Genomic DNA, 72,089 nt, shown 5'->3' with positions numbered 1-72,089 from the left:
AGCCTGATGGCACCGTCAGACTTTCAGATACCCTAAAATTGCTGCAGTGTCTTTGGCCAGACCCCAAAAACTTGGGGCAAAGCTTACCAAGTTAGGTATGTGGGAGACACACCCACAAACCACCTCCGGCTCAGCTATATAATTGGAAGCATGGCCTCTCTGATTCCTGATCGAACTGGTTAACGGCCATGATCCCAGAAACTCAGAAACGAATCTCATAAACCAAAGGCTTTTGGCAGAAATGTGTCCTGTTCCTGCAGCAGGTTACTGGCGCTGGGCCACTCCAGGTGGAAATAGGTTTCGTTCCTTGGCCTGTTCCCTCTGGCGGCTTGGTGACCACCATCCTCCAGAGACCACTGGACAGTCAGGTTTGGGTGCAGTGACGAGACACACGGGGCCTCACCAGATGGTGGAACCAGCCCTTCCTCCCCATCCCCATGAGACCCTGAGTTGCCGCCTACAAACGGCTTCTCTGGCTCCTGATCAAGCTGATTAACAGCCATGATCCCAGAGACTCAGAAACAAATCTCGAAACCCAGTGGCTTTTGGCAGAAATGCATCTGGACCACATTCAAGGTGGCCACCGCCTCAGAGCTTATAGGAAAGCCAGATATGAGCCGGCGGTGACGGGGCAACTGCAGTCTCATGGGAAGGGGGGAGGTACTGGCTCATCCTCCATGCCCTACCGAGGTCACGTGTTGCCCCCCAGGAGCGGCTCTCCAACACGGCCATGGCTCCAGAGGCAAAAGAACTTAATCCAGAGCCGGCAGCTTGTGGCAGAAAAGTGAATGGACCATGCGTTAAACTCCGGCACCATGCCGGAGAGGGAAAGGGCGTTGCTCCCTTCCGCCTTTTTCTCCCTGGCAGCAAGGTGGCCGTCACCTCAGAGCTTATAGGAAAGCCAGGTATGAGCCAGCGGTGATGGGGCAACTGTAGTCTACTGGGAAGGGGAGCAGTACTGGCTCATCCTTCATGCCCTTACTGAGTTCACGAGTGTCTCTACAGCACAGCCATAACACCAGACGCACAGAAACCAATCTCATAATTATCTGGCTCTTTGCAGAAATCCAAAATCATTTTATGATTCTCATAACCAGCTATAGAAAACAAAGTATTTTACAATGCCTTTTCACCAATTCTGATTGTTGTCGGGGGGGGGAATTCTAAACAATAATGGTGCATGTTTTGTCGAAATAATGAATGTAATTAATGTAGAGAAAAGTTAAGTAGAAATCATCTGCCTCACAGAGGAGTGTGTGGGGGGGGGGGGTATATTGGGGTTCTTGGTGGTGAAAAATGAGTACTGGTGAAGGGAAAGGTGTTTGATCATTGTATGACCGAGATTCAAACCTGAAAACTTTGTAACTTTTTCCACAGTGATTCAATAAATAAATATAATAAGAAAAAAAATAAAGTTGTGGAAAAAAAGAAAAGTAAAGTGGAGTTCATGCCCAATTCAATCAGCTAATCGGTGGCTGAATAAATAGCAGTACTCCTAAATTAAAAAAAAAAAGATGAAGTAAAGCTGGAAGCAGACCTACTTCTGCCTGTTATATCGACTTTTCAACAAGATGGATGTTCACAGAACGTTTCCCAAAATGGCTTAAACTTTGTAATGCATAGTGCCAAGTGCTGGAAAAAGCAAACACCCTAAACTGATACCCAGGATGCTGGGGGTTACAAGTCCTACAACACTCGTCTGTCCAATTTCAGGAATATAGCTGATACAGGAAACTTGTGACCACAAATTGGCCAGTAGCACTTTATCTACTACAGGTCATGTGTGGCCACAAATCCCAAATGGGTATCCAGCCTCACGTAATCTCGAAGCCACAGTCACAATTTGATTTGGAAATCATAAACACTTGATCACTGCAGCCGGCTTGTGCCCAGATCTCTAGCACCAGTGCTCACACAGCACCTGACATAGTGATAAAACAGAGTGGCAGACCCTCAGCAATAAGGGACAGAGGCCAGAAATTTCCCCAGAGAGGCCAGAATTTTCTAAAGTACCCAAGGAAAAACAGTCTTATCAATTTTCCGTGAAATGAAGAAATCAGTGGGAAAAACCACCAATAAGCTAAAGGGAAATTTTAGATTTTAAAAAATACAAGCATATGAAGCTGTAGCAAAAGTATAGCAGGTAGGATGTTCACCTCGCATGTAGCCAACCCAGGTTCTATATCTGGCATCCTATATGGTGTCCAGTGCCCTCTAGGAGTGATCCTTGAGCACAGAGCCAGGAGTAAGTCCTGAGCATCAGGGAGTGCGGCCCAAAAAAGCAAAATGAAACAAAAAATACCAGCATAAATTAATGAACTAAATTGTATAGTAGATAAACGAAAAAATTCATTAATGGGATTCAGCAGCAAATTAGAAGAAGTTGAAACTTGAACTAGTGACCTCAGAGTATAGAAAGAACATGATCAAAAGGAAGAGGGAAGTAAAAATGAATTTTAAAACAAGAAAACATTACAGATTTATGATACACCATTAAGAAAAATAATATTTACATACTAGGGATTCTCTAAGAAGAAAAAAGAGAGAAGGAGGTGGAAATGCCAGTAGAAAAAAATATATAATGGTGGAGAACACCAAAATGTAGAGGGAGTCATGTGCACTGATTCAGGAAGCTCATATAGTTTCAAACTAAATAAGTCCATACTGAAGAACATCGAGACACATTGTAGTCAAAATGGCAAGAATTTAAGAGAAAGATGGAGTCATCAAAGAAGCAAGAGAAGAAAAGGCTCATACACAAAAATGTTTCCATAAGATTCATGTAAGATTTCTAAAGTAAAACTCTAAAGGCAAAAGAGAAATAGTATGATATATACAAATTATTAAGTAAAGAGAACTTCCAATTAAGAATCCTCTTCCACTCTACCAAACTATCACTCAGATTTGGAGTGATAAAATCATTATCAGGTAATAAAGAGATAAAGATATTTATGATTTCTTATAAGAAATCATAAATGGTCTTCTAAAAAATGTCAAGATAACCCACTCAGAACCAGAAAGATACAATTTAAAAAAACAAAAAGCGTTTTTTATGTAAAGGGGACTTCAGAATGAATTGTACACTTTTATGCTACTAGAGAATCTGGTGCCATAAATTGAATCTAAATTGTAGAACCTAGAATAAGTTGATGAGTTTTTGGAATTATAACATCCCAAAACTGAATTAGGAGAAAACAGGTGAATTAAATAAAATGCTACTCAATTATAAGAAAAGCTGAAATCTTCCTTTTGTTTTGTAACAGCTTGGATTAAACTATGAAATATCACCTTAAACCAAGTAAATCCAAACAAGAAAGATGTTGAATTATTTCACTCGGGTTGTATATAGAGAAACTAAAAAGCTGAATGGACTTTGGACTATTACTATAGAACTCAGCTTTAAAAAGGAGAGGGGAGAAGAAAGGGGCAATAGGTTGAACAACATTTGCTGTTAACAAATATATATATATATACATATATATATATATATATATATATATATATCACTGTCTGTCACTGTCCTCGATGAACAACGGTTCATCGATTTGCTCAAGCAGGCCCAGTAACGTCTCCATTGTGAGACTTGTTGTTACTGTGTTTGGCATATCCAATACGTCACAGGTAGCTTGCCAGGCTTTGCCCTGCGGACGTGATACTTTCGGTAGCTTGCCTGACTCTTCGAGAGGGGCATAGGAATCGAACCCGGCTTGGCCAGGCTGGCTGCATGAAAGGCAAACGCCCTACCACTGTGCTATAGCTCCAGCCTATGTATGTATGTGTGTGTGTGTGTGTGTGTATATATATATATATATATATACATATATATATATATTTAAAAAACATTCTGTCCCTTTATGCACTTGAAAGAACAGAAATTTTTAAGAGAAAGTAAAAATGCTTAACTAAATCATATTAAGAGATTTTGTTGCAAAATAAGAAGATAAAAACTGAATTCACTTTTTATCATTGTATATTTAATATATGCAGTAATACTCCAATATCTCTAAAAGGTAAGTGAAATTGAAGCAGACTGGAGCAGAAAGTAAGAATGAGCAGGATGCAGTCTTAACCCAGACCTCAGGCAGCCCCACAGAGAGCTCTAATGATAGGATAGCATTCCAGAACTATTGCCCATAAAGATTTTTATTCTGAATCAATCAGTCTCTGGAAGCAGTTTGCCCTTCAGAAAAGCAAATGACCTTGGGTAAAACAACTGAAGAAAGCAATTTCCAAAGAGGTGAGCAGGCAAAAATTGTTAGTTTATTACCCAACTAGTGATACTAACTACAATTTCTTTGTTCAGATGATTTCCACAAAGATTCTCCATGAAAAATTTCAATATTCCCTTTGTAACTAATAATCTGTGGGTCAAGGCACTGGGTGCATTTAATTTTCTGTTAAACATCAAAATCACCTGTAGGTTTAGCACTCATTTATTACTGATTATTGACTTGAGTCAGTTATCACTATGGTAGTTGCAGAATGACATATTTTTTCACAAGTATATCATTTCTTCTATGTATTTAATTGTCTGTGATTTAAAAATAGCTTTCCCTTTTCTTCTATTTATATATTCAACATTGGTAGATACCCACTGATTTTTATTTTATTTATTTTATTTAATGAGTTCTCATTCTCTAGCATCTGCATTTCTATTAATAGAATGTTCCACATATGGTCATTAATATCTATTTAAGAAGCCTCTTCTATTCTTTTAATGATTATTACTTTTAGAGACTTCCTTTTTGACTAATAAAGTGCTTCACTCTTATGTTGAATTTTCCCACACCCAGGTTAGGCATCAACTATATCTCTAAACCAAATCCATTGCAAAATTTGTTGAAATCTAAATAGAGCATTTGCTCACTACAATTATACCATGTATCAATTATTTTATCCAATATGCATCTCTGATAAATCTTTTTTCTTTCTTAATTAGATGGTCCTCACATGTTCTAAGTAAATCCAAATCAGGAACCGGTGTACATCTTCTGTGTACAACAAGCAAGCTTTGCTATCTAATCTTCCCACTGCTTAACTAAATTCCTGAAAAGTTATAAGTAATTTCTTAGCTTATGATTCAGGAAGCAATTGAAAGAGAAGAGCTCATCAGGATGTGAAGAGATGAGAAAAAATGAAATAGATTCGATTGTCTATAGTTGAGCTCAAGGCTAATGTTACTATCAAATTTAATTTTTGATGAAATAGCTTTTTAAAAATAAGACCTAGATCTATTAATTCCATTCCATTGTATGAAGCAGGATAGAGTTGGGGGGAGATCAGAGGGTCAGATAATGAGTTTATAAATGATTAATGGGAAAATATCCCTGGAAGGCAGTATAATGAAATGGTTTTCCTTTTCCTCTCCTTTAATTCCTCCTGCTCCTGCTTCTGTTTGTGATTTAAAATAACCTAAGTACATAGGCAATAATGTTAACTTTATGTGTAGTACAATGACCATAGTGAAGCTTCAGCTTAAAAAAATGAAATAAAGCCAATGGAACATACATGGGGCAACTAGTTGATAAAAATGAAGTAAGAGCATACAATGAAAAAGGAACAGTTTTTCAATAAATGGTGCTGGGAAAACTGGACAATCAATCACAAGGAAGGAAGGAAGGAAGGAAGGAAGGAAGGAAGGAAGGAAGGAAGGAAGGAAGGAAAGAAGGAAGGAAGAGCATTGCACTATACATATTACACTATCCAAAATATATTAGAAACTCATACAAATCAACAACAACCAAAATATATATTCCTATCTAAAAATAGGCAGAATATTTGAATAGATGCTTCTTCAAAGACACATAGATAAATAATAAGCACATCAAATAGTACTAATCATCACTTATTATTAAAAACATTCAAATAAAAAACAGTTCAAAATATTTAACACCTGTGCTTGTGAGGATGACTACTATAAAAAGTATACAAGCAAAATGAATGTAAGAATGGGGGAAAAAGAGAACCCTCACATACTTTTGAAAAGGATATAAATCAGGACAAAACTATTAGTACAAAAAGTATGGAGACTTCCCAAAAAAATAAGAGAAGAAATACTATTCACATGCTATTTCACTTCTGGATATTTATCTGAAAAAAATGAAAACACCAAGTTGAAAATATGTAAATAATCTGTTCATTGCAGTATTATTCTCAACATTCCAGTCTTGGAAGTAACCTGCATACCCATGGACAGAAGAATGGATAAAATAAGGTTTGTTGGGGCTGGAGCAATAGCACAGTAGGTAGGGCATTTGCCTTGCACGCTGCTGACCCAGGTTCGATTCCCAGCATCCCATATGGTCCCCCAAGCACCATCAGGAATAATTCCTGAGTGCAGAACAGAGAGCAGAGAAGGGCCGCGTGACATCTTATTATGACATCTTATTATCTCATTCCTACTTTTGACAAACTGACAGGCTACCAAATGTAGCCTGCCCACACAGCAGAGTCTGGCAAGCTCCCCGGGGCGTACCCAATATGCCAAATACCAGTAACAATGATGGGTCTCATTCTCCTAAAGGGCCTTGAATATAATCTCAGGGCTAGGATGAAAGAGACGTTACTGGGGCCTGCTTGAGGCAATCGACGAATAACAGGATGATTTGTGATTTGTGTGATTTGTGCAGAGCAGAGAGTAACCCCTGTGCATCTCCGGGTTCTGACCCAAAAAGATAAATAAATAAATAAGATTTCTTTACACAGTAAAATACTACTCAGTCATTTATTAAAATGAGAACATAAATAAAGAGATCTGGGGTCATTATATGAACATAGACGGAGCTTAAGGTACTATGCTAACTGAAATAAACCAAATGAAAAAAGACAAGTGTCACTTGAAATTAACCATATGTGGAAGACAAAACAAGTGGGAAAAACAAAATAAGCTTCAAACTGTAAGTTCAAAATGGTAGTTTCTAGTATGAGGGATTGTGTAAATTAGATAAAAATACACTAACTGTATGGCTGTGAATAAAAGCTAGCCTTTTGTAAATATTTACATAATACAGAATGGCGATATGTCAAATTATAACATCTCATTTTTTTTCTTTTTAGATCAGACTGGCTATGCACAGGGGTTACTCCTGGCTACTCCTGGCTCATGCACTCAAGAATTAACCCTGGCGGTGCTTGGGGGACCATATGGGATGCTGGGAACCAAACCCAGGTCGACCACGTGCAAGGCAAACGCCCTACCACAGTGCTATCACTCCAGCTCCAATTTTATAACTTTAAACCATGCAATATTATAAGCCAATGATAAATAAGTGAAATGTTGAGCACTGGACCTGTGGAACAAATAGAGTGATTCATTCTTCTTTTCCAGGCATTTTAATATTGTCTCCAATTTTGTTCTCAGTCAGGAATTGTAGCAAAAATCCCAAGAGCAACCATCTTCTCAGCTTCAGTGGTGTCTCGCAAATGCTCTCCCTCAACTCAAGCTGTGAATCAACTTACAAAGAGAAGGAAAATGGGAAAATGTTACATGAGTTACTGCCAAGCTAGTAAAGAGTTCTTCAGCGTCACCACAGTAATATAAAATTTCGACTTATTACATTTATATTAAGCCCTTCATGTGATTAGAGCAAGCTCATTGCCAGAAGAGTTCAATTACAAAAATCATTCGTAGGATTTAGTCATTTCAATAAGTAATTTTGCTTATGGGTAAATTATACTAATTACTAACACGTAAAAAGTCCCACTTGGACATAAAGGAAGTCCTCAGTACAAAAAGAAGAGGATGATAATTAAGCATTCCTCATTTTAACTAGCTTATTGAAGAGGAAAATAATAATATATACTCGCTTAGTATGCCAGAAACAGCTCCTGTACACTGAAAATTCCTAAACGAGTCTTATCTTCTACACCTCTTGAGTACTGCCAGGTTTGACCCTGGTGGCCTTGGTACCCTGAGTGCCACGAGGAACCAAAAGGCTGAGAAACACCACATCACTGGAACCAACATCAAATCATCAAACCCACAGCACCTGACCAAGCATCACAGGTATGGTCCCTGAAGCGGACCCGACTCCTCTTGGGGTGGTCCCTGAAAATAAAAATAGGGCAGAATAACAAAAGGACAATTTTCCCCTAACTTCCTTTAAAATAATTTGAAATAGCACTTGCTTTGTGTGCCACCAAGTTCACTTTAACCCTGAAGCATTCACCTCTATACCCCAGGGATAGCCCAAAATCAACAAAATATCAGTTAAGATCCAATGAAAACAATAAAATTCTGACAATGCTGTTTGATATCTCACTATCTTATAATATGATCTTATACTCTCTCCCAGAAGCTTGATTACTAATAGGCTAAAATCATTCCATGACATCAGCTAATCCTCCAAAGCAATGATTATGCTCCAGTTTGGAAAGAAACCAACACCTCAGATCTCCTTGCAGAAATAATACACAATACATTGTAATCCATAGTAATTAAAGTCTCTCTTAATATCTTTTATTTCTATGACTTTCTTTAGTACTGTTAATGACTTCAAGTATATAACAAGGGTCTTCTGCTGATCTGAACTCTACTCATCCATATTCTTTGGGGAATGGAACAAGATATAAATAAATAATAGTAAACAAGCTCACAGTACCTACTCCCCACATGAGATAGCAAAGCAAGTGTTTGAAAGCACATCTACAATTTTGCTGGGTTCAATTATCCTGAATTATTTTGACAGTATTACTGTTGTTACTGTTGTTATTTCACACGTGTTTATTGACTATCAGCCACATGAATACAGGCACTTTAAGGCGATTAAAAATATACACTACTTAGACTCTGCTCTTAAAATGTTTAAATGCTCTGGAAACCATAAGCATAACAAATACCAATAGTGATTTAGGCAGTCTGTAAGTGATAACATTTCAGTCTATCCCAAATGTTACAGGACAACCTTGTCCTTTGTTTTACATTGCTCAGGTCCAGTAACTAGTTTTTAATGTGGATGTTCACTCATCACCATCAAAACCATTTTCTTCAGGCCAAGTAGTTTTCTCTTCTTCAAACCTCTAGAGACTCTGGTTCATTATCAGAACCAGAGCCTAAGTTGATAATATTTTCTTAGAGAATTAGAGGTTATATTTTCCTGCATTTTGTATATTTTAGGTAGTCAAGAGATGTTTGGCTTATTTCACAATACAAATTTTGTTAATAACTATTTCTAAGATAGACTAGAGGTTCCCACACTTTTTTGGTCTAAGGTTCTTTTCTCAGGAAAAAACTCTATACCCCCCTCCCAAATCTACCTTCTTTAAGTGAACAAATAGAAAATGCCCTGTGATTACATCATACCCTGCCCATCATCCCAGCACCCATCAGGGGACAATATCCCCCATTTTGAGTAATACTGGGATAAATTAGTGAATTAATTGAAAAATAAATATTGAATAAATTACTGCTTTTAATTTAAATTAATTTTAATTTAATTTTTGAATGAATAAATCATCATTTCTTTTTTTCTACCTTAGACCTGCAGTCCCAAGCAGAGTTGCATGACTGAAGATTATATTAACAAAAAGTAAAATCAATAATTGATTATAACTCAGACCTTTGAGCTTTTAAATTTTTCTTTGTGAGTTTATGGATAGACTGTGATCACTATAGTCTATCATATGTTATACTAACTCACCTATTCATTTGACTGAAATTACTTAAAAATCATACATGGCTGAGCTAGGTCATTAGCACTCAAAGTCAAAGTCATATATCAGTGGAGAGATAGTCCAGTGGGTAGGGAACTTGCCTTACATATGACTGACCAGGATTCAATCCCTGGCATCACATATGGTCCCCTGAGTACCACCAGGAGTGATCCCCAAGCACAGGGCCAGGAATAAGCCCTAAACACATCTGGGTATGCTCCCTCAAATCATCTATCTTACACTTGCTTCTGTGTATGTTGACTTCTCTCTTACATTTCTGTTCATCAATAAATAATGTTCATGAGCAAATGAACAATTATACAATGTGTATTTTGATTTGCTTTCCTCATAATGATCAAAAATATGGTGGATCTTGTTCAACTAACAGTGGTAGTTGTTAAAGATGTGAACGCTAAAACTTAGGGACCTTGTTATCCAATGAACTAAAGAGTATATGGATGACACATAGTCAACGGGAAAGGTATGGTGGGGAGAAAGGGAAACTCAGTAGTATTACTCACACAGACATCTTGAAAGTCTGTCATCTCAAGACTGCCAACTGCTCCACTTAAAGGAATTTAGTGCTCATACTTGAAGCTGGAAATGATTCTAGAGCGAGAGAGAGGGAAAGAATGGCTATTTCCAGGCTTCACTAACTCCCATATTGCTCTACTGCTGTGTCATAGTCACAGACCTGTACACTGAGAGGAAAAAGAATTTCTAAGCTTCTTGTTCAAGAAACAATTTTATTGATCTATGCTTTATCTTTTATTTTTCGTATGATTCAGCAAGTCAGAGCTGCTCTAGTTACAGTAGGTTCCTCTCACCCAGCAAGATATTACAGGATTAAAATACTTTAATGTTTGCGGGGAAGTAAAGAGGTTTGTTCAGCACCAAGGAGAGTGTTCATGGGTGTTTTGTTTTGTTTTTTATTTTTAATGATTTTATGGTTTCAAAACTGCATATGATTCATGAAACTACACAGAACTTTTGAAATGTGGTTTGAGAGATAGGTGCTAAGAACTTACTTTCTCCATTAAAAAAAACTGATAATATCTGTAAAATGTAAAATTTGCCAAAGATTCATATATGTTAGTGATTTCACCAATGTGCTATTACACTTTTCAAATGCAATGCATTAGCAGTCCTTTACCTATCTTTTGAATATCAAAACCACAGTTTCTGAATGGATCTAGAGTAGAGGAAGATTTAGCAAAAATAAACAAGAATATCAAATTAACAAAGAATATTGAATTAACAGTGACTAAAAATTATGCTGTGTTTTTAAGAATCTAAATTTTAAGATCTTTTCACTGCTATATCTTTATGACTTGACACATGGTAAGTGCTCGATGAATATTTACATGAGTCAAGTGTGAATGAATTAATTAATGGCATGTGCTAAGTGAGTAGGAACAAATTAATGAATGCTTTGTCTGTAATGAAGAATCATTTTTAACACCTGGCCTCAGATACGCTCACCTACCACGTGGTTCAACCTGAAACTTCCTTGGTCTGTATTAGTGGAGCCTCTGATTTTCAGAAAAGTCATATCCAAGATCCTTTATCTCCTCTAATCTCTGAGTATAAAGAGTTTCATAGAGTCCTGAAAAGATTACTGAGGTTTCAACCCATTTAACCCATATCTCCAAGACAACATGACGCCCACTGACCATTGCTTCCTTCAATCTCAGCCTAAGCAAACGGTCAACCTCCTGGTCCTGTCCTGTTACCAGATGGAAGGGGCATGGTCACCGGAGCCTAATTCTCACCCCCTTGTCCACCTTGTCCCCAGGTGGGAAGTAACTAGTGTCCCTATTCCCCAGAAGCTCAGCCAACCCCGTTCCTTCTGTGTCTAGCAGAAACCAGGAGACCTCGCTCTGCCCCAGAGACCCTCAACGCCAAAGACATTGAAGTCCAGCTTGGCCACAGACAAAGGATAACACTGCAGTTCTGAGCCCAGCTGCCGCCAGAACCAGAGAAGACGTGCCCTTGGGAGAAAGAACCTACCAAAGACAGGACCAAAGAAAAAAGAGAAAGGGGGAACAAGCAGGACCAAGTTCAAATAGAGTCTTCTAAATAGATGTTCCTAATAGTCAGCCTATTGTAAAGACTTCTCAGACCTCTGGATCCCTTGGCGTTTTGTTGTTGTTGTTGTTCTTTGGTTGGTTGGTTTTTTGGGTTTGCTTTTTTCTCAGGGTCTATTTGTTCAATGAAACATACATGAACCAAGTGAAACTGCTGGCCTCCCAGGTAGGCACAGCCCAGTTCTCTGCTCCTCAGAGGTTTCCAGGCTAAGGAGCCACTCTACTTGGACTGTACTATCAGGCCCCCAGAACGGGGGGGAGCTGACAGGGAAGAACTGATTTCCATTTCAAACTGCATTCTGGTACTTTGTACTCCAGCACCATTGGTCGATCAATATTTAATGCTTAGAGATTCTGAGTCTGCGGGAGTCGTGTCAGGGGACCTTGGGAGCCAATCTGCTTGAGCTTCCGAGTGATAATTATTCATGGGCTCCTGCCTCTTGCTCTTTCTCTCGCACGGTCCCACTCTGCAGACTCAGTGCCTTATTCAGTCCTCTCTTTCGCTCTCTCCGCCGCTGTAGCTGGACCCTTCGCCTTCGCCACCGCCCGGCACCTGCACATCCCTACGATGGCTAAAACAGCAATGGGTAAGACACTGCGCCTTTCGCCCACTCTTACCTCCTCTCTTCGGGCTTTTGCAAGGCATTCTGAGATTTCATTTTATTTCATTTTATTTTAAGAGAGAGCAAGAGAACAAGATGTTCCTGGTAACCCAGGAAAACCGGGAAGGACAGGCTCAGCTTTGGAGATTTTTTTTGGGGGGATGGGGGAAGGATGATGGGGGGGGGGGGGGATGAGCAAAGAGGGAGTCTAAAAATCTAAAAAGAAATCTTTGATTTGAAGGTAGAAACAGGTAAGTGAGGGTTCCCTGGGGATGGGGGAATTTATTCCGTTTCCACGTTTTTTAACTGGGACGCAACTAGATGGGGGGAAGGGGCGACCGGAACACTTTGCCTTGAGTGAAATTGAGGGACATTTTGCAAAAGTGCTTCGTAACGTCCTTGATTTCATCTCCAGTTTGTAAAAAAGAAAATGGGAGAGAGAGAGAGAGAGAGAGAGAGAGAGAGAGAGAGAGAGAGAGAGAGAGAGAGAGAGAGAGAGACCGGGCGAGACCGAGAGAGCACGCAAAGTCCTAGCGGTCCCACGGAGGCTCTTCCAAGAAGGGTGGGGACAAAAGGGTGGGGGGCGGGTGGAGACCCCTGGAAATTTTTCTGTATTGTCTCGGCCCCCAACAAACCTCTCTCTCCTCTGGGGCGCGGTCCGGGGAGGTGACAGTGGAAGGGCTGGGGGTGGGGGGATGCGGGGAGGAGGAGGGGGGTCTTTGTTTTAGGGAAAGGGAGGGGACGGGCAGGGCCCCGCGGGCGCGAGTGGGCAGCTGCAGGGGCGGGGCAGCGCCCGGCGGGGAAGGGCGGGGTGCGGGGGGTTTCGCAGGCGCCGGGGTGGGGTTTCTTTGTGTGAGGATGAGCGGTCCCGGGGGGAGGCACCTGCAGCGCGGGGCGCACAATGCGGACGGCCCCACCCAGGGCCCTGGGAGCCGCCTCGGCGCGGCGCCCCTCCCCCAGCCCAGCGCCGGGCCCACCTGGCGGGGGGCGCCTCCCCGGGGGAGACCGGGATGTGGGGGGTGGGGGGGCGCAGCCCGGCGCCCCGCCCCGCCTTCTTGGGTGCTCCGGACTCGCAGTCTTCAAGGCTTGCTCGGTGCCCCCTTGTGCCCCGCCCTGGCCTCATTGTTTTTCCTGGCGGGCTGCTTGGGTGGGGGTCGGGGTGGGTAGGGCGGGAGGGGAGGGGCCGAGGGATGAAATCTCCCCGCCGGTGCCAACTAGGTACCAGATGCACACCCGAAGGCTCCTTTGAACTCTTTGGGGCCTTTGTCGGGGGGGATGGGGGGTGGGGGGAGGACGCTCCTGCAACCTAGGTGCGGGGATCGGGATGAATAACCCATACAAAGAGGCCAAGGTCTTAGGTGGGGCCGCGCGAAATTGGCGTTTTGTAGGTCAGACGAGGGCCAAGTAGCAGCCGGGTTCCCACGCGGCATCTCCCGGCCCGGACTCGCTTCCCCGAGACCGAAGATTCTCGGATCCAGGGCCTCCAGCCTCCTCCCCCGAACGTTGCACCTCGAGGTGCCCCTGGGGGTCTGGGCGCTGGGAGGACCCAGGGTGGAGCAGAAAGGGAGGGGCCCGAGGTCCGCGGTTGCTGGGGACCTCTTCCCCCCTCCCCGAAACCTTGCGGGATGCGGGATGCGGGATGCGGGATGCGGGATGCGGGATGCGGGATGCGGGGCGGGGAGGTGACAGCCCCGCCCTGCCCCACCCTGCCGGCCCGGCGCAGACGACCCTGGGCTGTAGGGATTAGGCGTGGCTAGAGAGGGGCTGCGGGGGTGTTGAACAGTCGGAACCCCGATGCACCCCCACCCCAAGCCCTTGACCAGCCTGCTGCGCATCCCGCAGTGCTCCGAGTTCCCCGAAGAGCCTCCCCCCAGTTAGTGGGCAGCTCTGCGGAAGGGCGGCCCGAGCCCCGCCCGACCACACAAAGGCGCGGCCCCACCCCGCGCCCGCCGAGACCGCAGAGGTGACCCCTTTCCCAGGGCCACGCAAAGCTTTTTCTTTTTTTCTCCTTTTTTTTTTTTTTTTTTTTTTTTTTGCTTTTTCCACTTCTCACCCTCCAGCAGCTCAGATCGGGCTTCTCCATCCCCCACACCTCGTCTCCCATCCCCGTCCCATGCAGCTGAGATCCAGATTCTTAATTCTCCCCGAGGTCCCAGCAGCGCGGTCCCTGGCGTGGCCGGGCCGGGAGGGACCCTCGCTGCAGGGCGCGGCGGGACCCCACCCCACGCGGCCGGCCGGCCGGCCGGGGGCGCACGTGGCGCGTTGGCGCCTGGAGCGCAGCCAACCCTGCAGAGCCGTGGGTCCGGCTCGCTCCTGGCCCCTCGTCACCAGCAGGACCCGCAGCGTCCCCGAGCCAGGAGCCCAGGGTCTTTCCAAAAAGGTTTAAATGATGGTCTTTGATGAGGCATTAACCGTATTGCACTCACTTCTCTCCCCTTCTCTCGACGCTCCCCCCAAAGAATCCTTTTTCCTTTAGAGCTGTTTTTTTTTTTTTTTTGCATTATCAAAGCAAATGGCATTTTGTCTCTTTTACATTATAAAAAGCAAATGGCATTTCGGTGGTCGGGACTGTGTATGTTCACGTGGGTCTGTTCTAGGTGCAAGGGCTTGCGACCGACTGCCAAGCCCTTGTGGCAGAAATGACTGGACTAGTCCCCATAGAGAATTGTGACTACAATTGGGGAGAAAATACACATATATAGTCGGGCTATTACCGTCTTCACCACATATACTCCATAAGGTGATGTTTATAAATATAGGTTATGCACAAGAATGGAACTTTATTTGTAAACTGTTCTTCCCATGGCTGGTTCTTGGTACCGTCTCCATTCTACGCAGGAACGTGGGTCTGAAAACGGTAGCCATCATCCATTAATAAAAAGCCCACCCAACTCCGACGGAGGCAAGACTTGTTTCCGCCTTTAGTACGTTTGCAAATAATGAAAGGATGCACAGCCTCGCCAGTGTGCAAACAATGGATTTTTAAATTGTTGTGGTTACAGAGCTTCCTCAAGTTTGTGGAGGATGCTTTTTTTTGATTTATTAAACAGTTATATTTGCATGATGTATCAAGTATGTATATATATAGATATATATATATTATATCCCGTCATCTCTTTTAATGAAGTGGGCACTTTTTAAAGGTTTTAAAACATAACTAGAAATGGAGAAAATGGGGATTTGGTTAGGATTCACATATATAAAAAAAGATAGAAAAATGGCAGCAGTTTATCACTTAATCTGATACATATTTTGTAACAGGTAAGTAAGCTGCTAGCGTATAAGCATTATTATCCAGCAGGAACGGATGCAAGTAACTAGTATGATGGTACAAATGGACACACATGGTGATTCTGTGTATCCATATTAAAATTCTCTGCAAGCATATTTAAGTAATAGTTACAATGAGATGATTAGTGATATTAAAAGAGAAGTTTATTTAGTCTGAATTAACAGTGTTTGTGATGACACACAGATTTATAGCAGATTAACCTGTACTAATGGGGAAAGAAATATTTTATTGTTAGAGCATTTGCCTCTGCTTTTCATCCTTTTTCAGCCGGATTTTATTTCACGCATTCAAAGTAGTTTCACTTACTTTCAGGGTTATTTTCTTTCTGTATTAATGGTTGATGGTGAAATAAGGGTTTGATCTATAGATACAACATGTCTTCCACCAAATAGCTCACTTTCAGCAATGAAAATGCAGCAAGAAGTTCAATGCTACTGATATTCAGGAAATGTCCTCTGGGTGACATAAAGTCTTTTCACACACGAAAATGGTTTTCCTCCCTATAATTCATTATGAAAATAATTATTGAATTCTGTGACTATCTATCAGAAACTATCAAGTAGAATTATAAAGTTAAATCTGTACCATTGGAATGGAATTTTGAATCAATTGTATAGTTAATTGGATGTTTTGTCATTGATAAAAGTCTAGACCAGCTTTTGGAGAAATGTCAAAGTCAATCACAATTTTTTAAATTTTTAGCTGAAAAGGTGTGATCTATACCCGCTCTGCTAATTCTGTCAGTATCTCACAAGATTGAGTGAAACTGGCTGGTTCCCTGCTTTGGGTGTGGTCGCCCAGCACTGCCAGCTAAAGGCAGGTCAGAGAAATTTCTCAGTAGTAAAACACGCACAGTCCATGGTCATACTATATTTTAAAAAACGATACTTTTTTAGACAAAATGAAAATACTGAATTAATCAATCACCCAGATGTTTTTAGATCTGGGGACTCCTCTTCCCTGATTCTTCCCATTGTACAAACGCTGAAAACCTGGGAGTGTGCATTCACTTTTCACTCCACTAGAGGGCAATCGACCTCTCTAAAGAAGTAAATGCTGTAAATGCAATTCCAAATACTATTTGATAAAAAAAAAAAAGTTATTTTTTATTAAAAATTCTCTTTTACCTGGAGAATATTCTCTTCTATCTGGAACGTTTGGTGGATTATTTTGTAAATGAATGTCCTACGATATGCTAGTGGGTTAAAAGGATTCGTCTTCCTTTTCAAGATCAAGAGAGCTTCAAAAAAATAGAAGTAATGCAGATCCTAGTTAATTGTTCTCTTATTGATCTTATTTTTCAGTTTTATTGCATTTTTATAGCAACATCATTTATGCACTTCAGTGCTGCGGTGGATAAATAATAGGAAATGGTCAGCAAAATTATTTAGAAATGGAATGTTTTAATATTTAAAGGAATAAATTAAACAAAAATCTTTCGCTTATTCATTCATTTTAAATTTTCTTAATATTAAAATATCTGAATGCCAGTTCATCACCTTCAGAAAGCTTGTAAGTTGCTAGGTTAAACAGGCAAATATAATGTGATGTTGAGAATGGCCACCAAAAACTGGCTTTCTTTCACTTATTCTTTTTTTTTCTGGTTTTTGGGCCACACCCAGCTATGCTCAGGGTGTATGCCTGGCTCTTTGCTTAGGGATCACTTCTGGAGGGGTTCCGGGGACCATATTGGGTGCCAGAGATCAAACTCTGGTTGGTCACATGCAAGACAAATGCCTGACCCGATGTACTATGGTTTTCACATTTTTAAGTTCATCTTTATTTTTCATTTAAAAGGCACCTTTCTGAACCAACTCTATGTAAACTAAACAAAGACATTTAAGACTAATTTTTATCACCTTTCAGTTATAAACATCTTGTAATACTTTTATTGGTTAATAGAAAATTAATTTTAATAAAGAAGAAAATAAGCATAAGCTAATTTTGAGAGAATCAAAATTACTTTTCATATTTACAATAAGCAATTTTATATTTCTTATAACTAATTCATCTATAAATACTTAATAGTTTCATGTTATTTTCTTTCTCAAACTTTAATGTGCATATGAATTTCCTGTGATTTTCAATAAAATGCAAACTCTAGTACAACAGGCCTTGTTGAAGTCAAACACTTTTTATTCCTAACAAGCTCCCAGCTGATGTTGGTTTTAACCATTAAATATATCAGTTATAGAAACAGAGAAGTGCATACATCTACCTCCCAGGAGTTCTGGTGACATGTGTTAACATTTTCAAATCCATGGCAATCTTTACAAAATATTTCACTTCCAAACTCAACACTTAGGGATTTGATTCCTCTGGGAGTTGTGTGTTCTAAGCCATTGCTCTCTCTTAATTGGATTTTTAAAAACATTCATATTGCCATACTCAACAGGAGAACTTCAAGAGAAATATGAAAAATGAAAATTTGTGTATGTGTGTGTGCATTAAAGGGAAAAAATGTGACTTGAGACACAGTTGGGAGGGATGATAAATCTATAATACTAGCTTACTTTTTTTATAAAAACAATAAATAAAACTTTGCAGACAAAAGAATTTCAATTCAAAACCTTTCAATTCAAAGCCAATACTACATGTTTTGAAGAATTTAAGACAAGAATTGAATAGCACTTAAATTATCTCTCAATAATGTTCCATGCTTACTACTTGCCAAATTACTCAAAGTACTTCTTACTGGATACCACATGAGATATTATTAATGATTAATAATTGTTAATACATGAGATATTATTAATAATTATTAATAATTATTATAAATAATAATTTTAACTCAGCTATTTATTTGAAACTGTGTGTATTTATTTTCTGCTTACTTACACCAATATGTTGAATACTATCTTTTTAAGAAAGTCAACCCAGAGGAAAGCATGGACCTTTAAGGAATATTATCAAAGATATCATATGTTGGTCCTTCCATGCAATGGTTGGCTGACCAAGCAAACATTATCACAGTTATGTAAATGGTCTCCTAATAAAATAATACTCTACACAAACTAACACAAATTAGATATGTGACATTTCCCAAATAGTACATCAATGCATGATCCCAAATAAAACTGACCACACAGATGATCAGATATGGTACTATTAAACATAATATTAGTGAAAGCCTCTAGGTTATACATTTTTTTGTTATTGACTTTAACTTCATTTCAGGGTCTCTCAAAAGCAGGTATCATATCAATGTTTGAAAGTCTTTATGCATTAAAAGAAGACAATACTACAACAATATTACAAAGGTAGTTTATGTTTGAAATGTTCAATGTTAATTATTTATTGTGACCATGGATTATATAATGGATATGACAAAAATAAAAACTTGAGGGCTTTGAAGCTAAACAAAAAAAATGGTCATAATGGTCCTTTAATCCTGTGACACTCACTGATTTCTTTCAAGAATCATTTTTCTGCCGTTGACATACATTTATCGTCTCTAAATGAAATGACTTTTATTTATTGATAGAATTTTATGGCATATGTAACATCTATTCATTGTTCTAAGCATTTTACATATATTATCTTAATAATGCAGTAATCCTTAATAACAGTATTATTATAAATGAAGAAACTGAGACACAGAGAAGTTACTGGCTCAAAATCGCACTGTGAATGGAATCCAGAATTTGAGGCCAGATGATTTGGTTCCAGAGTCTAAGCCTTTAGCCATCTAAAGATTTGGATTCAGGAGAAGATGTAAAAGTAGTACCATCTCCACATCAGAAACGTTTCTATCTTGAGGATCCAATCAATGTTACCGCCATTTTGTTTCATGGCCCAAGATGGTCTTATCCTTTCTGAGAGCAGACTGATATTGTAGAGGAAATACCTTCAAATTAATGACTAGTTTTAATAGCTGACTTGGGGCTTGTTAAAATAATTGCCCTGATTTAGGCTTTGCAGGGGGGAGTGGTGGAGAGTAGTAATGAATGGAACACTCAGCTCTCTGAAGACCAGGGAAGAGAACAGCAACAACTTCTAGTGTGGATATGATGACCAGTTGGGGGAGGGGGGGTTAGCATATATAACTCACAGCATCGTGAGACTTGTTGTTACTGTGTTTGACATATGGAATACATCATGGTTAGCTTGCCAGGATTTGCCATGAGGGCAAGATACTGTTGGTAGCTTGCCGGGCTCTCCGAGAGGGGCAGAGGAATCGAACTCGGGTCAGCCACGTTGGCTGCGTGCAAGGCAAACGCCCTACCCGCTGTCCTATCACTCCAGCCCAACTCGCAGCAGCATGGTTGGCATATTTCAGAGTGGATCCTAGGTATTCAAAGATCCTAGAATAACTGTTATGCTGTTTTAATTAAACAAACCTGCAGCTAAAAAAATACTGCCCAAACATCCACATTTAGTATAATCAGCAGGTATTACTTCAAGACTCTCATCTTAGTACCTCAGATGCAGGCAGATAGAAGAGGTCTGTGGGAAAAGAGTCGTTCCCTTGTGAAATATTTTTAATTATCTTTTAATGAAAGAATTAGGTCCTGTCATTTGTCAAGGAGACATTTGCAGTAGTAAAACCTCTGTTTATATAACCCATTTTTATTAGTCATGATTAAAGATAACATTATGTGTACATTTTTCCTCACAAAACATTTTTATGTGGATGTAAAGGTTAATTAATACATTTCAGCAATCATTTTGCAAGTCATCTGGAAATACAGCTTCTCAAGAAATTATACTTAAGAAGCCGCATTATAACATAAATTTATATAGTGTAACAAAAATTTTAAGACATTTCTCATTTATAATGGCATGGATCTCTAGGTGACAATATTTAATATTTAAAGTGACAATATTCAAAACTGTTGTTTTTGTGACCAGAAGTAGTAACCAAACCTAACCCATGTGTTATAAAGTTCAAACTACCTAAACAGTTGAAAAACTGATGCCAGAGATTCTCATCAAGATGTCACTTGTGAGGCTGGAGCGATAGCACAGTGGGTGGGGCATTTGCCTTGCACGCAGCCGACCTGGGTTCGATTCTCAGCATCCCATATGGTCCCCCAAGCACTGCCAGGAGTAATTCCTGAGTGCTGAGCCAGGAGTAACCCCTGAGCATCGCCAGTGCAACCCGAAAAGAAAAAAAGATGTCACTTGTTTTTACTTTCAGATGCCGAGGAGAGGGGCACGGATACGTCAGGCAGCTGAACAGAGGCTGGAGTTCTATAGCCCCCAGAAACCCTGCTTCTGAACATAAATAATTGCCTTTATGGCTGTGCAGTTCTTTTCCATTCCCAACGCTCATATCGACTGCTGTTATTTAAGTCTTGCAGCTTCATCTGAGAAGTGCCAATTAGCATTCTTCTCATAATCATTCTTCAGAAACATGAAAAATTACCACAGTTAATTCTGCTCTTTTGATGCAGATGACATGATCCAAGATCCCTGTCACTTTAAGAGTAATTTTTCATCCTATTTGAGACTGAATATTTTCTTGTTTTTTTTTTAAAAAAAAAAGAGTAGACCAACACAAAAGATGGAGAAATAGTCAAAAGAAAAAATTACAGAGCCTACCTACTCAGGCAATGCTTCTGAAATAATCATCTTTCCCATCCTTTTTTTTTAATGTAAGTTTTATGAAATGGGAATAGCATACATATTATTCTCTTCTTTTAATGAGTAAATTTTGACTCAGAGAATTTACTCAGTCAAGTTCACTTGTGGTAAGCTTTGGTGCAAAGGTCTAATAGGCACGTATAGATGCCAGAGAGATAGAATAGCATGGAAGACTCTTGCCTTGCATGAGAATGGCTTGGTTTGGATCCTGGCAAGAGCTATGGTCCTCAGCATAACCACAAGTCCTCCCTGAGCATAGAGCCAGGAGTAATCCCTGAGCACCACTGGGTCTGGTCTCTAAACAGAAGCCAAAATGGGAGAACAGAGGCTAGAGACGTAGTACAGTGGTAAGGCAGTTGCTTGCATGCAGTTAAGTGATACTTGATACCCAGCACCACATGTGTCTCTGGAGTTCAACCAGGGAGCACAGAACCAGGAGTAAGTTCTGAGAATAGCCAGGTGTGGCCCAAAACCAAAAATAAATAACTAAATATCGACAATAATATGTGTGATAATAATATAATACAGAGAAAATTAAAAGAAAGATAAATGCCCTAGGCATCTTTGCCTTCAGGCGTAAGTCACTGATAGCTAATGTTATTAACTTAAAATATATATATATTTGAGCACCCTTTCTGTTCTGAAGCCTACAGAGGATATTGTGAGACTATAAATATGCATGGAGAGGCTGGAGTGATGGCACAGCGGGTAGGGCATTTGCCTTGCACGCGGCCAACCTGGGTTCGATTCCCAGCATCCTGTATGGTCCCCTGAGCATCGCCAGGGGTGATTCCTGAGTGCAGAGCCAGGAATAACCCCTGTGTATTGCTGGGTGTGACCCAAAAAAGGCATTAAAATAAATAAATAAATAAATAAATAAATATGCATGGACTTCACCTTCAGGAATTTGCTCTTGTGAAAAAAAAAACAGGAAATTGTATATGCCCCCCAAAATTAAATATCACAGTAGTGATTTATAGTTGTCTTTCCCATTTCACTTTTTAAAAATTTTACTCATCGCGATTTACAATACCCTCAGTGATAGTGTTTCATTCATATAACCTTCCACCACCCCACCCTCCATCAAAGTGTCTATTTCCCTCCCCCATTATTTCGATATTTCCCCTCTCAAATCCCCCCATCGCCCACTATGGACAACTCAGTTCTGAAGATAGGTTTACAGATTCTGTTGCTTTGAGCCATTTGTTATTTCCTTGCTATGCTTTATCATATCCCCACATATAAAAGAGATCATTCTGTATTTGTCCCTCTCCCGGCTGACTTCACTCAGCGTGATACTCTCTGATCCTCCCCATTCCACTCATAGCTGCAAATTGCACAATCTCATCTTTTCTGAGAGCTGAGTAGTATCCTATCATGTCTCCGTACCGGGAGTTTCTTTATCCATATCATGTATTCTTGAACACTTGGGTTGTTTCATGATTTGGGCTATTGTGGATAGTGCTGCAGTATTTTAAAATAGTACACAGTAGATATGTATACTAAGAACATTTAGGAGATCCAAGGTATGCATAGCTTTTCTAAGCTTCACCAATATGCGTGAATTTCCACTCGTGCACTTCCAAATTCTATGAGTCTGACTGAATGGCCTCTGGAATTTTCACTTCTGCCAACTTCCACATGGCTGGACCTAAGAGACAGCTCAAAGAGAACCACATGGCTGGACCTAAGAGACAGCTCAAAGGGCTGTAATGCAGGCTTGGGTCAATCTCCAGCACCACATTTACCCTGAGCACTGCTGGAAGCAAATCGCCAAGAACTTAACTTGGAGCGTCTCCTAAATACCGCTGCGTGTGATACCCCCCAAAACAAGAATCATATTTATATTAAACCTAACTTCAGTGACTAGTGGGGTATCTGGGCCAAGAGTGGGCCTCCAGACAGTTGGGTCTACCACGTGGGCAGAGGAGAACAGGGTACCTAAGCCCCTATCGCTTCCCTTCTGCATAAGCAGTTGGCTGCCACACTACAGGAAGAGCCCGGGAGCAGGACCTAACGCCCACGTTTCCGGCCTCTACTCTCTCACTGAGCGGCCTTCACCGTGTTCCTTTTCCCATCTGTGCTTCTAAGTCAGCAGACCTGAAATGGTGAGACCGACTGCCTGATGTGTATCAGAGAGTCGTTTTCCAAATGAAGGAATCAATGTGGAGCTGATGAATATGTGTAAAGTACTATATAAATGTAAGAGGTTCATTTTAAATTGTCCTTAAGTAAAGGTGGATGTTTCAGTTATGAAAATATCAGCCGATGCATATAGAATGAGCAAAGGGAGAACAGGAAGCATAGTCAGGAACTGGGACATTTTGCTCCTTAAAAAGCTACTAAATAATTTAAATCAATAAAATTTTGACTGAAGACAAGATGTCTGACATTTAGAAGGGCTTGTGCTCAGGTGAAATGTGTGGATATTTCAGATTTTTTTCTCCATGGATGAATATTGGTTTAGAATTAAGTATATCACCCAAAGTTTTATTAGCATCCAACCACAACCATTTTCCTCCCTACTTTCTTTCGATGGCAGCTTCCAAGCTGAGAGACATGTTTGGGTAAATGAATGCCTCAGCAAACAGGCACAGAAAATGTGGAGCCAGCCAGCAGTGAAACGCAGTAGACATTTTTCTTCTGGTGCCATGTTTACCTTTGGCTGGCACCACCTTGACATTCTCTATTCTCTTAGTCCACTTCCTTGAGTAATTCTACAAGCCCACTTGAGACAAAAACAAGCCAAGCTTACTTGGGCTTAAGCTGTCTTCAAAAACCGAAAGTGAAAGGAGGGGCCAGGGTGATAGTCCTGCAGGGATGGTGCTAACCTTAAACGGAGTTGACCTGGGCTCCATCCCAGCATCCCATGGTCCCCCAAGCATTGTCAGGAGGACTTCTTGAGCACTGCCACGTGTAACCCAAAAAGAAAGCAAAACAAAAAATGTCAAACAAAAGAAAGTACTGGGTTCATAGCTTAATTAGTAGAGCAAATGCCTAATAGGCAAGAGGTCCCAAGTTTGATTCTTGGCACCATCCGACACTTGACCATCAGCCTTGGCTGAGCATCACTGCCTGCGCCTTCTTCAGCACTGCCAGGCTTGGCCCCTACTAATAAAAAAGTGGAGCTCTGTGTAACAAGAAAACCAGTTTGTCAGTAGAACTTAAAACAGCAAATTTTTTATGAATGTTAAAAGTAGTACTGTAAAAAACTTCCAAAAAATCTTCCTGGGCCAGGAAACATCACTGTTAGATATGAAGAGAGGTATAGCTGAGCAGAGGTGAGTCTTTGCTTGGCATTAGATGCATACGGTTTTGAGTACAGGTCCATTGTTACCCTTGAACTAATGATAATTTTATAGCACAGTTTTCTTAATTATGAAATAAGAAAAATAATGCCACCTAATCTTTTAAGGAGATTAAGGAAGCAATCGAATGTTAGTATTTTGTCCTTAAAAATATTGGATAGGAGTGATAGTACAGCAGGTAGGGTACTTGCTTGCACACAACATGAGTTTAATCCTCGACACTCCATACGGTCCCCCGAGCTCTGCCAGGAGTGATCTGTGAGCACGAAGCCAGGAGTAAGCCCTGAGCACTGTTGGGTGTGGCTCAAACATAAACAGACCAAAAGTTAAATCCTCTTCCTTCACCTGCTAGGTGGATGATAATAATGTTAAATAAAAAATATCTAGCTTCTAAGTTCTTACACTTAGTGAACTTCTACATGCAATAACTAATCTCGATTTACTTAGAATTTAGGAAATGGTCATTATGCGTAGTTCTATGTAGTGGAGGGAGAATTCATTATGTATAAAGGATATATATAAATATAATATTATAATAATAATATAAATAATATATATGCTTTATATGTATATGTAGTACACCTGCATTTAGGGAAGCCATCTGGAACTCTTGCCAATGTAGAACACCTGCTAAGCAGTCCATCCTGAGTGATGTCAGAATTAACCAGGATTGTGTTTGTCTTCTCAGATCTCTCTGCCATGTTTCATAGTTCATGCTATTTCATATACATATTAATCTTCAATAAAAACTCACCCTTCTTGCCTACTCATAAGCTTATCACCATAAAATATCACATTTAGTATGAGTGAAAATTAACTTCTAAAGTAGCAATATGCGAAAAGTCTGCACTGAGATCTTTTGAAGAATAGGAAAAGGAGAGCTATAGGAACACATACAAACACACAGATTTTCATGTTCATAAAAGTTTATTCACCACCAGTTACACCCAAATCCCACATCATGTGGACCTTGCACTGCATTCCATACCAACCTGTCCAGTCTCTTCTATTCTGAGAAATCAAAGGAACATAGCATGCATCTGTGACTTCTAACTTTGCATCTGACTTTATGAAGGTTTAAGGGAGGATAATTGGCTGCCAGCATAAAGCAGCATTTTAGCTATTTTGCTTTGCCTTGAAATCACTGATGCATATAAAAGCGTGGCACATAAACTAGGAATTTATGCCATAACTGCAGGCATATTAATAGAGATGTGTGCTTACAATTACTAGCATAGTCCTTGCTCAGATTCAACACAGTTGGTAATAACAATCTACAAACCAAATTCTCGATATTTTTAACATTTATATGCCATAAAATATAGATGATAAAATAGGCTCCTACTTCTCATAAACAAGGGTTTATGAGAAAGAAAAAGGTTTATAAGAAAGCATCAAAAACATCTCAGTTCTACATGGTCATAATATATTGCACTAGGTAAAAGAATTCAGCTATAAGGAAAAAGCAGACATCATTCCCTTTAAAAAAAATTCAGAACTGCCTCACTAAAGCAAAAAGATAGTGAGAAAAAGAAATGCATCTCTTCTATCAATCAAAAATTTGTTTTTAAAATAGTGTAGTAATGGGGCTGGAGAGATAGCACAGCGGGCAGGGTGTCTGCCTTGCACGCGGCCAACCCGTGTTCGATTCCCAGCATCCCATATGGTCCCCTGAGCACCGCCAGGAGTAACTCCTGAGTGCAGAGCCAGGAGTAACTCCTGTGCATTGCCAGGCGTGACCCAAAAAGCAAAAAAAAAAAAAAAATTTAGTAGTAATAAATCAAATAAGAGAAAACGACAGAGTGGAAGCATTCAACCTGTCTCCTTTCTTTTGTTGCTCCCTTTTGTACAAAGAGTTGAGTTAGTATTGTGAGTATAAGTTTTTGAGGTAAATATGGGAGGGTTTTCTTATTTTTTTTACCTGGGAACAAAGCTACTGCTAATGTCATTCTGAAATGATTGGCAGAGCTGTCACTATGGAATAAGGACTAAGAGGAAAAAGCTTGCAGAAATATTCAGATGTAGCATAAAATGAAGCTAGAAAACTTAGTGGAAAGAAGATTTGCTATCAACCTGGCTCCAGCATCTGGTCTACTTCCCCCCTACGTATGTAGTCTCACTGGTGAAGCCACATAGACCACAATCACACACACAGACTGCAGGTATCACTTGCAGTTGGAAGCCCATCACTGCCTGGGTACCAGTTAAGAAAAATCACTCCCACATGCTCCAACACTTGGGAGAAAATACTGACTATACTAACTAAGACATTTTCCTGAAAAGTCTTACATATATTTTGGAACAAATGATTACAGTCAATAAAAATAGCAGAATTAAGGGTTAAACTATGTGAAATAAATAGGTAGAATCTTTGAAAGGAGGATAAATTCAAAGGCCACTAGAAATGAAAAAAATTGATTTAGTTCTGTTTTTAGGAAGATACAAGTCAGCCTTAAGGACATTGGATCACCACCATCAGATATTCCTGCACCAATCTTTAACACATTTCTGGATCTGAGATGCTTTGCCCTGCTCTATTATTTGGCAAACTTTTTGAAATTGTGAACATATTCTAAAGCACTTCTTTTTATGAGAAATATTTATGCTGGATAAATCTGGAGAAATAGAAGAAAAATTAAAACCAACTTTGTAACTTCTGTCGGTAACAAGTTGGGTTTATTTTTTTAATATCGGCAACTTACAACACCAGATTCAAATTCATATTCACCTATGTAGCTCACATATTTAATTCTATCTTTGCCTTCAGTTTTTAGTTGGGAATGTTCGTGACCAAGTCATATGGTAATTGTTGTCACAAATAAAATAAAGCACATAGGTTATTGCAATCTCACACAGACTGTGGTACTAACATACAGTCCTCATACCTTGAGAGAATGTCATGAATTTAAAAAGAGTTCCAGATGGCTTCCCTAAAGCTTATATTTTATGCATCACTTACTCTGCCTAAATTCCAAGGTTTTAAAAAAATGAAAATTTGCAAAACAAAAGTATGACAAGTATTTTCTTTGAATTGGAAAAATATTTAAATATGAAAAGTATTTTCTTTTATTGAAAAATGCAATGGCTTCAAATAATTTCTTTTTAAGAAAGTGAGAATGTGGGTCTCACTCTGATATCACATATGGTCCCCTGAGTCCTGCCAGGAGTGACCCCTGAGTACAGCTGGTTGTGACCCCAAAATAAAGCAAAACCAAATAAAGGTAAGAATATGGCTCACTACATGCAAGCTTCTTGTGTATGTGCCTCCAGACTCAGTTCATAGCACCACAAAAGAACATATAACAGAAGTCATATTTAACTAAACCTTTATAGTCATAAACTTCCAAGACATGAAAATTGAAAGTACCGATAAGAGAAGGCTAAAAGATCTCTGAAGTTCATTTATTTAATTTATTGCTATAGCATAATGGGTAGGTCATTTGCCTTGCATGCGGTTGACCTGGATTCAATTCCTTCGCCCCTCTCGGAGAGCCCAGCAAGCTACCGAGAGTATCCTGACCACACGGCAAAACCTGGCAAGTTACCCGAGATGTATTCGATATGCCAAAAACAGTAACAACAAGTCTCACAATGGAGACGTTATTGGTGCCCGCTTGAGAAAATCAACGAACAACAGGAGGATAATGCTAATCTTTATTTTTAAGAACTTTAAGCTTAAGTTCTCAAACTTAAAAGCCTAAAGTTCTGAGGAGACTTTAAATATATAACCCCAAGAGCCATCTGATACTTTCTAATCAGTAATGTGGGATTTGCTACTATACATGAACATGTTTTAGATGGAAAGAGTCGCAAAACATTCCATGATTTTGAGAACTAAAAGAGAAATGTCATTTTAAATGAAAATCCCATAGCCGAGGGACTTCTGAAAGTATTACAGACCACACACACATAGGACTGACAGACAAAAGCACTAACAGTGATCACCCCTCTGAAGATATCCCAGCAACCTGCTCTCCTGTAGGTCTAGTCTCCTGTAGGTCATGGAGAATTTGCTTCCCAAAAGGAAGTAAAATATGTGATCTCTTGAAAGACTACCCCTAAGTACTTTGGAAGAAGAACTTGAAGACTTTCTGAATCGCACAAAAGGAAAAATGATGGCAGCAGTGAAAATAAATTTTATCAACCAACAACCAACAACAAAATATGTGCCACAGGAATTGGAAACTGGAGCACAAAATTATCAAAGATTGAGTTTTTAAAAGCCCTCCTCTGACTTATATTCATTACAGCACCTTTCCTACTTCTGTTTTTCCATTTTGACCCGGCCACCACCTCACTACGTGCTCCCAGAGTGAGCCTTTAAAGAAATAAGGTGATGGGGCTGGAGTGATAGCACAGCAGGTAGGGCATTTGCCTTGCAAGCGGGCGTCCCAGGTTTGATTCCCAGCAATCCATATGGTCCCCTGAGCACCGCCAGGAGCAACTCCTGAGTGCAGAGCCAGGAGTAACCCCTGTGCATCGCCGGGTGTGACCCAAAAAGCAAAAAATAATAATAATAAAAAAGAAATAAGGTGATTAGATCTGATTCCTTCATCTCTAAAATAAAAAATAATATTAAATAATTTAGGAAATGTTAGTAGCTCCTTTAAAGTCCAAAATATTATGGCTATGATTACCATTTGCATTAGACACAATGGAAGCTGATTCATTTAAACATATCTGTGGTAGTGAACTTAAGTCAAGGTTTTTGAGAAATGATGCTCACCAATTCATGAAAACAGGAATGCAAAATGCAATAACCAAAACAAACTAGTCAAAACATCCATCTCAGTATGTTTCCTTGAGGTGTGAATAATTCTCCTGATCTCTCAGTTATTATTATTGTTTGTTATGTACAGGTTAAATGTGCAGCAAAATCTACCTATAAAAGAACACATTAATTTTATACATCTTTCCTGAATTTTTGTGCTAATTATCAATTTCAATATTCATTTTAATATCTTTATCTTAGTAGCCTTTGCTTTAATTATATACAGTTTAATTTATATTAAGATAATTTATACAAGGTAATTTATATGTTTGGCAGGGAAATAAATATAATAACAAATCTATATTTTTCATAGCATAAGAAAAAATTCATTGATGCCATTAAAATTTACTCTTAGAAGAACTCTGATTTCAAAATACCCAGAAGAAACAAAAATAATTTTTTAAAAAATTTTATAAAACTACTCCTGGCTGAAGTTATTATTTTTTATAGGTTGATCTTAAATATTTTATATTTTAATCTTATTTGGAATGGTAGTAAGACAAAAATGACTGTGAAATGTTATGGCCTCAGACACATTACATTCCTTGTTTTGAACATTGCTTTTCATTTCTTGCAGAAAATTACACTAATTAAAATTCTAGCATATGATCTGATGAATCCAATTTTAGAAAATGAGTCCATAAAATAGCTTAAGGAAATAGCCTTCATATTCCAAAACAAAATCAATTTTCATAGCATGTCTAGGTTAACCTGAAGGGTTTCTTTCATGCTGTTTAGTTTCCTTGAAAATAGCTGCTGAAGATAACCATGCTGTGAAGTCATATTAGAATGCTTCCCGTTTGTTTGTTGGAAAGACCTCCTGTTATTCCCATGCATATTCCCCAGAGGTTCTAACAAATAATACTACTACAATCATCTTTTTAATAGCTTCGGTTCTAAACCTTGACACTGTCTATATATCCTGTTTTCTTAAACCTTTAACATATAAACATAAAATTTGTCTGAATACATAAGAATGACTACCAAAGCCGCAAGTCTTATTTTCTTTTAGGGGAGATACCTGAATGCTCAACTTTATTTCATTGCACCAGTTATATAAGCATATAATGCAGTTGTTTCAATGGATGATGAACACTGTTGTGAATGAGTTTTGATCATCCAAATTTTATGGAGCTACTGAATCAATGTTGCATACTTTTTTTTACAAAATTTCATTGAGTGAGACTGAAATTCTCCTTTGATTTTTAGAAGCAATCAAAATATTATTCCTACTTGAAACTTTCAGGACCTTGATTAAAATACTTGTCTTTATTATTTATATGCCATACATTTCCTAATATATTTGGGAGATTTCTCTAAGTATAATTTATGTATAACCCATGTAAGGATTCTATTCAAATTAAACCTTATATGTCATTTGGAAATAATACCAAGTTAAAATGCTTCTTTCATTCACCATTGATGATAGTAGCTATTATAAATAGTATTGATTTTTCTGAGGTCCACCCAGATTTAAACAACAAATAGTTATTTGAACATGTTGAAACTTTACCCATGCTAAGGAAAGTAGTGCTTTATGTCTCTCTTTTAAAAATAAGATTTGAATAAATTTTAGATTAGCAAATTTCTTATTATGGAAGAATTAAATCACAATATGATTGTAGAACTCTTCACATGAAATGCTGCCGAGTTCCTGTTCAATTCTACTGTTATTTATATAAAGTAACATATTCCATTATATGAAGATAGGCTATCTCTATCTCTTATATCCTTTAAGATTCTTGTATCTATATTCTCAGTATCTAAAACACTGGTTTATTCAAAGTGAAATCTATCTGATAGTCAGAATCTTACTTTTCTTTCAATTTCTAATTTGCAATATGTAGCTTGCATTTTCAGTTTCTGAAAGCCCATCTTTTCACTGAAAAAAAAATTCATCACGTATGCAGTCATTGGTCACTTTATTCAATTCAAAAACACCAGGTAAAGCCAGACTAAATTCTAAAATACCTGTGAAATAGAAATCACGGTTTTCTTTCTAGAGAAAACAAGCAACAACGTGAAGTAGGAAAATAGTAAAGTATCATTGGTGACTGAGACTTACTTAAATTCTAGAAATTGACCCTATATATATGTAATAATCATTCTGCATAGAAAGTATTGCTAGTTTTGCTGAATTACTAATACATGCATGGCCAGAGGGATAATACGAAAGGTAAGACACTCACCTTGCCAAAGGGCAGTCCTAATTTGAACCCCTAGCACCACATTGAACCCCTAGCACCCACCACTCAAGCGCCGGCAGGGATCCCTTCTGAATATGGAGCCAGAAATAGTCCCTGAGCACCATAGGATGTGGCCCAATCCCTTCCCCCTTGGAAAAATAAAGAATGAGTACAATGTTTGATATTTTTTCCATTCTTCTTCCCAAAAATGAATATGGGGCTGGGGAGGGTGTGGAGATAGGTCAAGTAGTAGAAGACACGTCCACCACATGAGTGATTCTGAGTTTGAACTCCCAGTGTAGCATGTCCTTCCCCCAGCACTGCTGTGTATGTGACCCTGGTACATTGTGCATTGCTGGGTCTAATCACTGAACCATCTGGCCCCAAGTTACCCAAGCTCCACCGGATGTAGCCAAGTAACAAAAATTGTAAAAGATCTAAGTGCTACACTGAATCATTTGAGAGATAGAACTCAAGAAACATCATGGAAGTCTCAGCTGACAGTTGCCAGCTTAGGAGACTGCAGGGGAATGAAAAGGAGTCTTTTTAACATTATTTATTTATTTATTATTCAAGATAACATGACTACAATTATGTTAATGTTTATGCTTTTGGTGTACAAGGCTACACCTTCACTGTGACCAAAGGGATAAAGCTACACACACACACACACACACACACTCACACACACACACACACACACACACACACACACACCACACCACACCACACCACACTTGCGGTAGGTAACCTCTGCTCTATTGTCAGAGCCCAAGGTTTCATTTTCCTTGGACACTGTACATTCCCTTGCTTTGTTCTTTATATACCACATATGCCTGAGATCATGTGGTTTTTGTCCTTCAAGAGAAGTCATTTTACTTAGAACTTTAAGTCAGAGGGAAGATGTGCTGGTTTTGTATCATTTAAGTTTCAAACAATCTAGCTATCATCTTGGATTATTCCTACTTAAGAAAAAATAATAATAGGGAGCTGGAGTGATAGCACAGCGGGTAGGGCGTTTGCCTTGCACGCGGCTGACCCGGGTTCGATTCCCAGTATCCCATATGGTCCTCCGAGCACCGCCAGGAGTAATTCCTGAGTGAAGAGCCAAGAGCACACCATCTGAGCATCGCCGGGTGTGACCTCCCCAAAAAAAAAGCAAAAAAAAAAAAAAGAAAGAAAAAGTAATAATATAGGGAACTTAAGAAAAAAATACCAGTCTTCAGAATTAACTTGATGTAGTACCTTGAAACAGAAAGCAGTACTTTCATTACTCCCGTAAACTGCAGTATCTTTTGGATCCCACATAGGACTGTAATAATTGCTCTTATCGGGGGAAGGAAAAAAAAGACTAGGTCCTAAATGATATAGGATGCATTCTCATTAAACTCAGCAATAGTTTTAAATGGAATTAAGAGTATGGTGAGGTGCTAGGTTGGTACAATTTACTGCTCTTATTACAATTTTGATCACAGGGGCTGATTCATGTCATCTAATTCCTTTTCCTTGTCATAATTGCTTTGCCAAGAATCAATCACATTGACGTTTAAAAGCCTCATATATTTCTGTAAAACCCAATGATGGGTGATATAGCCTTGACCTTCTTAAATGTCCCTTTATTTGATTTGATATGCATTCCTACAGAAAAAGTATGCTGCTTTGCTGATCAAAATATTAATCTTTAAATCTTCCCTGGTCACTTTAGCTTAGGAGGTCATAATTCTCAGGAGGAACGGTGAGTAGAATGAGTGTATACTGACTGAATCCATTTTAATACCATACCAATTAGCATTACATCATCTTAGCAAAAATATCCAGAACATTATCTCATTTGAGTGATTTTCTGAGCTGTTAAAATAGATCTTTAAACCTGAGAGTTATCCTTCATTTAGTTATTGAATTTTTAATTTCCTATTCATCACAAAAAGTTTTTTTAAGGTCCAAATTTAAACCAGTGTAGTATGCAAGTATTTCAAGTAGAAATATCTTGATTTTGTTTCATCTTACAAGGAGAAAGTCACTCTGTGAGGCTCCTTGATGAGATCACTGACTAAACTTTTAGAAGTGTCTGACCTCAGTCTCAGGACCCCAAAGCCACCCAGATCAACCCCCACCATCGAGATACACACTCACATTTATTCAATGATGTAGTTGGGATAAAGTTAAGAAAAATATCAGGAGGGTGAGTTATAGGGAAAAAGAAGCCTTTTTTAAGGGCTAAAGAGCAGCTAATTTCCTTCTAGGGCAGGACAGAAATGGAAGGAAAAGAGCATTGAGAGTTTGGAGAGCAGTGGGATTCAGTTTAATAATTGTGATTGTAAGTCTCAGGTCTTTTACAAACCACTTAGCAGAATCCCCTATTTCTCCCTTCTCTAAAGTCCATTTAAATCCTGACACCAGCTCCACAGCAACTGCCCTCAATTTCCCAGATCTTAAAAATGTCCCTATTTGAAAATGACTGATTTTCTTTCCCTACAAAAAGGAGTGCTTTTAGCTAATATTTACACAACTTGGCATGTTTCAATGAAATCTCAGAAAGTAATACAAATCTAGGAGCTGTAAAAAAAATTCAATAATAAATACAAAGGACCTTTATTCCTGCATTCTTTATATCATCTGTTTTTTTTCTTTATTTTCTGCTCAGATCTTTTAAATGAAGAAATTTGGGCTGTGTTCAGTTGAATATTGGGGCTGGAACGTTAAGACGCTTGTGGCTGACCCATTCCATCCCCAGAAATGCATATATTTCCATGAAGAAAGGAGGAAAGAGGAAATGCGAACTAACCTGCAAGTCAGCCACCCGGTCCTCTGAGGGACTGTGTTGTTAAGTGCATTAAGAAAATCGATGTATCAGAGCAATAACAAATAACCCACTCAGATTAGAAGGCATTGTCTTCCAAAGTACATTGACAACATTTCCAAAATATCCATGACTGTCTTTTCCTTGTTAATGGGAAGTCTAATAAATAATACTAATTTTCTAAATTCAACGTTAGTCAAAACTGAAGGTTTAAGGGGAACAGTGGGTAAAGAGCTTGCATTCCTTATGGTGGTTCCTCATATCCCTCCAGGGGGGACCCCTGAGTGCAGAGCCAGGGGTAAGCCCTGTGCATCATTAGGTGTGACCCAAAAAGGAAAGAAAAAAAGAAAATCCTGTCTACAGATGATTGTGATCATAAATACTTATCAATTGAAAGACTGCTTTAGGGGCTAGAGCAATAGCATAGCGGGTAGGGCGTTTGCCTTGCACGCGGCCAACCCAGGTTCGATTCCCAGCATCCCATATGGTCCCCTGAGCACCGCTGGGATGATTCCTGAGTGCAGAACCAGGAATAACCCCTGTGCATTGCCAGGTGTGACCCCAAAGGAAAAAAAAGCACCGCTTTAAAGTCAATGAGTAAGATTTCCAGCAATATTTATTAACTGTTTTCTGTTCAACCAAAATTTTGCTGTGAATATTTCACGGATGAATAAAGTATTTCGAATAATTTATACCTTAGAAAAGAGAACAGGGCCTGTCAAAACCCAGTGAATGACCCAAAGCAGTAAATGATCAAGTAAAACAATACATAATCAAGATTTTAGAGTACAGCCAGTTAAGAGATTGATGTGAGTAATAAGCACATATAAGAACAGAACACATATAAGAGGAGAAGGGCAAGAGTTATGATTCAAATTTAATAAGGACTTGAACACTTGAGAAATAGTAGAGGGGATGGAGGACTTACTTATACTTAGGTGACTGGTTTTATCTCCTGCATCTCAAAATGTTCCCTGAGCACTGCCGGGTCCAGGAGTTGGCCCTGAGCACAACTGGGTGTTAGCCACAAAACAAACAAGCGAAGCACTAAAAAATAAAAGAAATTGGTAGGATTTAGATCAGAGAAGAGGCAATACTACCTGGAGGAGAGTTGGGATATGGCACCTAGAAGAGACAAAGCTTAATTTAATTAGTTTAATTACAGAGGAACCTGTCATGATTTCTTTGAAGGCATGGTATCAAGAACCTTGGTTTCAAGATTATGATCAGCTATATCAATGAGAAATTTCAATGACTACTAGTGAATAGGTCATTGTCATTGATTTAAAAAAGAAGAAGAACAAAGTAAGGACTCTATTACAGAAATAATTCAGAGATTAATAGGGTTTTTTTTTTTTGGTTCCTGGACCACGTAGGGCAGGAAAGAACAGTTATCACACATTGTCAATTTTCATACACCCCTCTCTTCATTAGACCAAACATAGTTACAATGCAAGCAGTGACAGTATTGAAAATTATTACTAAATTCAAAAAATTGAGGACAGAGATGAGAGTGTTCGCTGCAGCAGGAAGATTTGTTCTTTCCTGGGAGATTGTACAGAGCTAACAGCTCTTGCCTGGCATGCTGCTAACCCCAAATTTGATTCCTGGTACCACATATGATCACCCAAGCATTACCAGGAGTGATACCTGAGCACAGACAGTTATGTCCCAATACCAATCCCAAAAGATAACATATTCCAATTTTTTAGGAATAAGAGAGTTATATTTAGAAAGTCTGAAAGGAGCTAAAAGAAAAAGAAGGAAGAAGAAAGTAAAAGGAAAGAATTAAAAACCCCAGGTTTTGATGTGGGCAATTCCAAAAAGGAATGAAAAATGCACGTTCAGGGGTTTAAAGGGCTTATTTTGTTTTGTTTTGTTTTTGCTAGAGTAGAGGGTGCTCAGGACCTAGTCCCAGCTCAGTGCTTGAGGGTCATTCCATGCGGTTGTTCACAAGATCATGCAGTGCCAGGAATTGGACCCGAGCTTCCTGGATGCATAGCACTCATTCTAACACAGTGAGATAGCTCTGATACCTCTTCTTTAAAGTTACTCTTTGAGATGGAAATTTCCTTCCTTTGTATTTGCTTTTGAAGTGGTCCTGACTAATAAAGCTCTTACCTTTTCCGTGTGCTTCTAATATGAGCTTAGGTTTGCAAAATATTTTGAATATCATAATGCTTTCTTTCACACATTAAAAAACAAGTACCAGACTACAAAGCCTTGCTCTTCTTGATACTAATTGATTCATATGATGTCATATTTTGAAATACAACATGTTTCTGGATGAAGCTGACTCACATTGAACTGTCATGTAAGTGTATTTGAATATTTATAAGAGACATGGTTTTGGAGAGAGACAAATAAGACCCCAAAAACAAAGGTTTCAGTTTTCTAATATTCCAAAAGTATCTGATAAAAATATAAATGTGTGTTGGCCGGACTACTATAGCACAAGGTAAATTGTGTTGCTTATCCTAAGGAAATAAGGGAAGTGTGAAGGTAGATTCCTTTAGAGAGACCCTTTGGAAGTGCTAAATTGAATCCTATGTAATATGACCGTGTTTGATTTTTGCATGTGGTTCAACATATGCAAGCATATCAAAGCCTTTTTACATGGAGAACTTTATCTTGGAAGCAGACTTACAAGGCCCACTGGCATTGGTGACATAGATTCATTTTATGCCTTTTTTTGTTTATTTTGGGGACACATCTGGTAGTGCACAAGGCTTACTCCTGGCTTTGTGCTCAGGGATCATTCCTCTTAGTGCTTAGGGACCGTAATTAGTGGCAGAGATCAAGCCAGGGTCAGCTGTGTGCCAGTCAACCTTAACCCCTGTACTGTACTTCAGATCCCTGATTTCCTGCATTTTTTCCAGAGATTTCAGTTTTATCACTGGTGACATCTGACAGGCTCTGTGGGCCAATTTTATTTACAAAATTAATGATATGGTAGGTGGGCAGGTGACTCAGTGATTTCTTAGAACCTCCTTAATTAAACTGTCTATAGCATTAAAGCTTTGGATGTCTGAGTTAGTTTCCCGTCAATAAAGCCTAAATGAATCTTCAGGGAATTCCTTGTCTTCCCAAGGCCCTTGGAACACTGTAATGATCAAAGGACCCTGCCAAGAGGCAGATGCTACCAATGAGGTTCATTATGTAGTTCTATCGCCATCTGTTTATACTCACTAGCTCACAAGTTCGTGTTTAACATCTATCACTTCCTTCCATTTTCCTTAATTGATTGGTCTCACTAACTAATCAACGGAAGTGAGAAGATGTTGCCTCCCTATCTCCATCTGGTCGTCACCTGTCCCAATGATAACCGATTAGATGCTTTCCAATATTACCTTCGCAGGAGGACTCCGAGAGGAGAAAGGGGAAATGAAGTGGGAAGGGAGGGGAAGAGGAAAAGAAGTCACTGTGTGAAATTTTGTAGATGTTTGGTGAGGTGGCCCCCTAAACTGAGTTATGCATCAAGGAAATGATCTCTTCACAAGACCTTAGATCCAGGCTTTTGGTATATAGGGAAGGAGGGAGAGATAAGACTTTTCTTATTAAGAAAAAGCAACAAACATAGTGCCCTGCTGGGTGGATCCGCATAACTATCCCGATGAATTCTCTGCCCCTCTGCAAATGAATGTGCGTGTTCATTCTAACTAAATCAGCCAGGATGCTTCCAGCATCTATACCACAGACCTGCATGCACCTCTGGTGTCTTTGCTTAATCTTCCTCCTGTTCTGCTGGAGGAAGATTTTTCTTTTTCTTTAACTCCCTTTCTATTACTTTTCACCTAAAGCTAGATATGCACCCCTCAGACTTCTGTTTCGATCTTTTTATTCATTTGTATTTTTTTTTCTTTTTGGGTCACTCCCAGCGATGTACAGGGCTTACTCCTGGCTCATGCACTCAGGAATTATTCCTGGCAGTAGCTCGGGGAACCATATGGGATGCTGGGAATCGAGCCTGGGTCAGACGCGCATGCAAGGCAAACACCCTACCCGCTGTGCTAACGCTCTGGCCCCTCATTGGATTTTGTGAAAGCAAATTCATGCCTCTAGCAATCGTCATCCTGCCGAGACTCTAATTATGCTTCTAGGGGAAAGAAGCATTTTGGTGTGAGATTCAGAAAATGACAAACACTGACCTCGAATCGTTTCTTTCAGCCTACAAGGAAAAAATGAAGGAGCTGTCCATGCTCTCGCTGATCTGCTCTTGCTTCTACCCAGAACCTCGCAACATCAACATCTACACTTACGATGGTGAGTTGTTTGCAACACAAGTTGCTTGCTCATGCTCGCCGACTGGGCGGAAAAGCTGGCGTGCCATCGTGTCTCGCAGTTCCTGATAGAATTTAATCAATAATTTGTAGATCTCACTTATCGACATAACTGTGTCGAGCTATTAGATTTTATTGATTTCCTATTGCTCCAAAGCCTTTTGGGTTGGATGCTACTCGCCGCTCGTCAATGTCTCTTAAGAAACAAGCCTCAGTGGCTATTAGTGGTGACATCCAGTGCTTCGTGGCTTTTCTTTGAAAAAGAATAGTATATGCTAAGCGGCAACTGCAGCAGACCGTAATTCGCCAGAAAATGCTGTATAGTTAGAAAACTCAGGAGAGAAAATCAAGAGTCATCCTTGTTTATATTTTAATGTCGTCTTTGCAAAGTTATGATGTTTACATTTTTGCACGTCAGGAAGGACTGCAGTTCAATAATAAACCTGACTTACGACCAAGGCCCCAGATAAAGGGAATTTTTAAAGAAAACCCTAAAGAATTGGCCTGGCTGTTAACTTACTAGCAGAGCAGTGCTGTAGGTTCCTTTTATCCTAATTCTTTGTGAGTTTGGTTTCCTTCTGGTCTCTGCTTTGCTCTGCATCACCTCAGACAATTCCCTTAGGTTCTCTGAGCCTTAGTTAACCCAGGAGCTTCCTTCCAGACAAAATTTGAGGTTTGATTGATTTAACGCAAGTCAGATAGCAAGCAAGCCTGGCCCCATGAATATTCTCAAATATGATCACTGTCCTTATCAATAATATCCTCTTAATTTCTGTCAACTCAATACAAATCTTAGTTTCAGTTATATATGTAGAAGACATCCACATGTGCTCAGTTATATGTGTCGAAGACATGCACATATGTTCACATGTGAAGACAAGGGAGTGTGTGGCAGTTAACACTTTCTGTGCCTTTAAAGCCCATTTCAGGATTATTTTCTTTCCAACATCATTCTATCTTGAACCAAGCATCATAATTGTGAATAGACTGTTTTGTAAGGAAATGTCATGGATGGTTTCTGTTTCCAACCAAACCCTTATCAGAATGCAAGTCCAACCCTATTTTGGTTAAAGCGCTCCACAAATGAACTAGATGGGATCTTTAATCTGCTCGATGCAGCTGTGACAAGTAACGCAGCAACATTTCTTCCACAATTCTAATACTGCATTCTGTGTCATCACTAAAGGCCCAAAAATAAACATGACAAGGCCTAATCTCCCAGAAACATAGTGTGGAGTAGAAGAGATTGACAATATACAAATAATGACAACATACAAATGACAATATACAATATACAAATAATACAAATAGTAAGTTAAAGTGTGGGTGCTTTCTAAGACAGAATTCCTACAAAGAGCAGTTATAGGATTGAGAAGACAATGGCAATTTCTTCTTGTTTAGGGATTGAACAGGGAAAAGAAGAAAGTCAGAAGTTCTGTGTAAGCTGTCATGGAAGCTGAATGGAGACAATTCAACACTGCTGATATAAAATTTCTAAAATTTATATTGAGAATTTCAAATTTCTGAAGTCTTTAACTCTGACTTGGATTTTATATTAAGAAATAATTTGAAAAGTATATTACTAGCAAAATTTTTAACATTATGAAAAATTGTTTCTATTTACAAATACTAAGTACCATGCCTGTGCTTTACACTTAGTATCCTTTGTTAGTTTTTGGAACAAATTTTACAAACAGTTTTGTTGAGGTATAACTGACAGTTCAGAGAGTTCATATTTAAAGTTTATAACATGACAAATTTAGGCAAGTATGTTTATCTTTTACTTGTCACAATGAAAAACATGTTCTTATCTCGTATTTTAGACAAAGCAATGAAAAATTAATAAATAAGAAATTAATAAACTGTATCAGTCTAGTAAATAAACTGTATCTGCTACTCAGAAATTAATAAACTATCAGTTTTGCACCGTCAATGAGAAATATTTGCTATTTGGATATAAACATAAGCAATTCTGATTACAGAGACCCAATCTGCTTAAAAGCCCATCATCGTATCAAATAAGCTCTTTCTGTTTGCTGATATTCTTTTCCATAGGTTTATAGAAGCTCTATGAAAACTTTTCTTAAGCTTTTTCCACTCTAGAGAAGTCCATATTATTATTATTATTTTTTGCTTTTTGGGTCACACCTGGAAATTCCCGGCTCTGCATTTAGGAATTATTCCTGGCGGTGCTCAGGGGACCATGTGAGATGCTGGGAATCGAACCTGGGTCAGCTGCGTGCCAGGCAAATGCCCTACCCGCTGTGCTATCGCTCCAACCCTCATATTGTTTTTTGAGCACATATCTCTCTCTCTTTCTCTTCCCTCACAGTTCTCAAAGTAAATGTCTTTAAATAAAACTATTTTGCTTGACTGAAAAAATAATGATTTAAATATTATGATCTAAAACCCACTCTATTTTCTAAAAACTGTTTTTAAATCTAAATATAAATTTTGATGGCAGAAAATTTTAAACATTTTGATGTCTGTGAAAATGTCACAGCATTTTCACTATATTTCTTGAATCAATTTTACCTATATTCTCTGTCAGCATTTAAGGGTTGAGGTAATTTCCTATTGTTACCTTGGATTTTATATGACCTCAATGTGCACTAACAAAGCTGTTAAAAGAGCATTAACTGAATCATAATAGTCACATCTAGAGGACTAATTCTCTCTCTTTTTTTTCCTTATGGCACTAGTCATCACATGCCTAAAAATACCACAAAACTGATTGCCAGATATAAAGAATTTTATCAAGTTAGAAATCACTTTGAGGTCAGGGATTGATAAAGATCCTATAATGTGACTTTAGAGCACTTTGAGGACATTTCGCCTGCGAAGGAATTTAGAGTGGAGAATCTTACTGATTTTCAAATACCTGGACTGGTACTTGGCAGACCATTCCTAAATATGCCAACCGGTATTCTACTTCTTTGAATACTTTGGAATTTCCCAACAAAACTATAGCTATTCCATTAAAATATAGTAATAATTATGCTAAATACAGAGGTCTTACATGATTAAAATAAGAGCCAATCATCACATACATTGTTTTATTCATATTTGCCAGAATGACATTTGCAAGAACTCAAATGTGTAAATTAGCTCTTACTTCATGCATATGTCTAACATTCTCAAAAAACTTTATCTTTCAGATATGGAAGTAAAGCAAATCAACAAACGTGCCTCTGGCCAGGCTTTTGAGCTGATCTTAAAGCCACCATCTCCCATCTCTGAAGCTCCACGAACTTTAGCTTCTCCAAAGAAGAAAGATCTGTCCTTGGAGGAGATCCAGAAAAAACTGGAGGCTGCAGAGGAAAGAAGAAAGGTAACTTCCCAGGGGTTCTCAAATGTGCCTCTTCCCCCTTTGTTTTCCCTCCTCCTTCCTTCCCTCTCCGCCACTCAGCCTCCCATTCTTTCCTCTTTTTTCCTCTTGCTCTTGTTTCCCTTCACCCACCTCCCTCCGTCCGTCTGTCCATCCCTCCCTCCCTCAGCTTCTATCCCAGTAGAGATTTCAGTACAGTTGCCCATGAATGCCATCACATGTATGTTTTCAAGACTCATAGAACCAGATTAGTGAGCGTAAAAATGCTGCTTTCAGGGTTAGCTTAAACCGGAGCTTTTCTACCCTCAGAGAACTACAATGCCTTGGTACACCCCCACCTATGACTTCTATTATAAAATGTTTCTCATTCTAATCCATCATGCATAAGCACTGCAAGTAAAGCATGTTCTTGGACAACAATTCTGGGGGAACAGGAATGAGATGTCTACCTCTTACATCTTATCCTGTCCCCAGTCAGTGGGAGCTTGCCCTGTCTCCCAGCCTACCCTTGATGTTGGGCTGTCCAAACTCTGGGCGATCTCCAAGATCTATAAACATCTTCCTCTGCTTTTGCTAGTGGGGAGGGGAGGAGTCAGGGGAAACTCGTTAACTCCAAGTCTGTGCTTAGGAATCAGGAGACCACATGATGACAGGGATCAAAGCGGGTTAACCGCAGGCAAAGCAAGTGCCTCAACCCTTGCTACTATCTCCTCTATGCCTTGATGGCTTTACTTCCCCCCCCCTTTTTTATTGATCCTGCCTGTTGATCCCACATATCAAAAATAATCCCATATATCAAAAGTTGATCCCCTCTTTTTTTTCAAAAATTCCCCATTTTTATCAAATTTTTAATTGTCCAAAACCAGATGATTAAGATAAATCTAAGAGTATTAAAACTGGAAAGCAGTCAGAAATACAAAAGACTATGGAATGGGACAGAAATTCGAATAGATCTGTACCAGTTCTGTTACTGGGGAGTCTGAATCTTAGAAATGAAAATTCAACATAAAGGTTCAGGATGTTGTCAGTGCTCCCAGTAATGTATATAACCCAAAGGAAATTGTGAAAAGAAAAAGAAGTACAGAGATGATTGGAATTTACTGAACAATCTTATAAAACTCCCTGACTTTATAAACCTAATTCTTATAAATCTCATAAAACTAATAATTAATTCTGGTAAATAATGTCTTGCACCCTGACAATAACACACACCAGTATTTAAACATTTACACCATTAAATTAAACTAGAAATTAGCCACGTGGATAAAAGATATTTGCATGAGTAACAATTCTGCATTGATAACCAAAAATATATATATATTCTTTAGCTCCCTTTAAAATAATCATTCCTTCACATTCCTGGTATTACTTATTAAAATGTTCAAGGCAAAAGCAATTATATAGATTAGGTCTGACAGTAGGGTTCTAATTAGAAGGAAATACAACTAATTAACAAAAACTGCCAACTTTTAAAAGTTATTATTTGATTTTATTCCCTCAGATTTTACTGACACAGGGGTCATTTTTAAGAACTGGTCGTGTTCATTTAAAAAGATGAACTACATGCATGTTTTCGCAGTAATTGCCTTACCAAGAACATGCATAAGCCAAAATCCAAACCAATTAGTTACGACAAAAAGAGTGTGGACTAGCGTGTCTTCTTTGAAGTGGTTAGACGCAGGAACTGTAGGAGTCTGTGCGGAGAAATGCGGAAGTGTAGTTCCCTCACCTCACCAGGAGAGGGGGAAATGGATCTTAAATAAGAGCAGTACAAAAGCCACAATTTTTTTTTTTTTTTGGTTCTGTTTGGGATTTTTGTTTGTTTGTTTGGGGGCCACATCCAGCTGTGCTCAGAGCTTTCTCCTGGCTTTGTGATCAAAGGTCACTGCCAGTGGGTTTGGGTACCCATATGGGGTGCCGTGGATTGAATCCAGGTGGCTGCCACATGTCAATCACCCTACCTGCCGTAGTATTTCTCCAGGCCCTGGCTACAATTCTTAGCTGTGAATGTTTAGTGTTATTATAACCACTAGTAGATCCTGACTGGATAGCATAGATACAGCTATCACGCTAGAAAACTTTACAGAGAGGTACTTTTCAGATCATTTAGATTTTTTTTTAAATTTTTATTGAATCACCGTGAGATACAGTTACAAAGCTTTCATGTTTGAGTTTCAGTCATACAATGATCAAACACCCTTCCCTCCACCAGTGCACGTTCTCCACCACCAATGTCCCCAGTATCTTCCCGCCCTATCCCAACCCTCCCCCTGCCTCTATGGCAAGACAATTTCCCTCTTACTCGCTTTCTACTTTGGGGCATTATGGTTTGCAATACAGATACTGAGAGACCATCACGTTTGGCCATCCTTTATCTACTTTCAGCACACGCCTCCCATCTGGAATGATCCCTCCAACCATCAGTGACTTAGTGGTCCCTTCTCTATCCCAGCTGCCTTCTCCCCCAGCTCATGAGGCAGGCTTCCAACCATGGAGCAATATTCCTGGCCGTTGTCTCCACTGTCCTTGGGTGTTAGTCTCAAATTGAGATCATTTAGATGTTAACTTTACTTTTTTTCCCCGCATTCTGAAAAAAAATGACATTAATATTTTTTAAAAAGAATGAAGTTTAAAAGGAATTCCCGGTGATTTCAATCATTACTAGAAACAACTCAGGTGAACTTCAGGCCGTATAAGCCCCACACTTTCTTCCTGGCTGCCTGGTAAGCTCAGGCGACAGTGCCACACTGTAGAATGGTCTCCTGAGCTCCATTCTCATCTGTTCATCCTTTTCATGGTGCTCTGATATATTTTTCTTTCCTGGCACTTTGGTCAATCTTCAGGGTACGTTTGTTTTCACATGGATTTGTTGTTTGGGAGCCGGGCTCAGTGTGTGCTTGGTTCCGTGTGTGCTAATGCTTAGTGCTGCTGAGATTTGAACCAGGGTCACCAGGTCACAGCTGCTCAAAGCAAGCGACATCCCTCCTGAACTGTCTGTCCACCACCTGGCTTTGTGTTTAATCCTATTATATATAACCCAGCAGCTCCATAGATATTGTGTCTTTCGTTTAGTAGTGCCTGGACAAGATGGATAGGGCATTTTCCTTATACACAACTGACCTGGGTTCAAATTCTGGCACCCCATATGATCCCCTGAGCCTGCCAAAAGTGATCCCTGTACGCAGAACCAGGAGTAAGACTTGAGCACTGCTGAGTATGAGCCAAAAAGTGTTTTTAAAAAGAGGACCTGGACATAGTGAGCACTGCAAGTATTTTAAGTGAATATGTGATAATGAAAGAGCATTTTGTTAATATTACACAAATAACCTTCAGTCATGTTAAAATACAAAATGAGGGGCTGGAGCAATAGCACAGCTGTTAGGGTGTTTGCCTTGCACGTGGCTAAACTGGGTTCGATTCCCAGCATCCCATTTGGTCCCCCCAGCATCGCCAGGAGTAATTCCTGAGTGCATGAGCCAGGAGTAACCCCTGTGCATCGCTGGGTTTGATCCAAAAAAGGAAAAAAAATACAAAATAATCTAACATTTTATCTTATCCTTTAATAATAAAATAAAAATGTATCTGTTTAGTGTCCAAATGAAAACTTCTACATTAGCATTAAATAAATTCCATAATCCAAAGAATTTCTAGTCTTGGGGGAAATGACTTAGTTAAAAGAAATTGAGCATCTATTAATTGACAGGCAGTATTCTAAGGTTTAGGGTCACCCGTACTAATTAATAACTAGCTATATTTATATGTAATATTTTTATTAAGTAAAAACAGACAAAGAAAACTGCTAACATTAGGATGAAAGATATTACATATCTAATGTGGTCAGAAAAGGTATCATAAATATAACAACAAATGAAGGGAAATATGAAATTAGTGAAAGAATGCTTGTGGAGCACAAAAAATTGTACATCTAGAACTGTACCTCATGGTGTTTCACTAATAAAAATTTTTGAAAAATAAATAAAATACAATTGAGTGGAAAAAATAAAAAATTAAAAGAATGCTTGTGGGCAGGGGGACATGAAAGTGAGGAATGAATGATGTGTTGAGGGTGGGAAGGTTGAATATTTGAAATGAAAAAGTGCAAAGACCCTGGGGTAGGAATTATTCTAGGACTGAGAAATAACAGGAACTGGCGTAAATAAAGCAGAGAAAGCAAGGTAAAGCTGCTAGGAATGGAGATGAGAAGATGGCATTTTAAGAATTTGGACTCGAAATGAAACAGAAGGTCACTAAGGAAAATAACAGTTTTTCAACTTGATGTGAAGTTCACTATCTTTTCAGAGAAATATCTGTTTTTAAAAAAGCTTAGTGACTACCAAAAAAAAGAAAAATAGCATTAGTTAAATAGAAAAGGTATGAAAGTGTTCTAGACTAAGAGAATGGTAATCTGTAAAAACCAATTAATAGTTCCGATAATCATAAAATAGCAAACATTTCTCTGTTGACACAACTCAGTTCTAACTTAAAATATATAAATGTAAAATACTATTTTTGATAGGGCTTTATAAATATTTTTCTTTAAAATACAGGGGATTCTTTTCCCCTTCCTTAGTAGCTTTGAAAGTACCCTTGTGGGAGTTTGGGGGCTACGTCTGAACCCAGTGATCTGCGTGTGTTGCGGGGGGAGGGGCTCTGAATTTGATGGCCACAAAACTGCTATGGCACCATCTCCCTGTGGGCTTCAACTCACTTTTTGTTAATGTGTTGGCACTTTCCCCAACCCTTCCTCCATCTGTTGATGATTGCAGCAACTGTCCATCTGGTGACATTAGACAGTCCTCCCTTGGGCTCCTTAAATCTGAATGAATGTCCATTGACTAAATGGTAAAAGTCTGTTATGAAAGGTAGAAAAGCTATCCTACCTTTTTTTCCCCTTCTTTGATTTTCTAGGGGGTTCGTTGTTACCCCCATAAGACTATTTTGTTTCATGAGCTCAAGCTCTTATTTTGAAACCAAAATTTCCATAATACAACTGGACCCACTTGAGTGAAGCAATATGAGCACCTTAGTTATCCATCCTTTTATTCATTCATTCCACATTTCCTTAGCGAGAAACAGCATAGTGGAACCAACCACACATCTCAGTTGACCAAGGACAATCTCAGCTTATTCATGCTGTTTAGATTTTTCCTTTCAGTGTTTTTAGTTCATGATGAAAATAAATTCTATCATCATCCTAAGCAAAGCACAGAGACTAAGAACATTTTTAAAAGCATAATATTAAAATATGGTCAAAAGAACTTCTATGAACAAAACCTGACTGCACAACTTACTGCTCTATGACCTTGGGAAAGTCATTTATTTTGTTTTTCTACCCATTTCTGAAAGGGGATTTTGACTTATACAGCAGTAGATTATGACTGAAGTGCTGAGTTATACAAATATATTAATTATGTGAATTTAATATTGCCTTGTGAATTTACCACATGAATTAATTTAACATTACATATTAATTTAACATTTAAGTTAGCATTTGGAAAGCATTCTGCTCCTTAGAGAATGTGACACACGGTCCCCAGAATCCAGACATGTATAAAGAGGACAACAGGGACTATGTTTCTAGGAGTTAACTGCAGTAAACAAGTAATTGGCTATAGCAGAGGATTCATTCAAACGTTGTTTTCATTTTCATCACTTTAAATTTCTTATTCATGTGTGACTCTTTAAAACCAAGTGAATACTTGAATACTGCACCCATTTTATCATTTATTCAATTGTCTTTTTTTTTCTTTTTTTTCATTGAATCACCGGGAGATAGTGCATTACAAAGCTGTTCCTGATTAAGTATAAGTCATACAATGTTCCATACCCATCCATCAGTGTATATTTCCGAGTACCAATGTCCCCAGTTTCCCTCTGCTCCACCGCCAGCTCTCTCCCCCAGTCTGCCTCGATGCTCTATGGCACACACTTCTCTGTCTCTGTCTCTGTCTCCATTTCTCTCTCTCTCTCTTTCCATCTCTCTCTCCCTCCCCTCTCCCCATCTCTTCCCTTCTTCTCTCCTTCCCTCCTTCTCCTTCTGGGCTTTATGGTTTGCAATACAGATGCTGAAAGATTATCATAGATATCCTTTTACCTACTTTTATCTTTATCCAAAATGATCATTTCGAATTATTCTTGTCATACTGGACCCTTCTCTATCTGAACTACCTTCCAACCCACACACACACTTGTGATAACTTCCAACCATTGGTAAATTAGGTATCAACTGTCATATTTTAACAAGGCATTAGACATAGCTGGGGCAATAATGATTTCTTTTATTAAGAGTTAAGTCAAATAATCAGAAACTCATGATCACAACTACTAATGTAAGGACACTTCGGTACTAGAACATCTGGTGTGTGATAGATAGGTGTAGGTGGCAAGTAATATAGCCGGATAATGAAAAGGGACAAGAAGATAAAAGAGTAGAAATGTCTACTTCTGAAATAAAAAGTTAACACTATATAAAATATAGTCTTGTCTCTTATGTGTACATAAAGTACACTGAGTTTTATATACCACTTAAATTTATCTTCCATTTCATTTGCACTATAATTAAACTCTCATACTCAGTAATATAAGAAATGGTAATGAACCACTTTAGAAAATGTTAAAGTGTTCCTAAATGTACAATAACTCTTCTTCTCTCATCATTTTTTTCCCTTCATGTATTTCTCATGTAATTATTTCAGAGAGTTCACTGTCATGAGTTCACTGTCATTATACTTGGAGAAGGTGTTCACCAGTAATGAGTCTTCATTATTATTATAAAAACAAAAATGGAGAGTTCCTTAGTCTTCCAAAATGTAATGTGGGATCTAAATCCTACAGATACCTTGCCAAGATATTTTCTTTCTACAAATGGATCATTATAATGCCCTACTTTCTCATCTCAGTATTCCAGAAGCATTTAATATTGGGTTCATGTTATTTAGAATGTTCCTCTATGGTCAGATCCTTTCCCCTCAAGCAATTAATTTTTAGCAAATCCCTCCTCCCTATCAAGATTCATTTCGATAATCTGCCCCAGCATGAAACAAGGTGAAAATACTGATTCGATCATATGCAGGTGAAGGAAAGATCTTTCTACTTCTGTATATCACAAGTTTTTTATTCTACATCCTCATACTCATTTCAGGTCATGTTTCAGTGTTATATGAGTGAAATACTTATTTTTTCATTGATTAAAAAAATATCAAAATCAAATATTTTTTCCTTGTGGTGATAACAATGACACTAACTATATTCATAAGAAAAACAAGCTTCAGGACTAGAAGTCTCCACATAGTCCCAGAGCGTTGCTCCATGTGGCTTTGAGGCCCCAAGGACGCGATCAGTCAGAGTAGTTCCACCTTCTCAGACTCGAGCACTTATCAGAGAGAAGGGTTTGCCCTCTTTCCATATTTTATGACTAGCCCAACCCCCCTGAGTTCTGTTTCATAGCTACACACACACACACACACACACACACACACACACACACACACTCCAGTTCTCCCCAGGAACAATATTAGAGTCATCATAGACAGCAATATCCCAAATGCTAGATTGTGAAAGAAGAATCATGACTTTTCTTCAGGAATAGAGTTACAGAGAGACCTCAGGACTAGTTAGAAGCACTATGGCCACTTACTTTATAGAAGCATTTAAGAGTTAAGAACTTAGGAGTAGAGCCAAAAGGAAGTGAGAAATTTTCCAATACGAACTTCCCATCCTCTGTTTTCCCACTTTGGACTTGAACTTTACATATTTGAAACACAGACAACAATTGGATTCCAAAATGCATTTGTTGCAGTAGTGATGAGTATGACATGGTTACATGTGATGAAAGATCCCATGCAAGAGAAAGCCTGAAGTCTGGTTTGAAGCACCTTTGGCAAATCTTTGTCATTTAGCAATGGCTGCATCTGAAAGGGCTCTGGACTGCCTTCTGTTTCTGTTTCACCCCATTAATTGTGCTAAAGCAATGCCCTTGACACCTATGATGGGTGATTCCATTTGGCTCAATGGTGACAAAAGTAGCAGCCTTGTTAATTGAAGCATTTTAAACCTAGCCATGGACTGACTCCAATCCAGGCAAGTGGCCGCTCCATTACTGATAATGGTATCTGTGGGGCCATGGTGCTTCCATAGACCACATGTGTCCACGCAGGCCAGACACCGAGAAAAGTCTTTGCTGCTATACAAGGCTTTTCCTTTCAAAGCCTTCTCTTCTAAAGCCCTTTCTCTGCTGTCTCCTGCTCACCCTTTTCACAAACAAAAATTAAGATTGCAGGTATAAGCAATTAAGTTAAAACACAACCAACTGTCAATGGTAATTTGTGCTTCTGAACATGTAAAATTCACATTTGCCTTTTTGTTTTTCTTTTTTGGGGTCGCACCTGGCAATGCACAGGGGTTACTCCTGGATCATGCACTCAGGAATTACTCCTGGTGGTGCTTGGGGAACCATATGGGATGCTAGGAATCGAACCGGGTAGGTCACATGCAAGGCAAACGGCCTACCTGCTGTGCTATTGCTCCAGACCCTCGCATTTGCCTCTTGCCCATTCTCCCTGGTAACTGTGAGCACCTCAAGGGCAGGAATGCCATCCCGGAGAGCTGGCTTGCACTCAACAAAGCAGGATCAGCCCCAGGAGTTGGGAATGGCAGATTGGCCTTGTTTTCACTGTGCCACAGGAACTGCCTTGGGAAGGCTAATAAAAACAACGGCCATGTTAAAATCCAGGGACACTTCCTACATCCCTGTGAGGGAGTGAGGGAGGAGATAGGGGATCTACGGACAAAATGAGCGGAAGTTTCATGACTCTACCTGTGGCGTGTGTTATTTTAAGGAAAAACTCAAAATACTGCTATAGATAGATATTTGAGGAATTAAGTTTCACTTAGCCTTTTTTCCTTTTTTTTTTCTTTTTTATTTTTTTATTGTTGTTATGGTTGGTGGCCACACCCAGCGATGCACAGGAGTCACTTCTGGTTTTGCTCTCAGGAATCACTCCTGGTGAGCTATTTTCTCTTTTTTCATATTTTTACGTGTCTAGGAGACAGAGCAAGTTATGAGTTGACTAAAGGTAGCAATAAAACAATTATGGGACTAAAACAATACAAGAGGTTGGTTCTCCGAATTTTGTCTAAGCTCCATAGAGTCACTAGACCTGTTTCTGATAAATTTCAGAATCCACAAATTACCCAAGACTCCAAACCCTGTCTGGTTTTAGCATTACTGTAGAATTTTATTTGAAGGGAAGTTTCTTCTTTTGTCAGGTATAATTAATACATCACCATCACCTCAGTGTGGCTCTAGGACCACTACCATCAACTAAAATAATTAACTATTGATGTTTTTGATGGTATCCATGCTTATAAAGCCAAGAACAGCTTTTCTAGCCACCATTGTTTAGATGTTCACATTTTGCAATTGCTCCCATGAACATCAGCCAATCCCCAGGAATTATCCAGGAACCATGAGTTATATAATTATTATTCAAAACATCTTATTATTAGATTATCTATCTTAGTTGACTATTGTAGAAGACAAGATGCATAAACAAAGAAGCTAGAGAAACAGTTAAGACTCAAATACAGGTCTTATACCAAAGACAATGCTTGTCTATTTTTCAAAAGATACTTAGTGAACTGCCTGAATTAGAATCTCTAGAGATGTTTATCAAAGATATATTCCTAATAAAATAACATAATATGAGACTAAAACTCAAAGACAGTTAGAGACAAGGGCCAGGAATATTGCTCCACAATTGTAAACCTGCCTCATGAGTTGGGGGAGAAGGCAGCTAGAATAGAGAAGAAATGAGTAAGTCAATGATGGTTGGAGGAATCATTCGGGATGGGAGATGTGTGCTGAAAGTAGATAAAGGACCAAATGTGATACCCTCTCAGTATCTGTATTGCAAACCATAATGTTCCAAAGTAGAGAGAGAGTAAGATGGAAATAGTCTGCCATAGAGGCAGGGGGAGGGTTGAGATGGGGGAGGGGGATACTGGGGTCATTGGTGGTGGAAGATGTACACTGGTGGAGGGATGGGAGTTCGGTCATTATATGACTGAAACTCAAACGTGAAAACTTTGTAAATGTATCTCACAGTGATTCAATAAAAGAATAATAATAAAAATTTTTCTAAGATCAGATTAAATTAAAAAAAAAACAAAGATAGATTCCTAAGCTATTTCCTGATGCTCTAGAGACTTCAAGCATTTGCATTATTGTTACGCACCCATTATGGTTCAGGAACACTGCAGAGCAACGCAGCCTTCAGATGCTGTAGCAGAATTACAGTGCACAAAATGTGAGGGAATACAGGGGGTGAATTCTGGTCAAAAATTGTAATAATAATTCTATGAAAATTCTATGAAAATTTCTATGAAAATATTTTTCAGACAAAATTCACACACACACACACACACACACACACACACACACACACAGGTTTAGTCTGTCTCTTTTTCTTGTAACAGTCCATTAGCAGAATGCTGACTCACATTTCTGCTCACGATTACTGACTAACTGCACGGTTTCAAAGTTTACCCAGGTGACTATAGGAAGTCAGAACCAGGATCTTTCAACTGTTTGTCGCCATCAACAATGCCATTTGCCTTGTTCATAATTTTCCAAAGAAACGTTGGTTCAGGATCACAGAAGAAAAGGTGGCCAGAGGCAGGCATGGAATAAAAAAGAAAGAAAGTGAATTTAGTGATTTTATTAGCAATTAAGAAGCTTACTGCATGCAACCCAACTGGTTCAATCTCTGGAGTCATGTATGGGTCCCTGAGCACCACCAGGTCCCTGAGCACTGCCAGGTTTGGTCCAAGCACTTTCTCTTTATTAAAGAGAAAGTACATGCAATAAATAAGTAGGTAAAGAAAAAAGTTTTTTGCAGGACCCAATCAAGGCTGCTCAGAAGAAAAAGAAGCAATACACAAAAAGGTATTTTGCTCTGCTCCTCACCTGTTTTCCTTAGGCTTCAATGAATGTATAATAAATTCATTCATTTAGTGATGAATGGTAGCGTTCCTTGTTACACCCATGTTTACTTAAAAGCAACTTCCTTTTAAAAAGAAAATGTAAGAAAAACTTCTTAATGAGGGTTAAATGCTTCACTGGCCAAGAAATTGCAGCTGAAAATTCAGCTAAGCATATTTTTTTCAACTAACCCCCTTTGTAGAACACTCTTAAGCCCTGCAGTGAATCCTCAACCGACAATAGCGCTGTGAAGTGCAACAGGCTGGAAGAACTATTGATTGGGAACGAAAAGTCTCTTAAATCAGTGGGCCATTCTTCTGGGGGGTTTGCTTTGGGCCGACTCTTAAGATGTTTTTCTTCCCCAGTCTCAGGAAGCCCAGGTGCTGAAACAATTGGCAGAGAAGCGGGAGCATGAGCGAGAAGTCCTTCAGAAGGCTCTGGAGGAGAACAACAACTTCAGCAAAATGGCGGAGGAAAAGCTGATCCTGAAGATGGAGCAAATTAAGGAAAACCGTGAGGCTAATCTAGCTGCTATTATCGAACGCCTGCAGGAAAAGGTAATCATAGCGGAATACCAGCAGGTGCCTACGTTCCTAGGCAGCCCAGCTGCGGGAACGCTCAGAATGCTCTAGGCAAGGGACCTTAGTCAAAACTTGCAACAGATGACAGCTAATTCTGTGTCCAGTCTTCCAGTGTTGCAATAATGACTTGGTACAGACTGCCACATGGTAGAGGACTGGGGAGCCAAAATTAAATGTGAAATTTTGTCAAATTTTTCAGTGGTGATGGATTCTAGGAGACTGAGCATGCTTTTCAAATATATAAAAAGCCTTCTTACATGGCATGCAGTGACAAAAGAGCAACCAACATGAGAGAATAAGACACTATGTGATGTGGGCCAACAGAGTAAATATCAAAGTACTGATGAACTCAGCAAAAATAAATCCACATCAAGGCTAACACACCAAGTGTCCATCCTGTTGGCCACCCCTCACCAGTCCTGCCCATTAGTCAAGAGATGCAGTGCAATACCAAGTGTCTTTGCTGACCTCTGCAGCCATTGGTCCTTGGTCCTTTCTTCCTCGGTTCAGACAACTGAGTACTTCTCAAAGACTCAGTTGGCTCAATGTTAGCTCAAAGCCTTTAGATAAAACTAAAAGCCTAGAGCAAAAGCAGAAGAGATTGCAATTTACACCTTACTGGAGAAAATGCTAGAATAAATACTCCTGATTGTCGGTGATCAAACCCAGCAATCATTATTATTATAGGTTGGCATTAGTATGCAACCAGAATTGGGAATTGAGAATCAATGAATTAAAGGCTTCTTGAAGATGTGTCCTCATGCTGTCATAAATTATATTTGCCTTTGTTCAGTAAAATGTTCTTGCTGCCTTCAAAGAAGAATGTTACACTGCTCTTTTTGTTCCTGTCTTGATTTCCACAGTCCCTCCTCTCGGTGCTCCATGAATTCTATAGAAGAGAACCAAATGTTCATCCATAGCAGGATGACTATGCCATAAGACCTGCATTCAGCTATTCTATTTACGTCACTCCAGCTGATATGATAGTCCTATCTAGGATTCCAAATTATAGCCAGTGGATTATGATTGACATTCTACTGAAGTTTGAAATGTTCTCATTCTTAGGCCTGCCTTTTTTCCTTCCTTCCTTCCTTCCTTCTTTCCTTCCTTTCTTTCTTCCTTCCTTCCTTCCTTCTTCCCTCCCTTCCTTTCTTCTCTGCCTTCCCTCCTTATACCTACAAGACATGGCCTCCATGTAGCGCTAAGTCACTTCCATGGACCTTTACTAATTTCTTTTTCTTTAACTGCATGACTATTTCTCAAGGCTACTTTAACACAGAAATTAAAATCAGTCTCAAATAAATTTAATTCTGCTGTAAAATAAATAAATAAATAAATAAAAAGTTCTCATTCTTAGAATAGAATAGTATACTAAAGAGCAACAGATGATAGGAAAGAAAGGGAAAGAGAGAGAGATCTGTCTTTGTCATGCAGGATAAATTAAAGAGACCCTTTTTACCTCCCCCATGCCCTTCTTACCCTAAACACCACACTAAGCAGAATCGAGCATAAAATTCTCCTAACCCATAGAAATCCTGAGTAGTAGCAGTTACCTTAGACCAACAAGAAATGGTGGTTAACATTGGAAAATCTGTCAAACCGAATCAAGTCGATATAATTATCATAAAATAAATTTATCCATGTAATTTTAGTGTTGGGCTGGAGCAATAGCACAGCGGTAGGGTGTTCGCCTTACAGGCGGCCAACATGGCCGACCCGAGTTCGATTCCTCCATCCCTCTCGGAGAGCCCGGCAAGCTACCAAGAGTATTCGATATGCCAGACACAGTAACAACAAAGTCTCCAATGGAGACGTTACTGGGCCCGCTCGAGCAAATCGACGATCAACGGGAGGGCCTTTACCTTTACCTTAATTTTAGTGTTAAATATATAAACGTACTTTGAATTACCAGTTAACTTAAGGTACCAGGAAAGTTTTTAAAGGAAAGGATTAGTTGGATCCTATGTCTTTTACTAATCATACTTATCATACTTACAATTTACAATTTCATTTTTTAGCTATTGATTTGTAGTTTTGATTTTATAATTGAGTGCAGACAAAATAAACTGGAGAGGAACAGATGGCTGGATGGAGGCAACGGAGAATGTTAATTAAACCAGCAGTTCATTTAAGAGACTTTCTACTGAATTGTGTTGAATTCTCCTTTTAATCCAGATTGTGCCACATCTTGCTTTGATACTTCGGCCACAACACCCACTAGCCAATTCCAAGCCTGCCCTGCTCAAAATATTGTAACCATTACCAGAGCAGCTATCAGTGGTGTCAGAAGTTAAAAATGTTACACACACACACACACACACACACCAAGAGAACTCTGACAACTGTTTCACCCTCTCCAACAGGAAGGAAGTTCAATATTAAGAAAATAAAAGACATTTACCAGTCTTCAATAATTTCCCCTCTAACAATGTAGGATGTTAAGGGCAAATACTACAAAGATTATTTTTGTAACAATAGCAGTCATGTCATACATTATAACTCAAATAATATAAATATATTTTATTCAGATCATAAGATTCTGAGATTTTTTTCCTGAATCTCTGCTTGGGTCGTTTAAATTCACTAGTGCTATTTATGTAACATTCAACTGAGTGAAATTGTTGAAAGGGGAAAAAAGATTAAAACCGATATTTAAGATATTGGTTTTAATTCTCACTATAGGCCATGCATTTTACATGTATACTTAACCAAACTATCATAAAAGAAAATACTGTTATCCCCAATTCACATGTAAGAAAAATGGTCCTAAGAGAAACTAATTTATTTGGCCAAAATCAGAAAGTTAAATAAATTACAGGATCTACATTTGAACCTATGTCTTTTTGATGCCAAACTCTTACACTAAAATAGTAGTAGCTGTCAATCACCAGAGATTACAAGGAAAGTTTGACCCCATCATTCAGAAGTTTTATTTCAAGAACTACTGTCATCCTTATATATGAAAATTACCTTTTCTAGAACTCACAGCTCACTCCAGTCCTTCTTTTGTCTGTGTGGGCAGAGTTATTAGTATAAAAAAATTCCTGATCATTTTGGTTTCATCTTGCATTTTAACAAACTCATAACATTTCATAGTTGGGATTAATACCCTAAGTATTTAGCTCAAACTCCTGGTGTGTATTTGATACCTAAGGAGGTCAAGGGACATTGAAAGATAAAAAGATGAAAATACCTAATATTTATTTCTTGGCTTCTAATGGAGAAATGTCTTCATATACATTTTCTTAGAGAGAATGTATCAATGTATGAGAGAAACCACATTTCATACATTTTTGCATAACAAAGGAAGACATAAATACTTCCCTAAAGTTGATGGGAGGGAAGGAGTGAATTGCAGAGAACATAAATTTAGATCTGCTTCCAGTCTGCCAGTGTGCCTGATAAATATTAGTAGGTTAGTAATGAAATAAATGATCTTAAAGACTATTTAATGAGTCTCTCAAAGCATCTCTGCTACCTCAACAATCTCTAGTCTCAAGGTTTTGACAACTGCAAACACCACACTGATAAGCAAAGCAGACTGTATTGAAGATGTATAAGCAGAGAGATAGTATGGGGGCTCTGGAATTTGCCTTGCATGCCGATGATTCCTGAGCACCAGCAGGAATGATCCCTGAGCACAGAGCCTATTTTGATACCCTAGGAAGCACAGGGCATCCCACCCCTGCCAAAAAACTTTTTATATGCTTCCTGCCATACCTGATTTTAATTTTCACATATTTTGATAGAAACTCACTTACCTGGGCTGATGTGTGGCCCAATGATGGAGCAATGCCTTGTGTATACACAGTTCTGTCTATTTAAGAACTACTATCATCTTGCTATATTCAAATTACCTTTTTTGACTCTCACAACTCATTTTTATGTCATCTTTCATTGCAGTAAAAAATAAAATCTTTTTTTATTGCAATAAAGAAGAAAATCCTGTTGGCAAAGCATGTGGTTAAGTCCCTGAATTCCCACTTAAAGTCTCACCCCCGCCTTTTTTTTACTTTATTTCTCACTCACAGCGTTAGAATCAATTTCTTTGCAACTCATTTTGAGCTTACTACAAAATGTTCTCCAAAATAATCTAACAGTTGTTATAATGTTTCCTGTTCATTGTAAATTTGAATTTATCTGAATCTTTAGACTTGAAGTTCTGGATTTTTTTTTAACTAATTACTGATGATCTGGCCTTTTCCGCAATTTTTATCAGAATTTAGTTTTCACCAACTGGGTATTTGTTTTACTCCGTGTGAGGAGTTGCTGCAGATCAGAAAGAAAAGTCAGCTGCATCCATGATAATTCCCCTGTAATTGTATTTCCAACAGGATATGACTTTTCTTTATATGCCATTTTTCTTTCTCCTCATGGCTTTAGATCATACACAAAAAGCTCATTTAAACCAATTAAATAAAACTGCTTTTAAACTTACTCTAGAGTCTACTTCCTGCTCATAAGAATTCTCTTTGAATGAAGTGTAAAGTAGATATTCCTTTTCCTCAGAACCTATATTTTAAAATACACATATGCCCCAACAACTGTACAGTTTGCTCCTCCTAGTAATATTAAGAACGTTGTGGCAGTGGTTAAGAGTACAGAGCCACACTGGTTTGAGTTCCAGCTCATTCTCTAGATTTGAGTCCCAGCTCATTCTCTTAGTGAATTTACCTAGTTACTTCACCTTTCTTACTTACTTTCTTACTTAGACTCAGTTTCATCATCCCCCAAATGGGAGCTGTAATATAGCCTCTACCATAAAGCTGTTATGAGGAACAGAGGAATAAGATAAGCAAAATCTGTCTTTACGTAGATCTGGTCATATTGAACACCTAATAAATGTTGAATATTATAAAAAACTATAAATAGAGACTCCTTGAAATTAATAGCTCATGATTAAGTTTTACCCCTCCCTCCCAAAAAAAGGATAATTTTTACTAAAACTGATCAGGATCATTAAGTCAAAGAAATGTGTAAAGTCCAGAAGGGAAACAGCAACATGAATAATTCTTTTTTTTTTCTTTTTGGGTCACACCCGGCGATGCATAAGGGTTACTCCTGGCTCATCCACTCAGGAATTACTCCTGTCCGTACTCGGGGGACTGTATGGGATGCTGGGAATTGAACACAGGTCGGCTGCATGCAAGGCAAATGCCCTACCTGCTGTGCTATCACTCCAGCCCCACATGAATAATTCTTTACGAAAAAAATAAATACTACTAATTACTAAAACACCACCCCAAATTTGCTAACCAAAAGTTGCTAATGGCAGTTAGCATTCTAAAATTTTCATTTCAACCTGACATTTATCGCATTAAAGTCAGCATGTTTATAGTCCTTCAAAGTAAGACTAAAATATTATAGAGACATCTGGCAGCTTCCCTCCAGAGGTTTATCCCCTTAGAGTGTTTTAGTAAGTGTCCAAACCTAATTTAATGCATAATTTCTTATTTAAAAAAATAGGCACCTGCCAGTCATGTACTATCTACACAATACTCTGCTACACTCTGCAAGTGGAATAAATGTAAGGAAATATTGCCCCTGGTGAATTTACATATACACATCCACTTAGTACAATAGGCCAGAAATTAACAGAAATGCCCTCTGTACATTACACTGAATGATGGTATAAAAAAATAGGTTTGTGCAAATGCTTACATGAAAAATGAGATTATTTTTAACTCACAGTCTCGTGAAAACCATTGTGGAGAAAGAGACAACTTAAAGAGGACATTTATAGTCCTGGCCAAATGAAGATGAATTGTTGAAAATTGCATGAAAAGGCAATTTCATAGAACGGGCGTGTCAACTAAGTGCAGAAGAAGGATGAAGGACAGGCTTGGAACAGTCATTTTGATCTAGGTTTCAGAAGGATTTGACTAAATAATAAAGAAAGCAGACATAATCTATTTCTCCTGTATCTAATCCTCCCATTCTCACTACAAAGCTCTTAAAACTGATACCCAAAAAACTACGGTGTGATGTTTTCTTGCTGTTTTCCCTGGGTAGGGACTGTTGTCAAAATATTCAAAATTCTTCTAATCCCATTACTGTTGGTTGTGGTTTTGATTGCACAATTATTTTCCAAGACACTTACGTTTTTTTCAGCTCTTCTGTAAGGTAACACTGATGAACGCCCATGTTTTTCTATCCGGTGAAATGAGGAAAGTTCCTAAAGGTAGACACCAAAGTGGGTCCCTTCCAGTAAAACACGTGATATGGAAAGGAATAAGCTTTTGTGGCTCCCTGGGGACCCGATGGCAAGGCCCAGTGACATTTCTGTCCCCTTGGTATTTTTCAGGAGAGGCACGCTGCGGAGGTGCGCAGGAACAAGGAACTCCAGATCGAGCTGTCTGGCTGAAGTGATGGAGGGTATGGCACGCCCCAACATTAGTAAATCCCCCTGCCTATATTATAATGGATCATGCGATATCAGTTTGGGAAATGTATGACATGGTTTAAAAAGAACTCAATATAAAAAAGAAAAAAAAAGAATCAAAAATAAAAAAAAAATCAATGCGGTCTCTTTGCAGAATGTTTTGCTTGATGTTTAAAAACAAATACCTTGGATCTTATTTTGTAAATACTTACATTTTTGTTAAAAAATACAAGTATTGCATTATGCAAGTTATTTCATAATCTTACATGTCCTGTAACAGGCTTTTGATGTTGTGTCTTACCACTCAAATGAATTTGCTAGGTCTGTTCTTTTGGAAGCTCCCAGTGTCTGCCTCCATCCCCTGCCCTTTTTCATTCCAACAGAAAAATGCGGTCAGTAGACAGTCCATGGTGCTAAAAACCCACCATTGCCTAATGACCTGAAAGGCTTGGTAATCTCTGAACTCGAGTAAGACCATACCTAGATCACAGGTACTAACTCTACACGAACCTCCACATTTGTTGCTCATAATCTGCCAACTGCCTAAAACCTGTAAAAACTAGTCTAAGGAAAGCCACCCATCCGCATTTACTTCTACATCTAGTGGATTACGTGCTACAAATGTCTTTGGCTTTAGAGAGGGATGGATGCGAAGACAGATCTGAGATCAATCTGGGTAGAAGCAAAAATAAAAAAGTGGAATCTTTGAAGTTGCTGAACACAGATCCAAATCCAACTGGCTCAAGCAGCTGTGGAATTGCTTTTCATGAAGTGGGCTTAATTCTCTAGTTTCAGTTCTTTTGACGGAATGAATTAATGTGTCAGGTGGCTTATTTGTGGATGCCATGATTGATAATGTTCATTTTAAGCTCTTACCTATAGTACAAGTACATGATTACTACTGAATATTTTCCACTCGGAAACTGTGAGCCGGTCGTTGCATTAAAACATAAACACAAACAAAATCAAAAACACTGCGGACTTTCACTCAAGCTGGTCTTTCTTCCCCAGTGTGAGGCAATCCTGCCTATTTAAAAAAAAAATTACTCCATCTGTGAGGGCTGACACGGTTCAGGGGGGTTAGGCAGGCCATTTGTGCCAACTAAGAGAATCACCAGATACCCACCATTAGTACCTATTGCAGTTTTGAAGTCGTTTCTCCCCCAAATCCCAACTCCTGAAGGTTGCTGCCTGCATATTTACTCTTCATTAGTGCTATTTTCCTGTATGTCATTGTGAGCAAGCTGTGATTAATAAAGAATTGGAGTTCTGTGAACTAATCAAGATTTGGTCTGTTCTCTTGCCCCTTTCTGTAGCTGACCCTGCAGTTCAGTTTTGAGGAAGGACGTCCATTGAACTAGACCCTCTCTCTCTCTCTCTCTCTCTCTCTCTCTCTCTCTCTCTCTCTCTCTCTCTCTCTCTCTCCCTCTCTCTCTCTCGAAGGCAGAGACAACAATTAGGGTGTGAAGGAGAGCAGTTCCCTGCTGATTCACTTCCCTTCAGGAACAGCGGGCAACAGTCGTCTTTTCTCTCTCCCTCTGAGGCCAGCACAGCAGGAAGGGCCTTCAATCTGTTCCCCCTAAAAATATTCAGGGCTGAAGGAGATACCAGAGGTTCAGAGTGAGCACTCTGAGGAAAAGAGCCCCTTTCAGCTCACTTGGAAGCTTCGCCCACTCCCAGGAGGCCACAGGACTCCCTCCCCTGCCTGCGATAATGTGATTTTCCTGCCATCCCACTGAATTTTGCATTGCCAGTGAACATACTGCACACATGGACGCAGCAGGGCCTGTCAGTGACCCAGATGGGTCCTGCAGGACCAAAGGAACCCCATCCAATTTTAGCAGAAAGTCATAAATAATTGAAGCCACACAGATTTATGAATAAGTAAACTAAACCGGGCTCTGGTCCATAGGAGCACTAATAAGCCATGTGGAGGGTGATAGCCACCTGCTCTCTCTCTCTCTCTTTCTCTCTCTCTCTCTCTCTCTCTCTGGAATACCCTTTATTTCTGGGAGTCTAATGCCACAAGGATCAGTACATATGCACTTCCTTTGGGAAGTGGTAAGAGCATCTGGTTAGCATTTAAAAACCCGGTAACACTGAAGTTTTAGCTATCTTGGGGAAAAGTACTTAACTTGAAGGACTTCCGTGGGGCTAGACTGTCTGGAAACATGAAATTCAATGATAGGAAGTTCATAAGGAATAGCTAATTTTAGCCCAGGGGTAAGGAATAGGTTATTTTTATCAGGCCTGGCTGCATTGCTGAAAGAAAACATAATTTTCATGAAGTGTTATGTAACATGAGAAGGAGTCAATCACCTTCTCTTGCTGCTTGTGGGTCTCTGATTACAACTACCGACTGCCCAACTGCCTCATTCTCAAAAGTGAAGTAAGTCAAGCAAATTAGGTAAAGCACAGTGAGGAAGACTTCTTTTGCCCCAGGTCACAAAGGAAGAAAATGAGGGGGGTATAGTCATGGCACCTTTGATTTTAACAACAAGTAATCACTCACCTCTTGCATTCCCAACCACCAGAAGACAATCATTCTTCAGCTCCTAACAGGCAATTTTTTTCCCAAATTACCTATTTCATTCTTAAAGACTTCTTTCTACTTCTCTGAACAAATAAAATAATCAAATTGCTTTCTTAGACACACCTGCCCGACGCACCAACACACCTGCCCACCGCACTCATGTTCTGTCCTTCCTGCTTCCCACTGCAGATGAGCAAGCTAAGTTCCTTCCATTTGTACACTGGATGCCGCTCCTTTCGCCAACTCAGATTCAGGAATTATCTCATCTTCCTAACTTTCCATCAGTTTTTTTTTTCTTTCTACAATGATACAATTAGACCACGCTATCATTCATTCCATTTAAAATATTTTCTTCTGGGTTGGAGAGATTGTACAGAGATGAGGCAGTTGCCTTGCACGTGGCCAACCCAGATTCAACATTTGACACAGTTAATGGTCCCCCAAGCACCATCAGGAGTGATCCCCGAGCACAGAGCCAAGAGTAAGCCCTGAGCACTGCTGGGTGTGTTCCCAATTCAAAATTATCTAAATAAATAAAAGAAAAAGAAAACTTTTTCTTCTATTCCATTTTTTACCATCAAGTGCTGGTACATTTTTCTAGTTTGTTTTTAGTAAAGCTCCTGGAGCATGGTCTTGACTCAAACCATTTTCTGCTTCCCCTTTTTTCATAAATCTTCTATAATAATATTTAACAGCTTTCTAGGAAACCTATACTGTTCCTGTCAGATTCTCCAAGATTTCCATGCTGCTCGAGTCAATTGAAAATTCTCAACACCCATCTCATCCAAATTATTACTTAATGTAGCACTGTAGCACTATCCTCCCATTGTTCATCAATTTTTTTTCAACCGGGCACCAGTAACGTCTCCATTGTGAGACTTGTTGTTACTGTTTTTGGCATATTGAATACGCCACAGGGAGCTTGCCAGGCTCTGCTGTGCAGGGGGGATACTCTCGGTAGCATGGCGGGCTCTCCGAGAGGGACAGAGGAATCAAACCTGGGTCGGCTGCATGCAAGGCAAACACCCTACTCGCTGTGCTATTGCTCCAGCCCATATGTGCTCCCTTCGGCAGCATATATTCTAAAATTGGAACGATACAGGGAAGATTAGCAAGGCCCCTGCACAGGGATGACATGCAAATTACTTAATGTAGCTGAATGAATGTCCAAAGATATCTTTCTAGACTTGATTTTTCCTACTCTCAGACTTTATTGGTTTTCCACTTATTTCAGTACCATTGCTCTTCCATCTCCTTTTTTGGATTCCATTCTTCTACCCAACATCTGAGTATTGGTACCCCAGGCACCAGCATTAGACTTCTTTTATTTTTACTTCTGACTTCTTTCAGTGGTCTACACATATCTTATAGTTTTATCATTTATTTATTGGTTGATCAAAAACTTTCACCTTCAGGTATGTCACCTGGGCATATGTGAGAACAAGTTTTACATAGCCAACTGACCACTAAACATCTCATTCTTACATATTGTACACACCAACATTTTTGTACTTACAAAATTTACATCTCAGCTTGTCCAAAATTCTGTTATTTTCTCCTAATCCTGTCCCCTCCATTCTCTGGCACTTTTCTCCTTATCAGTCAGGTTGACATTTTTTATTTTCCTCATCCTCTCACCCGACAAACAAAGATCAAACATTCTGTTGACACCATCACTAAACCGTTCCTATCTACCTACATATGTATATGCCCTATAACCTTAGGATAATCTATCATCAGCTCTTCTTTGGACACTCAGAAAGCCTCATAAGCCTATAGAAGCAGGGTGCTGTGTTGAAAAATAACTTCGGAGTCAAGGTACTGATTTAAAGTCCCATCTTTGTTACTTTTCAGTCATGGGACTTAGTATTAAATTATTAAAGTATTTAAGATTTAAATTATTTACTAAAATAGTTAATACTATTATATATTTTTCCTTAGCTATAATTTGGGATGCAATATCAGGACTGACCTCATAACATCAAGTAAAAATTAGATGAACTAATAACTAAACCTTAAAAAGATGGCTGATGCTCAGAAAATAGAGCATACTACTTAAAAGTGTTTCATACTAACAGAAATGTACTATTTAGAAGAAACTGAAATGCAGGCTTTTATATCATTGGGTTTATGGTATAGATTCATAAACAATTGTTTTTAAACTTAGTTCTGATTCTATATAATTCATATTAATTCCCATAAATTTTATGAGATTTCATTTTCAAACATCTATGTATATTGCAGTGAGAATGTATATTTACATATATGTCTAAAATACTTTTGGAGCAAAGTGAGCTAAAAATAATTATGGAGTGTCTGTAGCCACAGATCTACAAATCCCAAATATATTAGTCATACACATTTTCCCTGGTAAGTGAATATATTAGCCAATAAATAAAAATCAGTCACAATTTCAAGAAATTACCAACACTTTTCTGTATTTGCTTATTTTGCTTAGTCATTATCAAGCAAATTTTTGTGACATTTTACTTATATAAACATTTCACTATCTAGTGGGAGATGGACCTTAATGACCAAATTATATACCATAAAGAAATAATAAGGATCAACAGAGTAACAAGGTAAGGATTTCCCAGAATTTAACAGTTTAGTAATATCTATCTGAGAAGTTGTTAACATTCACCAAGTTAAATGTGGTGAGTATAACACAAATGCAAAAGAAGAGCAGGAAATAAGACAACATTTAGAAGAGAAAAATCTTCTAGACAGCTAGACATATTCCAACCAAGATAAAGATTCTAATTTTGGTTGCTTTTCAAGTCAAAATATTTCAATGGCTTCTGATTTCCCAAAGGAGAGTTTCAATTGGGCTTCAGAGATAATCCAGGGATTAAGCCACTTGCCTTGCTTTCCAGTTCCAATCCCCAGCACCATATATTGTCCCCCAGCACTATAAGGGGCCATTCCTGAGCACTGCTGGGTTTGGTGAAAGAGAAAGAGAGGGAATTTAAATTCCTTATCAGAATTTAAAAACTGTGATTGCACTGCTTTCCTCTCTCATCACTATAGCCCTATAATCTTATAACATCCTCCTAGATTCTGTGAGATAAAATGATTCTTTCTTTTCAACATTTTAAAGTGACCAGTTTAGAGGCCAGCAAGATTGTACAGGGGTTAAAGGAGCTTGTGTTGCACACAGCTGAATCTGATTCAATCTTGGGTACCACCTATGGCCTCCCTGATCTCCCAAACGTCCAAGAGTAATGTCTGAGCACAGAGTCAGGAGTAATCTCTGAACACAGAGTCAGGATTAATCTCTGAATACAGATCCAGGAGTAATCTCTGAACACAGATCCAGGAGTAGTCTCTGAGCACAGCCAGGTATGACTCAGAAAAAAAAATTTATAGTCTAACTCTAAAAATATACTTGTGGAGTACTGACTAAATGGTTGGATAAGATAAAGGAGTATTCTTATTTTCTTAATAATACAATTAATCATCTTTAATGTTTAATAATAGCATTTTAATAGTCTGTAAGTAAATTTGAAACAAAAATTCAGTACCAAAAATAGTGTATAACAGATATATTTCTTTAATTCAACAATACACTAGAAAGATCATTTACAGCATAACTAACTGGGATTTATTTCAAAAACAGAGTCATGGATGGTCCAGCAAATGCAAATCAATTTACATAATACTTGATATCACCCAAAAGAAGAGAAAAAATCAAATGATCATATCAGTAGATGCAGAGAAAAGATTTCACAATATTCAGCATTCATTGATGATTTTCAAAAACTCTTAATAGAAAACTCTTACTGAGGAACATAGCACAATAAAAGTGATATACTACCTAAGTCACTGTCCTCCCGTTGTTCATTGATTTGCTCAGGCGGGCCCAGTAACATCTCCATTGTGAGACTTCTTGTTACTGTGTTTGGTATATCGAATATGTCACGAAGAGTTTGCCAGGCTTTGCCATGCGGGCGAGATACTCTTGGTAGTTTGTCGGACTCTCCGAGTGGGGCAGAGGAATGGAACTGGGGTTGGCTGTGTTGGCTGCATGCAAGGCAAACATCCTACCAGCTGTGCTACCAAGAGTATCTCACCCGAACGGCAAAGCCTGGCAAGCTACCGGTGACATAATCAATATGCCAAACACAGTAACAACAAGTCTCACAATGGAGACGTTACTGGGCCCGCTCGAGCAAATTGATGAACAACAGGAGGACAGTGCTACAGTGCTACTACCTAAGTACACACTCATGAATGATTTCATTAAAAAGATGTAACATATGCAATGGAATAGCTCCTAACTATAAAAAAGATAAAATTTTGCCATTTGCATCAAAATTAAGAGTATTTTTGGGTACTGTATAAAAAAATAATGAGAAAGACAAACACAATTGGTTGACGTCAGCTACAGATGTAATCTAAAGAAATAAAGCAGATGAATGGGAAAAATTAAAAATATAGCAGTAGACATCGAAAACATAACTAAGGATATCAGAGAAGGGGTGAGAAATAGGAGCAAAGATGGAGGACATCTAATAGAGTATGGAGAAAGTGGGTTTTTACATAAATAGAAGCAATTAAATTAAAATTTGACTTCCTCAGAGACTGGGCATATCTGCACAGATAGGATGGTCACGGTCCTCCCATTAGTCATCAATTTGCTCGAGCAGGCCCAGTAATTTCTCCATCGTGAGACTTGTTGTTACTGTGTTTGGCATATTGAACACATCACAGGTAGCTTGCCAGGCTTTGCCGTGCGGGCAAAATGCTCTCAGTAGCTTGCCAGGCTCTCCGAGAGCGGCAGAGGAATTGAACCCAGGTCAGCTGGGTCGGTCGCATGCAAGGCAAATGCTCTACTGCTATGCTATCACTCCAGCCTGCACAGATAGAACATTTTTAATTTGCATATTGTAAGCCAATGAAAATAATTTTTAATATATGCAACTTATACCTTAATTTTTAATTTTATTTTTATTAAGGTAACATTGGTTTCCTAGATTGCATGTATCTGAGGAATACAGGGACATCCTTCTTGAATTATATGTTACTACGTGCACACAACACCGAAGCGCACTTTTTCTCCAACCTTTCAATTTTCTTCACTTTCCCCACTGATACTTAGAATCCAAGGACTATTTCCATATTTTAAATATTTCTATCTTACATATGAATGAGTTACCCAATAATTTTTCTTTCTCACTCACACATAATTGAGAAGTCATCAGTTCGGTCAAGATTCATCATTATTTCTATCCTAAATAAGTGAAATGACATGTGTTTAAAAGAAAATAATGGCAATCCAATATTGGAGAATAGAAGTGCTGAAAGTGGGCCATAAATTGTAGGCAGTGTTTAAAAGGCAAAGAACAGATGAATTCATATCTGTAGAGATATGGAGAAAAGTGTTTATTGCAAAGGTAAATGCAACTTGGGAGAGCTCAAAAAATAAAAGGCTTGAAAATGCAGAATGCAGAGTTAGCAGGTGTGAGGGCAGCCAGGCAACAGAGTGTGTAATTGAGAGCAGAGACCTCCAGTTTGTGAGCTAGTTGATTTCTTTTCCTTTTCCAGGTCTGGTAAGCATTAGGCCAATAGTTATTCATCTATAGAATAAATCAAAGACAGTGAGTCCGAGGAATAGAGGAAAAACCTGCCTTGAAAGAAATGAAAATCTCATCACAAAATATTAAGATGTGTGGAATACTAAAAACATTTCAGAAAGGAGTTGACAGGAATATATACCTATACTAAGAAAAAAGTAAGACCTTAAATAGACTACATATACCTATATTAAGAAAAAAAAGAATGTATCCCTAAGATGAAAATATGCCTCAATATGTACAAATCAACAAATGTGATACTCCATCTTAGTAAAATGAAGAAATCAAATGATCAGCTTCATGAATGCAGAAAAAGCCTTTGAACAAATTCAAGATTCTCACAACATCACTAAGATTCAGGGAGTTGCAAATCAAAACTACATCAGCATATTAGCTCCCATCTGTGATAATAGCTTTTATCATGAAGGAAATAATAAATATTAAAAATACTACTTATAAACTTAAAGCACTATTATAGATAATAATTAAAAAATAAGAAACCTTAGTAAATCTGATAGCACAATAGCTAAAACGAAAAGCAAATTAAGGAGTTAGACTGCCAAGCTAAAAGAACATCCCAAAATACTGTTAATTTTTTTTACTACCCAGATGTCTCTACTTTTTAAAATTGAATCACAGTGAGATGCACAGTTATGAAGTTACTCATGGTTTTACTTCATCATGTAATGTTCCAATGTCCATCCCTTCACCAGTGTATGTTTTCTACCATCAATGTTCCCAGTTTCCCTTCCCCCACCCCTGCCTGCCCCAGCCTCTATGGAAAGCACTTCTCTCTCTCTCTCTCTCTCTCTCTCTCTCTCTCTCTCTCTCTCTCTCTTCCTCTCTCTGTCTGTCTGTCTGTCTCTCTCTGTCTCTGTCTCTCTCTCCCCTACCCCCCTTTGGACCTTATGATCTGCAATATAGATACTGAAAGGTTATCATGTATATCCTTTACCTACTTTCAACACTCAGTTCCTGTGCAAAATGATAATTTTCAACTATTATTGTCATTGGTCCCTTCTCTATCCTAATTTCCCTTCCCCCCTTCTCCCCCACCCTAGCCCACACACACAAACATACTGTTGTGGTAAGCGTCTAATCATTTACCAGTCTTCCTGGCCCTTGTTTTTCCTGGCCTTGGATATTAGTCTCATACTTTTTTTTAAATATCCCACAAATGAATGCAGTCATTCTATATCTGTCCCTCTCCTTCTGACTTATTTCACTCAACATGATACTCTCCATGTCCGTTCATTTATAAACAAATTTCATGACTTTATTTTTCCTAACAGCTGTAATAATATTCCACAATAACAATAATATTGTGTAGCTGCACCATAGTTTCTTTTTTAAAAATTTTTTTATTAGTGAATCATCATGAGGCACAGTTACAAACTTACAGACTTTCGTATTTCAGTCATACAATAATTGTTTACCCATCCCTCCAACAGTACCCATTCTCCTCCACCAATGTTCCCAATATCCTTCCCACCTCCCCTATCCCATTCCCCCCACACACACCCCACCCCACCTCTGTGGCAGGGTATTCCCTTTTGTTCTCTCTTCTTTTGGGTGTTGTAGTTTGCAATAGAGGTATTAAGTGGCCATCGTGTTCGGTCTATAGTCTACTTTCTGCACGCATCGTTCAACTCGAATGGGTTCTCCCAACACCCTTTATTTGGTGTTCCCTTCTCTATCTGAGCTGCCTTTTCCCCCAGCACATGAGGCCAGTTGCCAAGCCATGGAGCATACCTCCTGGTCCTTATCTCTACTACCCCTGGGAGTTAATCTCCCATTCTGTTACTTTATATTCCACAGATGAGTGCAATCTTTCTATGCCTGTCCCTCTCTTTCATGCAAATTTTATGACTTCATCTTTTCTAACAGCTGCATAGTATTCCATTTTGTAGATGTACCAAAGTTTCTTTAACCAGTCATCTGTTCTTGGACATTCGGGTTTTTTTTTCCAGATTTTGGCTATTGTAAACAGTGCAGCAAAAAAGTATAGTAGAAATGACCTCTGCACCATAGTTTCTTTATCCAATCGCCTGCTCTCTGGCAGTCGGGTTGTTTCCAGATGCTGGCTATTGTGATTAGTGCTGAAATGAACATACAAGTGCAGGTGACATTTCTGCTGTGTGGTTATACAAAATATTTAAAAAGACAAACAGAAGGAAAGCTAAAAGAAAAATATTTGAGGGTTCTAACATTGATCTAAGAAGTCAACTTTGCGAGGGCAACAGAGCCCAATCCCTGTTCAAATCCCAGGCACCGTATCCGGTCGCCCAAGCACTGCCAGAGAATATTCCTGAGCATAGTGCAAGAATAGGACCCTGAGAACCACCAGCTGTGACCCACCTGGACACCTCTAAAACAAACAAACAAAACAAAACACTTCTAGATTACTTGGGTTAGTGGGAGAATGACTTTACATAAGAAACAAATAACAGAAGAAAGCGTTCTAGCACCATTAACCAAGAAAAGCTGACAAATAAAAAGAGCCAACTAAATGCAAAACAGTGAACACCAAAAAAAACTCTACCCATGGACATTCTAAAACTTTGAAACACTGTTCCCTTTAACTGTCAGCAGGGAAGTAGCCCGAGAGACAGGACAGCACATAATGTTCTTTGCCTTGCACATAAAGACCTGCGTTTGAGCCCCAGAGATGGTTCCTCAAGTTTCCCCAAGTCCAGCCAGGAGTGATCTTTGAGCACAGGGCTAGAAATAAGCCCAGATTCCCTCCCATCTGGCACCCACTGCATGTTACTTTTTGACAAATATTTTCTTAAGTTTAATTGTTGTAGTTAGTGTCCATGCTTTTAGTAATGTCAAATTTAACATTATACACACACACACACACACACACACACTATATATATATATATATATATATATATATATATATATATATATATCTCCATACATACAGTCTCCTGCCTCCACGCCTGGCTGTCCTCACTGGGGCCCCTTGGAGGAGGGCGGGTTGAGTTTCCCTCCCCACCCTGAGCAGAGCCCCAGCAGCTGAAGACCTCCGGTTCCAGCCACAGCCATGCTTAAGACCACTTTCCACACGTTCGGATGAGCCTCACACATGAAGGAACCGGCAGAGGAACCCAGGTGTGCAGGACCCAGGGTGTAGATCTCCAAGCCTGCTTGGATTGGGACTGGGCCTCCTCCACCCAGATCCCCCATCTTCCAGTATGTAAGCGTTACACACACCAATGCCTCTGGCGCCGTGTAATCCCATCAATGGCCAAGACCCAGAGACTATAAAACCCAGCTCCCGGACATCTTATTATCTAGTTCTTACTCTGGAGAACCTGGCAGGCTACCAAGAGTATCCTGCCCACACGGCAGAGTCTGGTAAACTCCCCGTGGCACATTCAATATGCCAAAAACTAGTAACAATGATGGGCCTCATTCTCCTGACCCTGAAAGAGCCTTGAATGTGGCACTTTCTAAAATCTCAGGGCTAGGACAAAGGAGACGTTACTGGTGCCTGCTCGAGGAAATCAATGAACAACAGGATGACAGTGATACAGTGATATACATACATACATATATAAGTGCATATATATTTATATTTATATATACATACAGTTATCTCCTCTCTATACTGCAAATGAGTCCAAAGTCACTAACCTCTGACACAGTGTGATATCGGACCTCCTCCTCTTCTTGCTTCTCCCCTCTATTTCTCCTTCCCTGGTATTTTGTTTTCTTGTTTCTGTTATCTAGAGTCAATATTTTGCCTTCCTTTGATACTATGAACTTGATTTGTTTGTATGTTTGTTTGTGTGGGAGCGCACCCGGTGGTGCTCTGGGGTTACTCTTGGCTCTGCACAGAGGAATCATTCCTGGCAGTACTCAGAGGATAATACAGCATGCCAGAAATGGCATCCTGGTTGGCTGCATGCAAGGCCAAGTGCCTAACCCACTGTACTATGATTTCAACCCCAGGGAAACTGATTTTATGGTCTGATTTCTATTTGCTTTTGTTCCCATCTGCTTAAGAATCATTGCTAGAGGGGGCTGGAGTGATAGCACAGTGGGTAGGGCGTTTGCCTTGCATGCAGCTGACCCAGGTTCGATTCCCAGAATCCCATATGGTCCCCTGAGAACTGTCAAGAGTAATTCCTGGG

The 72,089-nt window shown here is 39.0% G+C and overlaps 1 protein-coding gene and 1 non-coding gene across 2 annotated transcripts; both read left to right on the top strand.

Moving 5' to 3' along the window:
• Positions 1-12,098: 12,098 nt before the first annotated feature.
• On the top strand, positions 12,099-61,115 carry STMN2 (stathmin 2). The gene is made up of 5 exons (XM_056134480.1): positions 12,099-12,325; positions 38,451-38,546; positions 41,722-41,894; positions 53,238-53,429; positions 59,758-61,115. The coding sequence occupies exons 1-5, from the start codon at positions 12,307-12,309 to the stop codon at positions 59,815-59,817; spliced, it is 540 nt and encodes a 179-aa protein (XP_055990455.1). The 5' UTR covers positions 12,099-12,306; the 3' UTR covers positions 59,818-61,115.
• Positions 61,116-63,426: 2,311 nt separating this feature from the next.
• On the top strand, positions 63,427-63,533 carry LOC130022988 (U6 spliceosomal RNA). Its single transcript, XR_008792354.1, has one exon. It is a non-coding gene; the product is annotated as a U6 spliceosomal RNA (small nuclear RNA).
• Positions 63,534-72,089: the final 8,556 nt, after the last annotated feature.

Source organism: Sorex fumeus, unplaced genomic scaffold (genome assembly GCF_029834395.1).
Source record: "Sorex fumeus unplaced genomic scaffold, SorFum_2.1 ptg000002l, whole genome shotgun sequence".
NCBI lineage: Eukaryota > Metazoa > Chordata > Mammalia > Eulipotyphla > Soricidae > Sorex > Sorex fumeus.
The sequence above is the reverse complement of the archived record's forward strand: the minus strand, read 5'-3'. Positions and strand labels throughout refer to the sequence as shown.

Excerpts from the sequence above, each read along its gene's own strand:
- STMN2 (XM_056134480.1), top strand. Across the intron at positions 41,895-53,237 it reads CTGCAGAGGAAAGAAGAAAG|TCTCAGGAAGCCCAGGTGCT; the intron begins GTAACTTCCCAG and ends TTTCTTCCCCAG. Across the intron at positions 53,430-59,757 it reads TCGAACGCCTGCAGGAAAAG|GAGAGGCACGCTGCGGAGGT; the intron begins GTAATCATAGCG and ends GGTATTTTTCAG.